A 72,089-nucleotide genomic window follows, 5' to 3' on the forward strand; every position below is an offset into this window, starting at 1 on the left:
TCTCTCTCTCTCTCTCTCTCTCTCTCTCTCTCTCTCTCTCTCTCTCTCTCTCTCTCTCTCTCTCTCTCTCTCTCTCTCTCTCTCTCTCTCTCTCTCTCTCTCTCTCTCTCTCTCTCTCTCTCTCTCTCTCTCTCTCTCTCTCTCTCTCCTCTCTCTCTCTCTCTCTCTCTCTCTCTCTCTCTCTCTCTCTCTCTCTCTCTCTCTCTCTCTCTCTCTCTCTCTCTCTCTCTCTCTCTCTCTCTCTCTCTCTCTCTCTCTCTCTCTCTCTCTCTCTCTCTCTCTCTCTCTCTCCCTCTCTCTCTGCACCCTTTTTTCTTTTTCCTCCAGTTCCCGGCTGGGCGGGGAGGAAGGGACGGTGGTCAGGGGGTGGGACAGAAGACAGAGGTTGCATTTCAGTCAACTAATTCTCTCTCTCTTTTCCCCTCTTTCTCATCCTCACTTCCCTGCTTCTCCTATTTTCCTAACTTTTACATGTCTTTTGGCATGTTCTCTGTGACAGAGACTCTCCTATTGTTTAGTAATGAGAGAAACTAACGCCTTTTCTGTTTAATACTTATGCATACACACACACACAGACACACACACACACACACACAGACACACAGACACACACACACACACACACACACACACACACAACACACACACACACACACACACACACACACACACACACACACCTTCCACTTTCTTTCAATGCCACTCCCTGTACCACAGTCCAGAGGTAAAGTCACTCCCTGACTGAGTCATCCTGGCAGTGTCGTCCTCTTCTTCCTTTATCATCATCAGGGGTTTAGTGCTGTGTGTATGTGTATGTGTGTATTTGTGTGTGTCCATGTGCCTGTACGTGTACGTGTGAGTGTGCATTCATGTGTGTGTGTGTGTGTGCGTGTGTGTGTTTGTGTGTGTGTGCAGGTTTCTTATAGATCCAACATTTATTTGCTGAACCAGTGGAGACAAACATCCATCCTTTATTCAACACAGAGATGCCCCGTAAAAGAGGAGTCAGCTTCTTTTTATAAAATAAAAATAAAAAGTAAAAAATTGTTTTTCATCTCCACATACAGTACGTTCCCAATCGGGTTGAGCCAGGTACTTGTTTTAGACAAGTATCCAGTACGTATAAAGCGTTTTTGATGAATACGAGCATAACCTGAGTAAAACTCATCAATACTCACACTCTTACTGAAAGAAAGTCCCGATATTCAGCGGTTCCCAACCTTTCTTGCGCCACGGACCGGTTTCCTATAAGACAATATTTTCACAGACCGGCCTTCATTTGCTCGATAATCGTTAATGATGCCAGGACAGCTGTAGTCTAATAATAAATCATCAACAGTAGTTTTATTTTAAAATGCAGACAAAAAAAACGTGTTCTGTAAATAGTTCCTTTACTATTGTGATCAAAAGCATTGAATCTCAATTCTGAGGCTGTTTTGTAAGTATTCATTCATACAGTTCATACAATATTAAGAATATTCATGTTCTGAGTTCATAAAAAACTTGTTCTTTAAATAGTTCTCTTACTTTTGTGATCAAAAACATTGATTTTAATCTCAATTTTGAGGCTGTTCTGTAAATAGCTTTAAAATAAACAATAAATATAGCAACTTCTGATCAATCCATATCAATTTCAGACTTAAAATAATGTACAATTTAAGCCCCACTCGTTTCTGGTCAAACCACACCCACTTCTGGTTTAAGTACCGCCCATTCCGAGTACAGATACGGATACAGATAATTTAGATGGCTGAACAGATAGAGGGTGGCACGGTAGCGCAGTGGATAGTGCTGTCGCCGCACAGCAAGACAGTTCCGAGTTCAAGTTTGCATTTTCTTCCTGTGTCTGCGTGGGTTCTCTCTGGGTGCTCCGGCTTCCTCCCACTTCCAATATCATGCGCTTCAGGTTAATTGGCCCTGAGACAGCTGGAATAGGCTCCTGCTCCCCGTGACCCGCCACAATGGATAAAGCGGTTCGAAAGATGAATAAATAAATGAACAGATACAGATAGTGGTGTACTCGCTCATCCCTAGTTCACAATGTACCCAATGAGTGACAATTTCCAAAGTTTAAAAACCTGTTGAAGTTTAAATCACTCTAGTCACATTTTCATCTGTCCACTAATGTTCCAGAATGCTCTTTTCATAAGTCAGGTGATAAATTCAACCCAGACTGCTTTGGGGGAGAATTGTCACATGAGTGAAAGAGTAAAGGCAAAAAAAAAAAAAAATTTTTTTTAAAAAAGACAATAAATAGCAAGTTTTGCAGAGGAAATAAAAACCAAAAGGGGTCATTATTCCACAAGATGATGCTTGTTGAAGGTTTGTTGGTTGGTATGAACATGTTTAATCGCTGGGGTGTTGAATCCTGGTCAGCCACCAGATCTTAGAGAACGTATGGGAGCACATTCAGACTGATTGGTAGAACATTTACCAGTTTAAAAATTTTCTGGAAAAGGTGGGAGTTATATAATACTTTGGAAACAGATTTAAAATAATTAGCTGGAATTACACAATACAAGAAAACAAAAAGACATCAGTTGTGTCATCAATAAATGTTCCACTGTTGGTTATTGAGTCTGTGGTATATTCAGAAACAGCAAACCTCAACCCCATCTGAGAATGCAAAATTTGAACAGTCCTGGTCAAAATACTGAATAACTGAAAAGGTAAGTGTAGTTTCATAGCCTGTTAAATGTCTTTAGTCCTAAGTTAAGTTGGTCTGAGTTATTCAAAATTAGAGCTAAGTGCAAATTATTTTGCTCTCGGTTATAAAAAAAAACGGCAAATTAATGTATGATTGTGAAGGAAAACACCCCTACTTTCTGTCTCTCCAAATACAGACTATAATTTGTTCTTTCAACGATCGCACTGGAAAGGTTCTCTCCAGGCTCTCCGACTTCCTCCTACTTCCAAAAACTGGCGCTGAGGAAGTACGTTGGTTTGTGAAATTAGAAACTGGGCTTCGACCGTTTCGTCACACAACTCCTGTTGTCTCTCTGTTCCATTTAGTTTATCCATACCATCAACTGCTCACCTGTATTTTTTGGTCCAACAGCGGAACTTAAACTAAAGTGAACAGACACTAGCTACTCCAGCTTTGTCCCTTTTACAGTTCGGTTCTGTCACCACAGTCCAGAGGGCTTACTATCTGCCAACAGTGTGAAGTTGCCCAAGTTCACACAAGTTGAACCTTAGCAGAACATTACTGTGGATTAATATCGCTCCCACGGGCGGATGTTCTGATTCTCTTGGAAGTAATTGATTACATTAAAAAAAAAATTGAAACTTCAAAAGGCGGTGTGTCAATGCCTGAAGGGGCAAGAATCTCAAATAAAACCAAAGTCTGCCCTTTTTATGAATCTTGTGATTGTGTTTTTTACTAGAGGATTCCAGAATGTGAAAATTTGTAGGATGAAATAACTAAGTTGGATATCACGTTACAAAATTATTTCATTTAATCCTAATTATTTTCAGCTATCTATCCTTGAAATGATACCATTCAAGCAGTGTTGGTGTTTACAGCTTATTGCATGCAAGCCTGTTAATGATTGACTTCAATAACACTCACAGAGCCGTCTAATAATATTTATACGCAAGACCGAGAGACTGAAGCCGGCAGAGACGGACACAGTTCATGAACCGGGGGAACACCTACCCCTTATCACCAATGGCGACACACTCACAACATTGAGCTCACCTCTTACACAGGTACATACATCCCCACATAAACTCAAACCACCTGCTAAGGGCGTGTTAATGTTAACTCACTCATACACAACACACAGTGCGCCGTCTGTCTGGCGTCTAGCTGGCACCATTCAGACGGCTAACCTGAGATGACAGAGGAGCAGCCAATCACAACTTCAGCAAATGCGCACACACACACACACACACACACACACACACGCACACACATACAAACACACACACAAGTGACTAGAATACATCAGAGGAAAACAGAGTGACACAGACTAGTAAAAGATGACATAATAAAATATTAAAATTGGAGAATTATGGTAAAATAGGAAGTATACAATATAGTGACGACACATCTCTGTGAACCAATGATGACGTTTCTTTTTGATGGGAGTGCTTTTAATCCAACTGTGCTGATAGTTCAATCAGACTTATAGACTGGAGATTATAATGTTATTTCTATTTCTTTTTATCAGTATGTGTAACTGACACTAAACAAGAATTAAGCTGCTTTCAAGCTAAACTCATTAGCCATTTCCACTCAGCCCGGGTACTTAATCAATCTTCTAGGGACCATACTGTTTCATACAATGCATCAAAGTGGTTGAACAATAATCTGTTAACTAACCCCATATCTCCAAAAATGTCTTTAGTTAATGCCCTTGATAAAAAATTATGTGTTTAGTGTTGCTCATGAGAACAAGTCTTCTTTTAAACCAGTAAATCCATACAGTAAATTTTCATGAGATGCGGGCAATGGATTTTATTTTCCTAAAATATATTTTTAAAATTTTTAAATAAAGGGACTGTCCTGGGTATGACGTAAAACTGCATGCGACCGGGAGAGGGATGGGTGTCACCAGGTCTAATTGCCCAAGACACACCACATGACGACAACTACAGCTTCAACCTTACGGACTCGGTTGTCGCCCGGGTCAACTAGGACTGCGCCTACCGTTGGTTACCAGGACGGAGGTGGAAAGTTAAATACTGGGAAACTCTGCAGGTTCCGCACTAGAGACAACATAATGATCGGAACCTGGAACGTAAGAACACTAACTGCTGATGGGAAACTCAAAGAGTTAGCCCACGAGATGGATCAATACTGCTGGAATACCTTAGGCATTAGCGAACTACGCTGGAAAGGATTCGGTGAAACATCAACCGACAGAGGCCACAAGCTCTATTTCAGCAGCAAGGAAGACAAACACCAGCAAGGGGTTGGCTTCCTTGTTCATAAAGACATTATGGACACTGTCATCGGTTGTCAGCCCATGACAGTGTCAAGCAGACTCATTATTATTCGCATGTGAGCAACCCCATTCAACATCACCATCATTCAGATCCACACCAACATCCACATATGATGACAGTGAGGTGGAGGATTTTTACGATCAACTGCAAGCAGTCCTAGATCAAACTCCAAAAAAGGACATCATTATTGTGCAAGGGGACTGGAATACAAAGGTTGGAGAAGAAGCTTATTCCAACTGGAAAGACACATGTGGTCCATACGGCAACAGCGAGACCAACAACAGAGGCCTAAGGCTCTTGGAGTTTGCCAGGTACAACAACTTGCTGCTGGCGAACATACTTGGCCCCCATGAGGCCTACAGACGATGGACCTGGCACAACCCCTGTGGAGAATACCACAACCAGATCGACTACATCTTGGTCAAGAAACGCTTCCGCTCAAGCGTTAACACCGGTGGGACGCACAGCTTTCCAAACGCAGATATTGGAAGTGATCATGTCCTTGTCCTGTTGTTATTCCGCCTGCGCTTAAAGAAGATCAAAAGCTCCAAGTGCACTCGACTGAAGTTTGATCTGGACAAACTGCGAGATCCTGAGGTGGCAGAAGCCTTCAAAGCGATGATAAGAGGGAGGTTTGCACCACTGCTCACCCTGGGCGCAGAAGAAATTGATGTCAATATCATGATCACCACTTTGAACACAGTCATAACAGAAACAGCCACAGAGATTCTTGGCAAACTCCGCCCAAAGAAAAAACCTTCCGTCACTAATGAACTGCTAGACTTGTGTGACAAGCGGAGAGCCCTGAAGAAGAGTAAGAACTCACCTGAAGGATCTGACGCCTATAGAGAGATCAACAAGAGTGTCAAGAAAGGCATGCAGTCAGCAAAACAGAACTGGATTGAGGGAAAGTGCCAAGAAATTGAGAACAGCCCTAATGCCAACAACAACACCAAGAAGGCATATTAAACTGTTAAAGAGCTAACAATGGTTCCTCTCCAAGGAACCATTACCTTATCGTGGTGGAGAGGTTTGTGTGGCCTAAGGATCCTGGGAGCTATGTTGTCGGGAGTCTTGTACTCCTGGTAGGGTCACCCAAGGCAAACAGGTCTCAGGTGAAGGGCCTGACAAAAAATGGTTCAGAAGATCCCATGAAAAACGGAAAAGGGAAAAATGTGACCCTGCCCGGAGGAAGCCCGGGGCCCACGTCTGGAGCCAGGGCTGGACGGAGGGCCCGTCAGCGAGCGCCTGGTGGCCGGGTCTGCCACGGGGCCCGGCTGGGCTCAGCCCGAAAAGGCAACGTGGATTCTTCCCACCCCTGTGGACCCACCACCCGCAGGGCAGACCGATGGGGTCGGGTGCGCTGCCATATGGGTGGTAGTGACGACAGGGGGTCACGACGGACCAGACCCGGGCGGCAGAAGTTGGCTTTGGGGACGTGGAATGTCACCTCACTGGCGGGGAAGGAGCCGGAACTTGTGTTGGAGGTGGAGCATTACCAGTTGGATCTGGTGGGGCTTACCTCCACGCATAGCCTCGGTTCTGGATCCAAACTCCTGGATAGGGGTTGGACCTTGTTTTACTCCGGAGTTGCGTCAGGCGTGAGGCGCAGGGTGGGTGTGGGGATACTCACAAGCCCCCGGCTGAGTGCCGCTGTGTTGGAGTTTACCCCGGTGGATGAGAGGGTCGCTTCCCTACGCCTTAAGGCTGTGGGGGGGGAAACTCTGACTGATGTTTGTGCATATGCACCAAATATCAGTTCAGAGTATTCGGCCTTCTTGGGGTCCCTAAATGGGGTCCTTGAAAGGATCCCTGCAGGGTACTCCATTGTTCTCCTGGGGGACTTCAACGCAAACGTCGGCAATGATGGAGACACTTGGAGGGGCGTGATTTGGAGGAATGGTCTCCCTGATCTGAACCCGAGCGGTGTTATGTTGTTGGACTTCTGTGCTAGTCACGGATTGTTCATAACTAACACCATGTTCGAACACAAGGATGCTCATAAGTGTACCTGGTACCAGAGCACCCTGGGTCGGAGGTCAATGATTGATCTTGTGAACGTATCATCTGATCTTCGACCGTGTGTTTTGGACACTCGGGTGAAGAGAGGGGCAGAGCTGTCAACTGATCACCACCTGGTGGTGAGTTGGGTCCGTTGGCGGAGGAAACCTTTGGATAGACCTGGTAAGCCCAAACGAGTAGTGCGGGTGAACTGGGAACGTCTGAAGGAGGACTCTGTCCGTGAGGCCTTCAATTCACACCTCCGAAGGAGCTTCTCATGCATCCCTGTGGGGGCTGGGGGCATTGAACCTGAATGGTCGATGTTCAAAACTTCCATTGCTGAAGCTGCAGCTGAAAGCTGTGGTCTCAAGGTCTTGGGTGCCTCAAGGGGCGGTAACCCTCAAACACCGCGGTGGACCCCGGTGGTCAGGGAAGCCGTCCGACTGAAGAAGGAGGCCTTCAGGGGCATGTTGTCCCTGGGGACTCCTGAAGCAGTTGCAGGGTACCGACGGGCCAAAAGGACTGCAGCCTCGGCTGTGATGGAGGCAAAACAGAGGGTGTGGGAGGAGTTCGGAGAGGCCATGGAGAAGGACTATCGGACGGCACCAAAGTTGTTCTGGAGGACTGTCCGACACCTCAGGAGGGGGAAACGGGGAACCATCCAAGCTGTATGCAGCAAAGATGGGACACTGTTGACCTCGACTGAGGAGGCTGTCGGTCGGTGGAAGGAACACTTTGAGGAACCCCTGAATCCAACTACCCCAACTGACCCGTCCTCTGTTGCAGAGGCAGAGCTGGAGGATGATGGGGGGTCAGAGTCAATCTCTCGGGGTGAAGTCACCGAGGTAGTTAAACAACTGCACGGTGGCAAAGCCCTGGGTGTTGATGAGATTCGCCCGGAAATGCTGAAGGCTCTGGGTGTTGAGGGGCTGTCGTGGATGACACGCCTCTTTAACATTGCGTGGAAGTCTGGGACAGTGCCGAAAGAGTGGCAGACTGGGGTGGTGGTTCCTCTTTTTAAAAAGGGGGACCAGAGGGTGTGTGCCAATTACAGGGGCATCACACTCCTCAGCCTCCCTGGGAAAGTTTACTCCAAGGTGCTGGAAAGGAGGGTCCGGCCGATTGTCGAGCCTCAGATTGAGGAGGAACAATGTGGGTTCCGTCCTGGTCGTGGAACAACGGACCAGCTTTTTACTCTCACAGGTATCCTAGAGGGGGCTTGGGAGTATGCCCATCCAGTCTACATGTGTTTTGTGGACTTGGAGAAGGCATATGATCGTGTCCCCAGGGATATACTGTGGGAAATACTGCGGGAGTATGGGGTGAGGGGGCCTCTCCTCAGGGCCATCCAATCCCTGTACGCCCAAAGTGAGAGCTGCGTTCGGGTTCTCGGCAGTAAGTCGAACTTGTTCCGAGTAGCTGTTGGCCTTCGCCAGGGCTGCGCTTTATCACCAATTCTGTTTGTGATTTTCATGGACAGGATATCGAGGCGTAGTTGTGGTGAGGAGGCTTTAAAGTTTGGTGGCCTGAGGATTGCATCGCTGCTTTTTGCAGATGATGTGGTCCTGTTTGCGTCATCAGCCTGTGACCTGCAGCGGTCACTGGTCCGGTTTGCAGCCGAGTGTGAAGCGGCGGGGATGAGGATTAGCACCTCAAAATCTGAGGCCATGGTCCTCAGCAGGAAACCGGTGGAAAGCCTTCACCAAGTGGGGAATGAGGTCCTTCCACAAGTGAAGGAGTTTAAGTATCTTGGGGTCCTGTTCACAAGTGAGGGAACAATGGAGCGTGATATTGGACAGAGAATTGGGGCAGCAGGAGCGGCATTGCAGTCACTTTACCACACTGTTGTCACAAAGAGGGAGCTAAGCCGAGAGGCAAAGCTCTCCATCTACCATTCAATCTTCGTTCCTACCCTCACCTATGGTCATGAGCGATGGGTCATGACCGAAAGAACGAGATCGCGGATACAAGCGGCTGAAATGGGCTTTCTCAGGCGGATAGCTGGTGTCTCCCTTAGAGATAAGGTGAGAAACACTGCTGTTCGCGAGGGGCTCAGAGTAGAGCCGCTGCTCCTTCATGTGGAAAGGAGTCAGTTGAGGTGGTTTGGGCATCTGGTGCGGATGCCTCCGGGGCGCCTCCCTAGGGAGGTGTTTCTGGCACGTCCAGCTGGGAAGAGACCTCAGGGCAGACCCAGGACCAGGTGGAGGGATTATATCTCAACACTGGCCTGGGAACGCCTTGGGATCCCCCAGTCAGAGCTGGTGGATGTGGCCAGGGAAAGGGAAGTTTGGGGCTCCCTGTTGAAGCTGCTGCCCCCGCGACCCGATTTCGGATAAGCGGTGGAAGATGGATGGATGGGTGGAAAGAGCTAACAAAACCAAAGCAGACCAGAGTCTCTGCAATCCAAAGCAAGACCGGTGTATGGCTATCGGAAGAACAAAAGATCTTGGACAGATGGACTGAATACTGCTCTGAGCTCTACAACCACACTCTTAGCAGCGATCCAACAGTCTTGACGTGTCCTCAATCGATGGAGGAAGAAGACACACTCCCTATTCTTCGTGAAGAAGTTGAGGCAGCAGTGCGAGCACTGAAAAAGGGAAAAGCAGCCGGGGTGGACAACATTCCAGGAGAGCTTGTGCAAGCAGAGGGACAAGCCATGATTGACACTCTCACTATCCTTTGTAACAAAATCTGGCAGAGTGGGGAGTGGCCTACATCATGTACCCAGTCACTTATCATTACAATTTCGAAAAAAGGCAATCTACAACCATGCCAAAACCACCGCACCATCAGTCTCATTAGACATCCCAGCAAAGTCCTTCTGAAGATCTTACTGAATAGGTTAAAACCTCAAGCTGAACTGATCATAGCTGAAGAACAGGCTGGATTCAGGGCAGGGCGGAGCAAGACAGAACAAATATTCAACCTAAGGATTATCAGCGAGAGATATCTGCAGCATCAACAACATCTCTACCACGTGTTTGTAGACTTCAAGGAAGCCTTTGACCGGGTATGGCACTGCAGCCCTTGGCAAAAACTCAGGCACATATGGAAAGATAATAGCATCAGTCTGGCATCAAAAGTGAGACTGCTGCGCTCACTTGTCACCTCAATCTTTCTTTACGCTTGCGAAACATGGACCCTTACAGCAGAGCTGCAGAGGAGAATACAGAGTATAGAGATGAGATGCTACAGAAGACTTTTGGGTATCTCCTACACCCAACATGTGACTAATGAGGAAGTCCGTCAAAAGATCAGACAAGCCATCGGCCCACATGATGACCTCCTATCCACTGTCATTAAGCGGAAACTGAGGCGGTACGGACACGTCGCCAATCCTCAGGCCTTGCAAAGACCATCCTGCAAGGCACCGTACAAGGTGGCAGAAGAAGAGGGAGGCAAAAGATGGGAAGATAACATCATAGAATGGACTCACTTGAAACTCAGTGAGGCAATGAGAGCTGCCGAAGACAGAGAAGGATGGGGAGAGCTGGTCAGCAGATCATCTGTGGTGCCCCAACAACCCTGCAGGGTTACGGGATAGACAAGACGAGATGACGAGAAATAAAGGGACCTCATAATGAAGCATCTACATTTTCTGCTATTGAGTTTATTTTTTTGTATTGGTTTGCATTTTTATTTCTTTTTCTCTCTCTTTCTTTAGTTGTTTCTTTCTATCTTGTTAATTTTTGCTTCTTTAACGACACATTGATTTGGCTGCTGCATGAACAAGACCTTTCACATAAACTGATATCTGATACTGGACACAGGCTGATAAGCCTTTAAAATCTCACAAACGTCACAAACAGAACAAATGTTTGTTAAGCTGTGGTGACATAACATCAGCACCTTCACAACTGATCTGACACATATTTTCCATTTGAAAGACAGAAACAGACACACACACACACACATACATACACACATACATACAAGGACAGACACACAGACAGTGAGAAAGAGAGATGAAAATGCCATTTCACACTATTTTTACTCTTGTAGCTTGCGAGTACTCAAATAATTTTAGTGCTGTGCCTTTTGAAATTGTGACTTATGATTTATTTACCAATATTGATTTGATCTCACCACTACATACACGCACGCACACACGCTCTCTCTCTCTTACACACACATTCCTTCTCTTTCTCTCACACACAAATATATACACACACACACACACACACACACACAGGCCCTGTTGCCTCATTCTTTTTTTCTAGCCACCGCTAACCTTTAAAAGAACTCTGTGGTTTAGCTACGCTTTCTTACCACTTTTCAGTCGTCCATTATGCAGTCCTTCATCCAATCCCATCTCTTCTTCTTTCGTCCCTTCCCTCTCATATCCCTTTCAGTATCCTTTTTTTTAAATCAATCAATTTAATTGATTCTTTATCTGACTTTTTCCCCTCAATTTTTCCCCTCACTTCCCTTTTGTGCCACGTTATTTTTCTCCTTCCACAATTTCATGTTATTTGCACATCTACTTTGATTACCAATTTTTACATTTCCTCTCCGTATGTGCTTCCGTTTTCATCTACACCTCTCCAAACGTTGCCATTGTACGTCTCCCTCCATCCAAACTTATCCTTTCTGTTTGCTGTTTGTTCAAGGCCTCTTTTAATGAAGTCAGTCTCGTCCCAAGTCTCAACAGCATCTTGTCAATACGGATATCTGGACTCACACATTCACAAAAAAAAAAAAACACCACACATGAATGTATGTACACACAAACCGACAGACTCATAAACATCCACCCGAAAGTGCACACTATACCTTTTTCACCAAGCCTAGCCTTTGACACTTCTATGACACACACGTAGCTCGAAACAACATAAACCAAGGTGTACCTGTATATGGGTGGCAGTGGCTCAGTGGTAGAGTGGGTGGTAGAGCGGGTCATCCAGTGTTCCAAGATCGGAGGTTTGATTCCCGCTCCCGCCCAAAAAAACACCTGGAGTGTGAGCTAGACAGTGGGAGGTGTCACCTCACCTACGGGGCACTGCAGAGGCGCTCTTGAGCAAGGCGCTGTCCCCCTTCACAAGTTGCTCGTTTGGAGTGCTCCACAAAGGGGCTGCCCGCCACTCCCCCCTTCTGTGTGTGCGTGTGCTACAGGGGCCTGTACAAACTAACATGTATGCATGTGTTTGTACTTAATGTGGTCTTAGTATGGTCTTAATTCCCCTTTGGGGATCAGACCAGGATATAAAATTGAAACAAAATAAATGATAAAAAGGAGAGTTTTACTATATACACTTTTCTCAATGGAATGATGAATGAAATTGAACTTCTTTTCTAAAATGTTTATTGTAACCATAACAGAAATTTGGGTTTCTGTCACAGGTAAAAGTAATCTTCACAAAGGCAGATACTCAGGAAGAGCAGAAACAGCAAAAGTGTTTTGAGAAAAACGGGGGGAAAAATAAAGTCAAATTCATATAAATCTAACAGAAAACTTTCTATCAGCACAAAGTAATGGACATATTTTACAGTGGTTTAGGATTTACCAGTCATTTTGCAAAAGTGTTGTAATCATGGTTATGACAATAATGCTTTAGATTTGGCTAGACCAAAACTGTAACAGTAATAAGAGACAAGCATTGATTATTATTTAAAACAGGAAATTTACTGTTTTAAGCCTGTTAGAATCGGATGTTTTTGACCACCCAAATATCCTTCCCTTTTAACTCTTGTATTCCTCTAACAAATAAAAACTATGGTCAAATTTGGTTCTATCATAATTGTGTTTGCAGCTAGAGAGCTTTGACAGTTGAGCTGATGGCTTTTATTGCTGTAACTAATTTGACAATTCCTGTTGTTATTCATAGCTGGACAGTCTGGGTTGACTTGGGACATGGAGCACGTGATAACAAATGGGATGCCAATTCCTTCTCAAAATACCACAAAGATCTGTGAATGTCTGCTTCGGCATGATGCCGGAGTCACAGGGTTGAGGTGAAGGGATACAGGTGCATATAGATGGTTGGTTTACAAGTTCTTCGTTGAAGCAGATTGATGCTACTGGCCTGGATGAGGGTGACATATTACTTTGAGATCCGTCCGACATGGGGTTGAGAGCAAGCCCCGTCTATCAAGAAATACAGTGTCAAGAAACCCATGCTGACTCATCTAAGGATGGACAGTGAGCAGTAGCCAGTGGTCCTCCCAAATATAAATGTGACTCTCAGCCATGCTCTGTACATAATTTGTGTGGTTACTATGGCCAAAATTTTATATACACCATAATTACACCATAATTATCCTTTCAGACCGGTGTTTGAAAGTTTTGATGTAGCCAGCCATTGTGATAATGAAGCTAATGAACAATAACGACGTTAACTTTAGAAATAGCCAGGGGATATTGATTTGAACCACGGTCTTGTTGCTTAAACCGCTTGCATTGTGACAGACCAGTTTTCCTTGGAAATGATGGATAGTTGAAACTACCCTACCATTTTGTAGTGATGGTCTCGCCTCAGTTCAGTTGACCACATGAATGTGCAACTTCAATCAGTGGGAGGGAGGTGAAGTGATTAAGGCAATGATACTACTCAATTCCGCACAGTCGGGGCATTTCTTATCAGGGAGTGGAACATCATCCCTTTCCCTAAGGTTCTTAATCAGGTTAACAAAGACCTAAGTTAAGCAGTGGTGGAGAAGTTGGGTATGCATCAATATTAGGTGATGGTCTGATGGAAGAACAGCAGCTCCAGCTTGACAAGCTAGTTCAGAGGAAGCAGCAGGTAGGCAGGTAAAACAACCACAAGAAAACAACCACAAGACTTTCTCAAACATCCTGACAGGTAAGGCAAACTATAAATAGATCTGCCGTGTGCATCAAGGGCTGTTAGACACAGGGGTTTATTTATTCATTTGAGCTGCAACCATAGGATAGTGTAGTGTCAGGCTTTGATTGCCATACATTCACAAATACAAGACATATTAACATAAACTAGAGTTGTTTTCCACACAGTCCAACAGTAACAAACGGCGGTTAGCTCAACGTTAACACAACATGGAATATCATATTAACAGGCAAGCGCCTTAGCATCGGTAGCGCGATTAACTTTTACATAGTAAACCAACACGAGACACTAAAACTAGTAAGTGTGCATTTACTCACAGACTTATGAGCCTTCTAGGTACAGCAGGAAGAAAAAGAGACAACTGTCGTGACTAACTGAACTACAAGTACAGGTAGAAACTACAGACGCCTGCAGGGACAGACAATGTAGCAGCTCAAACAATCCACTGAACTCTTACAGGGCCAGCACACTCCCTGCTTGGTATATAGCTATACAACTATGTACCTTTTAATAGTAACACTACATCTGGTCTCAGATACATCTTGGGGTAACCGCCTTTAACAACATTGACTTCCACCGTCCGGACTCTGTTGTCCCGACCTGGAAAAGTGTTAACTATGAGTCCTGTTGGCCATTCATTACATTTGGTTTGACTGTCCTTTAGGAGTACAATTTCTCCAGTATGCAGGTTAGGTTCCTCTCCTTGCCATTGCCTTTTAGGCTGGAGGGTCGCCAGGTACTGTTGACGCCATCCCTTCCGGAATGAATCAGCAAGTCCCCAGATTTGCTTCCACTAACTCCAATAGAAGTCCTTAAGATCAAGGTCTCCAGGTAGTGCAGACACTGACTGGACTTTTTGTATTAAAAGCATAGCAGGGGTAAGCACATTTGGCATGTCAGGATCTGATGACACAGGAACTATTGGCCGTGCATTCATTATGGTGGCAACCTCTGCTATCAGTGTCACAAGGACTTCATGTGTCAGACAGGAGGAATGCACCTTGAGCAACAAGCCATCTAGGATACGCCAGGCAACTCCTATCCTTCTTTCCCATACTCCACCCATGTGAGATGATAGTGGAAGATTGAAGTCCCAGCTACAGTCTTTAAGGTAGGACTTAAGCTCTGCATCTTCTGAAATTATGTCAATTTTATTACATGCGCCGACAAAGTTTGTACCTCGGTCTGACTGAAAGAGCTTTGCTGGACCCCTAATGGCAGTGAATCTTCGAAGTGCGTTTATAGATATTGATGTTGACAGATTCTACTACCTCCATATGCTCTCGTGACCAGGCAGGTGAACATAACAACCCAGCGCTTGCTCTCTGAGAGCCCCCCCAGTACGACGAGCACAGACAGACATGGTCCAAACACATCCAATCCAACTTGTGTGAATGGAAGGTCTTGAGTGAGCCGATCAGAAGGTAAGTTGGACGATTTTTGTTTTTCCATTCTTCCTCTCAACTTTCTGCAGGTGACACAGTTGTATATGATGCATGATATCAGTCTCTTTCCTCCCAGATTACAAAGTCCTCCTTAAGGCTCCTTTAGTGATATGCCTGCCCTGGTGTGCAACTTGCTTGTGATAATACTACACTAACAATGTTGTATGTGGCTGTTTTTAGGGATAATAATGAGATGCTTCTCTTCCCAGGATATTGTAGCTGACATCAGGCAACCACCAATCCTCAGCACATTATCTGTATCAAGAATGGGGTAAAGCTTCCTGAGAGGGCTAGGTTCTGAGACAATTTCTCCTTTGGCCAAGCTCATGAGATCCTTTCTAAAGACTTCTTGCTGCACAGTTCGAACAAATACTGTTCTTGCTTGTATAATATTGTCTGCTTTTGGCATATCTCTCTCTGGAGGTGTAGCACAGGATCTGATCTTGTGAATGAGCTTGGCTAATCCATGTGTCAGCCTTTTCCAGCTAGGAAGGTGTACAAATTTGTGTGAACCACACAGTGTTGCAGAAGCACTTGTAGCAAAGGTTTCAGCCACTGGACGCACATTAGCATCCGTGTTTGGTTCAACAAGCTCAAAGGAGTCTGGATTAGTAGGGGTAACCTTGTCATCTTTCCTGAGAAAGGAGGGACCTGAAAACCAATTTGTCTCTCCCAGGGGCGCAGCTTGAACTGGTCGTGTGCAATGATCTGCAGGATTCTGTTCCGTGCTGACAAAGTGCCACTGTTCTGGGTGTGATGACTTCCGGATGCATGCAACCCTGTTAGCGACATACACATAGAACCCTCGGTTGGTGTTGTAAATATAGCCTAGGCACAACTTTGGAGTCAGTGTAGAATTTCACTGAGTGTAACTCAATGTCCAGCTCATCCACTAACATGCCAGCTTGCTCGACGGCCAGCACACCCACACAGAGTGCTTAATGATCACTTTACTGAATTGACAATGCTGTTTTTGAATGAGGCCATGGTGTACCCACCTGGACCCTCAGGAGATATTCAAGGCCTTTGGTCATCACAGTGTCAAGCATCAACCTGATGAATGCAAACTGTTCCAGCAATAAGTTCCTGGAACACACAGTGAGAGCCAAAGCCCTTGACTGATGATCTATGATCTCTAAAAATGGCTAAGGCACTGAACTTGAACTGCTTTTTGAAAGGTACTAGATGGGATTAGAGTTTACATGCTGTCACAGTTCAGCGTGGCTGTGCTGGTGTGTGGCAGGGAGAGAGGCCAAACTTGTGGGTGGCGCCTCGAATCCACACCTGTTGGTCTTCTCCACACCTGAGGCTCATCCCCACACCCGTTACTGGTCTTCACACCTGAACTCGATCGTGATGATGAACAAGAGGCTTTTTAAGCCAGGTTTGTGTCAGATATCTTTGTCTGTTCTTCCTAAAGGTTTATTCTGAAGTTTTCCTGGAGTCTGTTAGTTCTGTTTTGTTCCTGTCTTGTTCTGCCTGAGTTTTTGTTAAAATTAGAGCTATGGAAAGAAGCTCTACCGATGGTGTTCTGCATTTGGGTCCATACCCATCCCGTCATGACAGAATGAACCGACCTGAACTGGACCCAGTGGACACCGACCTTCTTGCTTCCCTGACCAGCAGCAACTTCTGGACTCCAGAACAGGCTGCTGAGTGGAGACAGCGGGGAATAGACACCTGGGTATGGCTGGCAGCTTACGCCGGTATTCGAGCTCCAGCTTTTTTGCCTGACCCCAAGCCTGTCCCAGTGCCCGCTCCTGTCCCCTCGTCCCGACCCCAGCCTGTTCCGGTCCCCATGCCCGGACGCCAGACTGCACCGGTCCCCGCGCCCAGACGCCCGCCTGTTCCCGTCCCCGTGCCTGGACGCCAGCCTGTTCCCATGCTCGTGCTCAGATGCCAGCCTGCTCCCGTCCCTGTGTCTGGACACCAGCCTGTTCCAGCACCTGAGGCCGAATCTGTTGTGGCACCTTAGCCCGAGTCTGTTCCAGCACCTGAGCCCGAGTTCGTCCTTGCACCCCAACCCGTTCCTGTTCCTGCAACCCAGCCCAAGTCTGCTCCTACACCCCAGCCCGAGTCTGCTCCTGCACCTGGATCCCAGTCAGTTCCAGAACCTGTTCCTGACCCTGGGCCGGGACTCCATTTGGGTCGGGAGCACGACCCTGACCCTTCCTCCCTGGGGCCATTTTTGGGACGTTGGGGGCCATCCCTAGAGGGGGGGTACTGTCACGGTTCGGCGTGGCTGTGCTGGTGTGTGGCTGGGAGAGAGGCCAAACTTGTGGGTGGAGCCTCAAATCCACACCTGTTGGTCCTCTCCACACCTGAGGCTCATCCCCACACCCATTACTGGTCTTCACACCTGAACTCGATCGTAATGATGAACATGAGGCTTTTTAAGCCAGGTTTGTGTCAGAAATCTTTGTTCGTCCTAAATGTTTGTTCTGAAGTTTTTCCTGGAGTCTTGTCTGTTAATTCTGTTTTGTTCCTATCTTGTTCTGCCTGAGTTTTTGTTAAGATTAAAGCTATGGACAAAAGCTCTGCCCATGGTGTTCTGCATTTGGGTCCATAGCAATCCCCTCATGACACATACACCCTCCTGACTTGGCTTTTTAACAGGTGACGTAAATCTGTTTCATTTTAGCCTCTGTGGATTGTATACAACCTTTTGCTGTGTTTTAACAGATGTGAGCATCTGGACAGACATAGTGCGCCAGTATTACACTTGTGACAGACAGTAACTCTTGTCCATTTATAAACACCAATACTGGGCTGTAAGACAAAACTGGGTGTGTCACGTATCTAAGCTCAGTGACAACAAAAACAAACTCTTGCACTAATCTCTTTCAAATAATATGTACTTTATTACTAAATTATACAACTTTCATAAAGAAAGAAAGCCAGTAAATATGATACAGGGCCATAAAATTGTATTGAGATATGTGATCGGATGTTATCAAATCTTCTTAGGTTTAGACTGGCACCATCGATTGCTTACTTTTTGTTCATCTTTTTTCTTTCTTTTTCTCTCTCCTCCCAAACCAGCGCTCCTGCTCAAATAAATATTTCACATCAAGACGTGTTACTTTACACTTCAAAGATCCCAGTGTATTGCTCCCTTGTGCACACGTGCATACACATGCATCAAATACAAAAAACCCAGAGATAGTGCACGCATGCACCAATAATTTACCCTCGTTCGTCAAACTCCCACGAAAAAAAGGATATTTTTCACACATGTGGAATAGTGCACACACACACAAGCACATGCACATACACACATCACACACACACACACACACACACACACACACACACACACACACACACACTGTAGGCCCAGTACTGACCAGGGAGACGTTCAGACCAAATACTCGCACCTCATTAATGATTTATACCATGGCGATAGGAAGAATTGATAGGTTCTGCTCTCCAAAACACTTCTCTAGCTTACTGTTTGACCAAGGCACAGATTCTACTAAAGTATATATGTATGTAAATGTTAAATGAGGCCTCACATTACTTTAAAATGAGGAATGAAGAATCCTTTCACAGACCTTTATCCTGTCTCAATTCAACTGCATGAAGAAAAAGGAAAACCTCTCATTTTAATGAAAAGAAAGCAAGCAAAATATGTGGTTTAGGTTTCAGGGATTTTACTTGACATACAGGTTCATATATGAATACTCTATTAATAGGAAACACTGAGCAGATGATATTCAGGGCTCAGGAGATTATTTGTGTCATTTTGCATGGAAAGTAAAATGGACATCAATTTTATTTTCCTCGCTATTAAAACACAGATTGCCAAATACTGGAAAAGAAAAACAGATTTTCACATTTTATTTGCGTGACAGTCTATTTCAAACTTAGACCCCCTTTAAGGTTTAAATTTTAGGTTAAATATTGGCGCAAATATTTCTTTATATATGATATACCTATAATCTGACAGGTGAGAAAACACATTATATAAATTAGATTAGACAACTAAGGGAAGTAAGACAGTCACTGTGCATTAAGAGAAGTGCAGGCTGTGTCAGGGATATTCAATTAAAATTGCATGAGGTTCACTAAGTAAAGCCTCATCCCTTGCTGAGGGTCTGAACTGTCAGATTTTTACGAATACTGGCCTGAGCTTTAAAACACAATGAAGAAATTGGTTTATTTCAAATCTATACTGAAGAAACGCACTGCATGTGACATAATAAGTGCTTCATCTCTAAATGTATAATGCGGAATCATGTAAATAAATAAACAATGTCCTCAAAGGAAGTCAAATTTAAATGATCTTTTAGGCTGAACTGACTAATAAACCACTTCGACAAATGTATTAGCTTTAAAATTAAATATCCAAACTTGTTTTCATTATTTCATTCACATGTACTACATCTGCTTCCAAAAGTCAGTGTGAAAAATGGGCTTTAGCCTTACCAGTTATCATTTTGAACCATGGCAGGGATGAAGATGTTGTAATCCCAAACAACTGACTAGTGCTTGATTTTGAAAGTTTTAAAATTATTTTAAACAAAAGTTTAAAGGAGTTTAATAAACCCTTTGAGGTACATATCGCTCACACTCTGGATTTGGCTTGTAGTCCAATACTTGGTGTATGTTGAAATCCATCCATCGTAATCATCTCATCTTCAACCACTTATCTGCTTTGCGGGTCACAGGTGTTACTGGAGTCTATCCGAGCTGACTAAGGGAGAGAGGCAGGGTACACCCCAGACACATTGTCAGCGCATCACAGGCCACATATAGACAGACAACCATTTATACACAAACCGCAACAGACAATTTGGAGTAAATTGAACCTGGAACCTTCTTGCTGTGAGGCAGAAGCGCTACACTACCATGCAGCTTGCGTGAGCAAAGTTCACTTTCAAACTATGTTTAAAATGTGATTGGTGAAATATGGTATTGATGGTTCAAAAAATATTATCACCAAATTTATTCTAATTGAATGTGAGGACATACACTATACTGCCAAAAGTATTCGCTCAACTATCTAGACCATTCAAATTTGGTCACAGGTTCAGAAAATCAAGTACCTAGGTATGCAGATTACTTCTACAAATGTTTGTGAAACAATGAGTCACTCTCAGGAGCTCAGTGACTTCTAGATAGAAAACCAGCTGTGGTCCATAAGCAAGGTCCATAAAAAACATTTAATGAGCGAGTTTGGTGTTGAAGAACTTCACTGGCCTGAACAGAGTCTTGACCTCAACCACCTTTTGGATGAATTGAAAAAGACTGTGAGTCAGGCCTTCTAGTCCAACATCAGTATCTGACATCACAAATGCACTTCTGGAAGAATAATAAAAAATTCCAATGAAGTTACTCCTAGACCTTGTGGAAAGCCTTCCTATAGAAGAGATGAAGCCGTTATAACTTCAAAAGGTGGACTGACATCATGTTAAATTATTTGCATTAGGAATGGGAACTGAAATCCGTATCCTCTAGTACCACTTTCGCCCTTGCCCTATCTATCTCTCCCTCTCCCTCTCCCTCCCTCTCCCTCTCCTGCTCTCTCTCTCAGGCCTTTGTGTGGTAGATCATCAGGAACCAGTGACCTCTGCTTCCTCAGCGGGTGGTATCTCCAGCTACAAAATAGATCTGCTTCACCATCTACTAGGGGAGTCTGGTTCCATTTAATTTGGTTTCAGCTATGGTTTGGGTTTTGGCAGGGGTAATCATACACTTTATTTTTCTTTTAAAAACAATGACTTAGGCATTTATTTAGTCTGTCCTCAGAGTGGTAGATTCTTGGCAATTGGTGACATTTGTCTGCTTCATCGGCTGGTGGTGACTCACTCTACAGAGATGGATCAGTGTGTTTCTGTCACAGATTTATGATTATTGTTATTATTATTATTGTGTTGTTAATCTGTACATGTAATATCTATTGCTTTGTCTGTCCGCTCCTGGAACTGGAGTCCCTCTGTTGCCTTCCTAAGGTTTCTCCCATCCATTTTTTTTGCCCTGTTAAAAGGGTTTTGGGGGGAGTTGTTCCTTATCCGATGTGAGGGTCGTACTGCTCGCGGTACACAGGTTAGAGGAATATCGTCCATGTGCAGATTGTAAAGCCCTTTGAGACATTTTCTGTGAATCTGGGCTATGTAACAATAAATAAACTTGAAACTTGTATGCATGTGAAGGCAGGTGAGCGAATACTTTTGGCGCTAGTGTCATGGCTCAAACAAGACTGGTGGTATGAACCCAAAAGCACAACAGTGAAGCAGGCGGGTCAAGTCTAAAAACAAGTTTAATTGGACAGGCAGCATTCTGGTACCAGGGAATCAGTCCAGACAGCAGAGGAATCAGACAGACTGCAGACAAACAGGCAGAGTCCAATAATCATGCAAGTCATACACTAAAGGCAATCTAATAAACCAGACAGACAAATCCGAGGAGGGGTAGACAGCAGGCAGGGTCCAGGGAAACAGGCAGAGTCAAAACACACAATCAGAAAATGCAGGAGATAAACGCTGGAAGGTCAGGACGAACACTAACAATCTGGCAGAGGGCTGAGCTGGTATATGAAGAGTGGTGCCTGATGAGGGGACTGGCTGCAGGTGAACGACGGGAAGGCAGGTGCAGAGAATGAACCAATTGCGAGTGGGACCGGATCTGGAATAGCATGATGTGTTAGTGACAGGAGAACAGGGTAAAATAGTCCAGAGATGTGACAGCTAGTGTATATCTATGCCATATCTATGTATATCTAATTTGACATTCCATGAAGTAGTTGTAGTGATAAAAGATATGTTTTTATTAATGTAAGTGTGTGTGTGTGTGTGTGTGTGTGTGTGTGTGTGTGTGTGTGTGTGTGTGTGTGTGTGTGTGTGTGTGTGTGTGTGTGTGTGTGTGTGTGTGTGTGTGTGTGTGTGTGTGCATTTTAATCAAGCAGGTACACTTGTGACGTGTAATAGTCACCCTGCAGCCTTCTGTCAGAGCTCTGAACCAGAACTCACCGGTGTGTTTCTCTCATTAAAGCCGTCCAACTGAACCTAAAACCATTTTACTGCTCTAGAGCAGACCGCTGAATTTGAGTGGAAAACCACCTGATCTTCCCAAACGTGCTCTCTGTGTGTCTAAGTGTCTATGTGTGAGTATTCAACCTTCAGCATGACTGACAGCTGGCAACTAGAAAGTGTGCATATGCATACACAGAAAATGTATCACAGCAGTCTTGCAGGCTGTGTAATTGTATGGTTCGGAAACCTTTGACTTCCTGACATATGAGTTCATGACAATCTCTCTGTCTCTCTATTTCCCTCTCTTTCTCTCTGAAAGATGGAAGTAAATGTGAAAAGGACTGCATGTTCCTTTTTGCACTGTGACAAAAGTTTGTGGCATTTCTCCCAGCAACTGAGGGTCAATCTAGTACCAGAAACAAGAGTCAGTGTAGTGCATCACAAGACTGAACGATGAGCAAATGCACAAGAGTGCAGTAACTCCAAAGAACCACGGCAAAGTCTAATGAGGTGAGGAGCCCCTGGGAACTATGCACAGGTAACAAATCAATGTGAAAATCTAATTAAATTAAACATGAGTGTGCAGTGGAAAAGGGTTGATTGGTATTTGAAATCATTTATCAGTTAAATCAATACGGACATATTGCAGGAGCACCACAGGCACAAGTAGTAACAACATTACTACAAATAAATGTAATCTCAGACACTCAGATCCCGTTTGCAAACAGCAACTTATCTCTCATATATCACTATTTAGTCCTCCCACTCAAGGGTCAACAGGAATCCAAAGGACCCAGGAGGTAAACACACTTGGCCGATCATCTTTCACTCCCTCCATCGCTCATTGTAAGGCTCCCCTCTAATTGGACAAACTGCTAGTTCAAACAGTGAAACCTGTAGCTACTGCAGCTAAGATTCACCCTTACCTTTTCCTCTACTTTGTGTCGTCTTAACTTTTCTTGTCAACTCGTTCTCTAATCCTTAATTCTTCAAAAACTCTCTCTCATCCAGAATTTTTCAATAAACAGGAACAAATTTCCAAAAATTGTTTACGTTGAAGGGAGGACATCCTATAACTGTTGTAAATATTTTATAATATTGTATAATGTAAATGAGGTGAAGTGGTTATTGTAGAGCATCGTCAGATTGTTATAGTGGGAACATGCATCTCATGGAGAATGGATATATCTAGGAGACACACACACACAGACACACAGACACACACACACACAGACACACACACACACACACACACACACACACACACACACACACACACACACACACACACACACACACACACTGTTCTACTTTACATGCCTCACAGCAGAATGCCCTGCTCACAAATTCTTTTCAAAGTGCAGTGGACATTTCTACAGTGAGAAAAGTAAGATTTGAAAAAAATGTGAAATCCAAACAAAGAATAGAATTCATTGATCAACTGTATCACATATTTAAATATAATAAACATTATATACAATAGCAACTGTGCCAGCAAAAAAATGCCTGTTATGGAGTAGTTATTCTATGGTGTAAGGAGCGATTTTAACCAAAACCATGTTTTACTGAACAGATTCAAGTTGTTTTAATAGCCTAAACCTTGTTTAATCTCATGTATATTGTTGAAAACAAAGACAATTTTATTTTACCCAGGATTTGGGTGTAGTGTGGAGCAATGGTTGTTATCATCATATGTCTTCATACTCGTGCCACAACAAACAAATAACAACGACAAGTGTAAATTCATAACATGAATAAAGCAGAATGACTAACGTCAGTCAGTCAATTGTCAGGATTTAGAGATGTTGTCTTTTCAGCCAACAATCACCACAACAGCTCTAAGTGCCACAAAAGACAAACCTTTTCATGAAGTCATTGATTGAATTACAGGTAGTCTCTGCGGGCTTTACAATCTGTAGAGAGTAACACCCTCTACCCATAGATCTTCAAATGGATGATGTACTGTAGAAGTTATACCATTTTTTCCAATCTTTTAAACAATGAAGGTGTGGCAGCTTAGTTAGCATGGAGCTGGAGACACTAGGGGTTATACTTGGGTTCAGGGCTTGGGTTTAGGATTAGAGTGCCTCTCCTCTCTGCTGGGGATATGTGTTAGCACAGAAGGCTCTAACCTGCTTTCTAAAGTAAGTTATGTAGTGCCTTAGTTGTTGATAAGTGTGAACCGAGACTTCCCAGTAGATTATGATAAGAGCACATGAGAAGAAGTGCTTAGTACCCCAGAGAGCAAATTTCAGGCATAGCTTACAAATATATTACGTAAAACAGAAAATAAACTTCAGCTCATTTGCAAAAAACAAGTCTTTTTCTTTTCATGTCACTGTTTTGAGAAATAATGTACTGGAGTCCAAAAGAAAATAAAAGTTAAATTTATACATGCATAAACCTGAGTTCATTTTACCTCCAGAAAGTTGTACATCCCTGGGATGCGCTTCAAGAAAATTGTGTGCATCCCAACATGACATTTATGCATCCCAAAAGTAAAAAAAAGAATATACAGTAGAAGAGTACGAAAGGATTGAGTTTTGCCAATAGTACAATATAAAAACGAATCAAACTGTAAATTTTGATGATTTTATTAAAAACGACGTTGCAACTGTTTGGGTAAAAAGAAAAAAAGAGTAAAATTATATATTAGTTTTATCAAAATGTTAAAGCCTGTTAGTCATTTTAAAAAAGTTTCAAAAATAAGGAAAAATGTAATACAGTTTTTCTTTTCCCTTTTGCTTTTCATTCAATAGTTTTCTTTGCCTTTAATTCATATACTGTATTCTCCTGTAGACACTGCACCAAGCTGATAGTCTTCTCCACACAAATAGATAGATATATACTGTATTGATCCCAGAGGAAATTCAGTAGCATTTCAGTAATATGTCAGTAACAATATGTCAGTGTCTTTTTATTCATTAACTTTTTATTGTTTTTTATTCAAGAAAGCACTCATTGTCACTTGCTTTTTCTCCAACTTTTGAGTCTTTTTCTGAGGTATGGTGATAAACAATCAATCAATCAATCAACCTTTATTTCTATAGTGCTTAAGCACATCAGCAGACATTTCAAAGCATTCGACAGAGAAACCCAACAGGACTCTTATGCTTGCTCTCACTACAGCGTGTAAAACAAGCAGACGTCGTGTTGCATTCGACTTTAATAAGGCAGAATCACGCAGGTGAGTCTCGTGATGAGAAACTCACGAGATCAAAACATAATAGCGATTTCCATGATCGAAAATTTAAGTGCAGAAAAGGAAACATTTTTGTTGAATGGAAGTGCATTTAAAGCTTGCATTCCAGGCTGTCTGACAATCGATTGCCACTGTCAAAAAAATGTGTCAAAGACGCAAGGATGCACACAAACGAGAACAGTGATGAATTCATGGCACACATGTAATGTAATGCATGTCCTTCTATCCATCTTCATTATGGACTGATGGTGTAGTATTAGTTCCTATCTGAGGCCATTTTGACCTTTTCTGGGGCCAAGTGTTCCGCCTTTTGTGCATGTTCATGTATGTGTCTACACACTCTCTACCCTGCATACCCCACACATGCATAAATACACAGAGCTGTTATGACATGACTGATAGATAAGCCTGGCGCTGGCAGACCAAATACACTCACATTGCACCGTGGGAAAAGTGTGTGTGCGTGTGTGTGTGTGTGTGTGTGTGTGTGTGTGTGTGTGTGTGTGTGTGTGTGTGTGTGTGTGTGTGTGTGTGTGTGAAATAGAAGTCTAGCCGTCATTTTCCTGCCTCTAACCGACTTGTTTTTGTTTAATATTTTATGATAAAATTATATATTGTAAACTTTATTAGAAACGTCATACCTTTATGCTTTTATGATAGCTAAAATCTGTGTCAATGTCTTCAACATGTGTACAAAAACATGCACAAAGACTGGTGTGTGTGTGTGTGTGTGTGTGTGTGTGTGTGTGTGTGTGTGTGTGTGTGTGTGTGTGTGTGTGTGTGTGTGTGTGTGTGTGTGTGTGTGTGTGTGTGTGTGTGTGTGTGTGTGTGTGTGTGTGTGCGTGTGTATCTCGTGTTACTCAAGGACACTTGAATCCTGACTAGTGGAACGATTAAACATCCCTGCAGCAAGAAAATCTGAGAGCATTGAGTTGAAGCCTCTCACAAACAGTTACAGATAGGACAGATAGACACCCACGTTTACAAGGAAATACACACTTGTTTTGGTCAAATTATAACTTGTTTTTGGAACTGGTGACAGACACAATTTGAAACACACTGGACGGGACAGCTGCTGGTGGGACAAACACACAGGCATCTCTTTTAGTAGCTACTTCCTTTTTGTGTCTTTCCTGCCCTTGGCTTTAGTCTCTGTCTCCCTATCTCTGACCTTTTTATATTGGCCTTCTTTTCTTTATCTACATGTACGCCGACCATGCACAATGTGTGCAATTCATTACAGGTACAAAGGGTACGTCCTGTATTTGTGTATTTGTGCCTATGTGGTTCACAACAACATTCCTGTTAAGAGAGGGAGGAAGGTTAATGAATGAGTGTCAGGGAACAGAATATCAGTTATTTCATATGAAGGTAATATGTGAAAAGAAATTCTGAGTGAAACAGTTTATTTAGCTGAAAGATGCAGAAATCTTTAAATGAGAGACAGACTACACAAAAATGGGACGAGAATTAAAATATGTAAACTTAAGATTGAAAGAAGTTGTGTGTAATTTGTGAAGCATTACTTAAACAATTGTATCCAACCAGGACTGTAAGTGAATGAAAAGCATGAATTAACCCAAAAACATAAAGGGGGGAATGAAGGAGCAGGCAGAAGGAGAAACTACAGTATATTCAGTAGAACAGTGGTGAGATTGGAGGATGTAGGGATTGAGTCTACAGGGGTGAGAGAAGATAGAAGCACAGGATGAATGAATGGGATTTTATGGAGGATGGCATAACTTGAATGATTATGAGAGAATGCCAAACATACTGAATGAGAGGTCGATATGGATGAAGAAATGAAAAGCAGAGCAATAGAGGAGGAGAGGCATACATGGATGTTTGAAGAATAGATAACCATTGTTAAAGACTGTCAGGTTGTGCCAAACATGATTAAGCACTTGGCCAAAAAGCCCTTTAGCATCAGTAAGACTTTGCTGTGGTCTTTGTGCAAAAGAGATGAGTGGGAGGGTCGTTAGAATGAAGAGAGTAAAAGAGGAAAAATGGGAGGGAGAAAAGGAGGAAGAGGAGGATAAAAAACTGATAAAAAACATGAGTGGAAGGTTAGGATTCCCTTAGGAGAATAAATAGGTTAGTGTAAGGGTCCTGCAGAGACAGGAGAGTCGTGGCTACTTACTTCGTTTTAAATGCACATCACGCTCACATGCATGCACGCCCACGCCCACGCACGCAGACACACACACGCAGACACACACACACACACACACACACACACACACACACACACACACACACACACACTCTGGCCAGCATCCCAGATATCTCCCTAGAGTATTATCACACACTGGCACACTCAGACAAAGGCCTGGATCTGCAGATGCAATTTCTGTAAACACATAGAAACGCTGATACTGAGACATGGAGAAATAGAATATAAATCAATAGCATGACAAAAAGCATAACAAACAGAAAAAGACTGCAAGCATCCCAAGTATGGATTAACCTCGTGGTTTTGACAAATACAAGTTTGTGCAGTGATTCATCAACTGTAAAACAAATGGCCAAAGTTTAAAAGAATGTTGATTAAAAGAAATTCTTGAAAGATTTTTGGAAAAGCTTTTTGAGGACAATGGTTACCAGGATTAAACAAAATCTGAGAGTCTTTCCAAATCTGTTCATTATTTTTAGGATTCCTGCTACACATGCAGCTGATGTCATGAAACAAAGGTTTTCAGCCAAGTAGATCAGCAGACAGACTGATTCAATTTACAAACTGTTTCCTGAAAAAGACATAAATATATATTTTTCTTCTGGCATATGTTTGAAGGAATCATTTGTAGAATTCTAATGCTGACACGCTAATCCTTCCTCACCAAAGTACCAGAGGTAAAAGGTCAGAGTGACCATGAAATTGCTAATCCTGTCATAAACTGACACACCTGCAGAAAAAAAGAAAGAAAGAAAGAAAAAAAAACAAAGGAGAAAGAGGTGCAGCTGCAGCCAGCAATAGCAGCTTTCAACAACATGGGACATGAAACAAATCCTGCAACACCACTGAGAACACAAACCTCCACCAAGGCTGCAACATTTGGAAGGGTCTATGGAGAAGAGTAACCCTAATTACAAATGCATTTTGCCTCATTCTAAAGGTAAAAAGATTAGACTGCCCTCAAATTTCACACTGTTCAAGACTCCTTAAGAATTCCTCAGATCCATATTTCCATCTGGATCATCACCAAAATGTTTTCACTTCTGGGATATGGTAGGTGTCCATCATTCACTGAAAATTTAATGAAAATCCCTTCATTATTTTTGTGTATTTCTGCTCAAAATAGACAAGCAAACAGACAAGCAAAGCCAACTAATCGTATAACCTCCTTGGCAGAGTGAATAAACAAACCTTGGCAACATCTTGTGTTCTTTTCTACAGTGATGCTTTATAATAGTCTATAACTGAAGAGCCGGTGGTCTTTATATGACTGCTAAATTTTAACTCAAGTGTGAATCTGAAATCACAAAGAAATCTGAAAAGAACAAAACAAAACAATCAAAAAGTAAAGTTCTTTCTTCTAAAATTAGCTCAAATTTTAATTTCCAAAGCTTTATTTTGAAAATAATGTTTCATTTCATATATTTAGGTTTACATTTTTTTGTCTTGATTAATAACAATAAGTATTTTAACCATCAACCTGTTTTTGTCTTGACCAACATTTGTTAACTTTCTGGTCATTTGTTCACTTCAGACTTGGCTTGTTATTGTTAGCATGTGACATCATAAATAGCCGTAAATAGAAGTTTAATTCAGTATGCATTGTTGGACAGAGGAATGTCAACATCATTGAGTATATGTACCCATTCCACTTACGAAATTTGGTAGGATGGTAGGAGCAGGAGGGTCAGAAATATTACAAAACATGGCTTTAATCACTGTTTTCATTTGTTCTGTATACACTATCTGGTTTTTAAAGAAATTAACTAGAAGGGTTGGACATCCAACAAGGATGATTGGGAATGAAAACATTTTTCAGAAAATAGCTGTGTCAAAATGTTACCCTTACATTTCTAGTATACACAACTTTTTGTCTGACAAACTCAAACAACTCATACGCCACATTAAATAAAGTTATGTTATCATCCAGAGGGCTTTTATCTGTAATTTATAACAACATAATGTGTTACGTACAGTGTATATTTTCTCTTCTTTTCCTTTCGGCTTTTCCCTTCAGGGGTCGCCACAGCGAATCAGTTGCCTCCATCAACCCTGTCTTCTGCATCCTCTTCTCTCACACCAACTACCTTCATGTCCTCTTTCACTACATCCATAAACCTCCTCTTTGGTCTTCCTCTAGGCCTCCTGCCTGGCAGTTGAAAAATCCTTCTACCAATATATTCACTATCTCTCCTCTGGACATGTCCAAACCATCTCAGTCTGGCCTCTCTGACTTTATCTCCAAAACTTCTAACATGTGCTGTCCCTCTGATGTACTCATTCCTGATCCTATCCTTCCTGGTCACTCCCAGAGAGAATCTCAGCATCTTCATCTCTGCTACCTCCAGCTCTGTCTCCTATCTTTTCCTCAGTGACACTGTCTCTAGACCAAACAACATCGCTGGTCTCACCACAGTTTTGTACACCTTTCCTTTCATTTTAGCTGAAACTCTTCTATCACACATCACACCTGACACTTTCCTCCACCCGTTCCATCCTGCCTGTACATGCTTCTTCATCTCTTAATGAAAAATTGTAAAATTTTCTAAATGTTCTGAATGTGATTGAAGTTTTTTTTTTCAAAAAATATTCTTCTTCTTCTGAAGCACTTTAGTGCTTTCATCTAATGTACAATTGTAAAATGTTTGAATGTGATTAAAGTGTTTTTGCAAAAATCAAAAAATCTTTTCCACATTCTCCATTACTCTGGACTGTTGATCCTAAATACTTAAAATCCTCCACCTTCTTGATCTGCCTGTGACACAATATTTAGTGTACTTGTGAAATAGTTTCTAACAGTATCTTCTTTTGATTGTCACAAACGTGACATCATGAAGACACATCGTAGATTAAAATGACTCCAGCTCTAGTCAGAGAGTCGCCTCATACTAAATCTGTGGATGAATTGTCAACTGTTTACTACGACTGTCTGACTGTGCTTCAGCGAATGGGCCTGTTTCATGAAGGCAGGGTTAACAAACCCTGAGATAAACCTGTGGTTCTGGGTTGATTTACCTTGAACTTTGAAAACCAGACATTTTGGTTTCACAAACGCTTTTCAGGGTTAGTTTTGTTAACCTAGAGTAAGTTGACCCACAGTTTAACTGTCGCGACAACTCTAAAAACAACCATCATCATTGGAGCCCTGATTCGACGATTCTCCATGACGAGAGACGAGACGTGCACTGCAGCACTTTATGGCAGTCGAAGTACAGATTTTAATTTATGCAAATGAAGACTTTGAGGAACATTTTCAGAAGAAAGAGGAACAGCGTTGCAGCTGCAAAGCAGAGAGGTGGTGTGAGAGTGAGTTGCTGCTCAAGTCATTGCACAAGTTTAAACATAGTTCACTGTAATCACGTTAAAATTACGTAGGTAAACGGCTTGAATAATCGTTTATAAATTTATTTTATTTAGGCGCAGTCCAGCGGTGGAGAAGCGCACACGTCAGCAGCTGAGAACAAAGGATAACAACATTGTTTACACAGGTCAGACTTCTGCATCATCTAAGGGATCCTTCTCTTCCTCATTATATTTGATATTGTACAGTAAATATAGTGGACGCTCGACTGTTCAGTTGTTTTATCACCAACATGGTGCTCTTATCACACACATAAATGTGCTCTCATCTATATCAAATTCTGTTAAATAAGAAAATCTCTTTAAACGTTTTAATGTTATGTAAATAAAACAGTAAATCGGCATAAACACGTTACAAAACAGTGGAGAAGAATATTCATAGCATTGCGTATACCAATTTTATCGAAGAACTGAAATCAAGAGCTGACATTTAGCTCATTTGCAGGCTTTCCTTTATAATAGACGAAACGCTGCTTTAGTTCTTACATCAATAGCTGTGGCATTATACTGCTTATAACTGCTTTATGGCATTCCAGGTTTTATTTTCTGTTTGTTGTAGTCACATGGTACATACAGGAATTACAAATTGATAAAAAGAAACAGAAATTAACAAGAAATTGATGAAAACGAAGGTGGTCTAATATCTATGTTACTAATTATTCTCTTCCCATTGCTTCACATTCTGGTGAAATACAGAGTGACATTTAGCATCCGCTGAAGTATTAACACATTTTCATCCTTTTTTTAACAGAGCGTGGATGGACAGTAGCAGAAGGATCCCAACTGCACCGATTATCACAGTGAAATAGACAATCAGTGACCACCAGCGGCTCATTCTGTGGAATTCATATGCAACTATGTTTTAATGTTGTCCTCATGTGTTTCCTTATAGGTCACCCTATGTTCCTGCCTCTTCTGGAAGAAAGTATTCACTATAGCCATTTCCATCGTTTTTGCAAAGTCAACTACCATCTGTCCTTCTGTGTTCCTCTCCTGGATACCAAACCTGCCCATCACCTCCTCATCACCTGTTTCCTGCACCAACATGTCCATTCAAGTCAAAGACAACTCTCTCACTTCTAGGTATGCTCTGAATCACTTCATTAAAGTCCAACCAGAATTTTTCCTCCAGCTCACATCCTACCTGTGGAGCATACCCACTAACAACATTGAACATCACACCTTTGATTTGTAGCTTCAGACTCATCACTCTATCTGACACTCTTTTTACCTCTAGGATATTTCTAACAAAATCCTCCTTCAAGATAACTCCTACTCCATTTCTCTTCCTATCTACACCATGATAGAACAACTCGAACCCTGCTCCTAAACTTCTAGCCTTGTTACCTTTCCATCTGGTCTCCTGGACACAGTATGTCTACCTTCCTCCTCTGCATCATGTCAACCAACTCTCTATGTTTTCCTGTCATAGTTCCAACATTCAATGTCCCTACTTTCAATCTTATATTATATACTAGACCAACAGTAGTCCAATTTCCACCTGCACACATATGTGTGTGTGTGTGTGTGTGTGTGTGTGTGTGTGTGTGTGTGTGTGTGTGTGTGTGTGTGTGTGTGTGTGTGTGTGTGTGTGTGTGTGTGTGTGTGTGTGTGTGTGTGTGTGTGTGTGTGTGTGTGTGTGTGTGTGTGTGTGTGTGCGTGTGTGTATAAATATTCATAGATCTCAGATACAGTGATGTGACGGTATCAGTCATCCATGATGAACCGCTTCATTTTTATCGACCTGTAACAACCAAATTTAGTGTATGTCCTTGGCATATGGAAGGAAACTAATTCCATTCTCATTTAATATTATTTTGTATTATTTCAACAGGTCAAAGTTGCACTACCTATAGTGGTGTTGTTGTGAGTGGGTGTATTCTTATGAACACATCATTGTGCTTTGAAAAGAACTCCAGATCCGATTTGTAACTGCATAACAAAAGCCTATAAAGGTCTCTTCCTTTCAGCATTTGATCTTAAAACCAACCAGCACAACACCTCCCGTATGAGTCCATGTAACGGCCAACTGAGTTTAATTTATGAGCCCGGAACAGAGCCCAGACTTTCAGATAACATGGTTTGTTCATCAAGTATCAACAGGAGAGGAAGGGAGGAAGGCCTGAATCTCAGTCTTTATCAACTGAGCTGAGATGTAAATTGACAAAATGGTAAAATAAAAATATAATAAATCCGTATTCATAAAAATATAGTATTGCAAAAAGTCATGTCATTACATTAAAAGGGATTTTTTAAGCTTAAGTGGGCCTTACCCTTAATGCTTTGATGATTACTGCTAACATTTACTTATTTATTGCTAACTTTGATGATTACTGCTAACTTTTCAAGTGCCTTCAACACCATCCAGCCCCGGCTCCTGCAGGATAAACTGACCTCCATGGCTGTGGACCCCTACCTCGTGAGCTGGATTACGGACTATCTAACGGACACACCCCAGTACGTCCGTATGGGGGACTGTTTGTCTTCCATGGTGACCAGCAGCACGGGGGCGCCACAGGGGACCGTTCTGTCCCCCATTCTCTTCACCCTCTACACATCAGACTTCAAGCACAACTCGGATACATGCCACATACAGAAGTACTCCGAAGACACCACGATAGTGGCATGTATCCAGGAGGGTGTTGAGGGGGGGTACAGGGCATTGGTGGCTGACTTCGTGGATTGGTGCCAACAGAACCAGCTCCAGCTCAACGTCTCCAAGACGAAGGAGATGGTTCTGGATTTCCGGCGGGTACCTCCCTCTCCACAGCCAGTGATCATCAAAGGCAGTGAGGTGGAGGTGGTAGAAAACTATAAGTACCTGGGACTGCAGCTAGACAGCAGACTGGACTGGTCACTCAACTCGGACTGTGTGTACAAGAAGGGGCAGAGCAAGATTTACTTCCTGAGGAGGCTGGCCTCCTTCAACATCTGTCCTAAGCTCCTTCTCATGTTCGATCAGTCCGTAGTCTCCAGTGTGCTGTCATACGCCATTGTGTGTTGGGGTGGGGGGGCCAGGAAAAGAGATATGGACCGTCTGAACAGACTCATCTGCAGAGTGGGCTCAGTGGTCGGGCTGAGCCTGGACTCTGTGGATATGCTTCTGGAGAGCAGGACCATGTCTAAAATTAAGGCTATCATGAACAACACCAGCCACCCCCTACACACCACCTTCTCCCAGCAGAGGAGCACCTTCAGTGGCAGACTGCTGTCACACAGCGCCTCCACAGAGAAGCTGAGGTCCGCCTTCGTGCCCCGTGCCATCAGGGGGTACAATGACTCTCTCAGGAGGAGCGGGGGGGAGGTGGCGAAGTCAGCACGGGGTTGAATGGATTTAATTTAATTTTAATTTTAATTTTAATTTATAGTGTTTATATATTTTTTATACTGTTTATATTTTAATACTGTAATATTTTTTAAATTTCATACTGTTTATATTTTAATTTAATACTGTTATATATATTTTTTAATTTTATACTGTTTATATTTTAATTTTATAGTGTTTATATTTTAGTTATAGTTTAGTATATAAGTCCTGTTAGTGCTGCATGTGTCTGTTAGTGTAATGTATGTCTTGTGGTATGTCCTGTGATGTCAGTGTTTCTTTTTCTCCTGGTGTTTATCCAGTATTATTTGTTATGTAATGCCTGAGCAGTGGATATATACAATTTCCTCCGGGATTAATAAAGTATCTATCTATCTATCTATCTATCTATCTATCTATCTATCTATCTATCTATCTATCTATCTATCTATCTATCTATCTATCTATCTATCTATCTATCTATCTATCTATCTATCTATCTATCTATCTATCTATCTATCTATCTATCTATCTATCTATCTATCTATCTATCTATCTGTCTAACATTATGATAACTGACCATGCACTGGTATAATTGTTGAAATGTGAGAATTTGGGAACATTGTACATCGTACAGGTTGATAATCCAGTAACATCCGGTTAATATAAATATCATAAAAGGTTATTTCTCTTTACATGCTGAGTATTAATTGACAGCCCCTCCTTCTGCACCACTACCTCCTCTTGTCGATCAACATTTCATGAAATTCTTCAACTTTTGTCATTGACAGTATAATTACACATCTAATTTTAAAAAATGTCCTTCAGAATGACAGAGAGGAATTTTATGGTCAGATGCCGCTTTCAGGCACCATTCTGTATCCTTTAGTTCTCAAACCACTAATTATTATTAAAAAATAAATCCTTTTAAATGTGAAAATGCTCAAATACAAAAGCAGCGTGTATATGGTTCTCTAAAATTTAATTAGAATTGCTGCTTAGCATGGAGTGGCCTTCACTGTTGTGGTTACAAACTCAAATTAGGAGATTTGGAAACACAATTGCTTCTGAGAAGCAGTGCTGGATCTAGCATGTAGCCTATCAGCAAGTTGTACAACAATAAAATGTCAAGATTGTATGTGAGGAATAGCTGGTTGGAAACAGGAAACAAACTGCAAACCCTCATTGTAAAAACAAATGTTTTGTTGACTCATGCGCACATTCCCAAACTTAACTGCTTCATAAATCCATCCTGCCTCCTCCTGTGTTCCCATGATAATTACACCACACGGCTTTCACACTTGTAAGCAAACAGAGGTCATGTCAGCACACCTGCTGAGATGCCATTCATTCTACAGATGTAGTAACTATCACCCGTATGGCTACAAGCCTCCAATCCTACATACATACATTCAACCCTTGTTATCTTGTGAAAATGAAGTTGAAAAGGTCTGCACTGCAACCCGCTGCCATCTTTAGCATGGGCTACTTTCAAAGTTCAAAAATAATTTAAGTTTATTTTGACATCAAATGGAGGACAATTTTTCTCACGTTACAACAGATATGCAGGTCATGAAATGATTAAACAATTCAAACTAAAACCAATACTTTATTTTCCTGATGAACAACAAACAGAAATTGTGATTTTTATTTGTCTGACATTTTCCCTTCTGCTCTTCGTTATTTAATGTTTGTTATTCTTCCATCAATCCAAACTTATCTGTTTCTGCTGATCTCCTTGACGTGTTCCATCTGTTCCACTTCACCTGTACCAGCAGGTGACAACCTCTGTGACCCCACATCATAATAAAGCTCCACAGTGGCCTTCAGGTCACTCCTCTTGCCCATAGTCTCTATCCACACATCCTCTGTCCCCTTTGTCAGTATTTTACATATAGTTTTCCTCTGTTGAACCATTGTTTTCATCCTCTCCTTCAATTATCCTTCACAGTTTTTTATTGTCAATTCTTGTGTGCTAATATCTTTGAAAAGTAATCTGGTTACTGCTCACACAACTGGGTACATTTCCAATAAACCAGAAATAACATTGAATGTATGTCCAGTTGAAATACAATGAATTTAATACAGTTTGATTTTGATACTACTGAGTTAACAGTGAAAGACTCAGATTCAGATTTAGTCCAACTACCGGACAAAGCTGACATGAAGCTTACTTCATTAATGAGTTTTGTACATGTATGGCCAAATGAGGAAAATGATTAATGGAGCTCTTTTCTCATTTTCAGATGTTTCAAAAGTTGTTTTGGACAGTGGACTGATTACTTGTCATCATGATGGAGCTTAATCAATACAAAGTGGTGAAATGAAACCTTTGATCAAAGGTTTCATTTCAGTGATGGGTTCCTCATGTCGCTGATGAGGGTTCAGGTTTTCAGGTTTTGTTTACTTGTTACTGAGACACATACTTCATCTTTGTTTGAGCCTTTAAACACTAAACAGCCACTGGTGACCATTTAGTTTCAGACTTATTGTGGGCTCTTGTGTTTTGTTTGGCTTTGTTGAATTTCCTACTTTTTTAAAAAAAAAATGTATTCGACAACAGCGAAAGTAAATATATACAGTACAACTCCATATTAAGACAACATGTGGATTAATTTTATTCTGATTGTGTTTATACTTAATTATCTGTGCAACTGATTCCTGCTGTGTAAACTTGTTGGTTAGAGAAAGCAATATTTGTTTTACAGTTCAAGACATTCACAATGTTCACACACGTTTTCTACTTACCAAATGTTAATGAGCTGCCGCTACTCATCCTTGGATTTTTGGCTGCATTTTTCCGTTCAAGAAGAAATGCTATGTTTAGCTGGTTCTGTATTTGGATAACATTTACAGCTAGCCAATCTTCCTCCTCACTGTTTCACTCAACTGGATCTTTTCCTGGTCAGCCTCTTTGTCTCTACAAGTATTTTCCATGATGTGAGTGGAGCTGCTATTTGGAAAATACTCACTCAGCAGCTTCTGCCTCACCCTTGATTCACCCCATCGCAGCAGAGGAAAGAAGCAAATTACAGCAGAGGTTGTTTAAGCTACAAAATATTGACATCTTCACACTGATTTGTGATATCCTTTAACATTTTCTGTTAAAAGGACGACTTCCTTGCATCCATCCAAAGTTGTAGCATTTATGACACTATAACATTTCTGTGCTCTAACATGTTCATCCCAAAATAGTAATGGATTGATGGAGGTTCAGTGCACTTATAGTCCTGAATCTCTTCTTGCATTTGGGACATGCTAAAAAACTGTAACTTTCATAACAAAACAAAAAAAACGATTTAAGAATATTCAACCTTATATCTTTATTATAATCCAGATAAATATATTTAATCAGTGTTGTGTTGCTTAAATCTTCACATACAGGAGATCATTGTGCTGTAGCCACCTGACGCCCTCTGACACTGATGAATGCTCAATGATCATATGTACAGTTCTTCCTTTGGCCTTGTAGAATACCTGACAGTGGGATGACCTTAGCGCTTAGCGTAATCTGTTGTAGTGCGATGCTGTTTCACGCTTCAGTAGAACCTGTCCAGTCAGCAGCTTTAACAGCATCTTCTCTTTTTTAGTCAACTTTTTTCAAGCTTTCCAAGAAAACACTGCATTCATCTCATTTTAACACCTTTAGCTCTCTTTCCACCAACCAGGGCTCCTTAATTTTACCTCTGAAATACCCTATGGCATTTTAGATAGTAGTCTTTTTTTTTTTTACTTCGCTTGCCTCCTGTGACATTTTCCAAGATTGTACATTAATGAAATTCATCCTTAAACTCGTGTGAAACAGGCTTTTTCTAAATCCAAATGCCTGTTTGGGTTAGTTTTAATTATAAAATGTAATTAAAACTAATGCAGTAAATAGGACTTTTAAATACAACAGGTTTCTTACCACAAAATTTTAATCCATCAAACTGATTTACTGCTGCACTGACAAAAGTACACCATAAACTAGGTTGACAAAATGGTCCTATATATTATGTAAGAGGCAACAAAGAGTTTCAAGATTTTCCTTCAACTCCAGTTGACTTTCCTCAACACAGAGATCTACCATGACTGAGAATCTTCACCAAACACAATGAGGCAGCAACATGTCATTCGTGATACAAACTACATCACACACACCCTTTACACTGAAGAGTTTAAAGTACTTATTTACTGCGTGATGCAGCAAACAGAAAACACATCAATTGCACCTACATCAGGGATGACTGATGCTCCGGTCTATCTGGACGGTCAAGCCTCTTGACCCAATACACACACTGTATGAGGCATAGAACATGCATGAAAGATGTAGTACCTAAAGGGAATTAGACAGAGGAAACATATTTTTGCTCTCTACTTTGTGTCACGTTCTTCCCAAAATTGTCATGGATTGATGGAGGTTTGATGCTGATTGAACCAGGTATGCTTTTTTTTAATCTTCCTTCAATGAGTTATTTAAGGCCTGTGTGTCTCTTTTCGATTATAGCCAACTTAATGTTCATCTGAGATGCATTAAACCCATTTATTATCCCTATATGTACATTATTTTTCACATTATAAGGTGCACTGGACTATAAGGCTTACTTTCAAGGTGCATCTGATTACAAGGTGCACCTTCAATGAATGGCCTATTTCAAAACTTTTTTCACAAATAAGGCCCACTGGATTATAAGGTGCACTGTCAGTTTTTTGAGAAAATTAAAGGATTTTAGGTGTGCCTTATATTGCGGAAAATACTGTACATATACAGTACACCCATAGTAGAAGATAATACACTTGACAGAAGTCTCTGAGGTCATTAAAATTCATCTCTTCACTTATTTGTTCTTGGTTGCCTCCATACACATTCCCAGTGACTTGCTTGCTCTAACAGTAGTTGTGCTGCCTAATATTGGTTTAAGTGAGATTGTTCCATTTCATACATATCCATGAGCTCTCTCAGAAAAAAAAAACATGCAGAATGAAATCTGAAAATATAAGTCTGCATTGCTCTGTAAAGTAGAAGATAAAAGGGCAGTTGTGTTGGTTTTTATTCCAAGTTTAATTTCCAATTTAACTAGAGACATAAGTTGCTCAGATATATACAAAGCCTGCAGGAGGTAAGCTTAAGTGTTCATCTGCGTTTCAGACTTTCCCACAACACGTCCAGTGAATGACCGCATCAGGTTATGCCCCAACATCTAGAAAAGACAGATTTTTATTATTAAGCCACATTGCTTCTCTTCCACCTCTTCCAGTTTCCTGTGCTTGAATGATGTTGTTGTGAGTGGTCTGCCTTCCTTCTGCTGTGGTCTGTTCTGTATTTAATGACAGCCGTGGCCGGTAGCTGACATCGTTGATCTGGCAACACTGGTAGACAATGGAATGGTTATTGGAGACATTATTTCTGCTCAATGTATGAACTTGTCATCAATGTCGTGTCTGATTTTCCACTGCAGTTGCCTATGTCACAGTTACCACTATGAAGTGTATTATGCCACTGTGCTGGTCCTGGACAGATAATTTACAGCCATCCTTTAGCGGGTCATGAAAGTTCTGTAGGGAATATCCATGTCCTAACAGCACATCATGTATAATTATGCGGGTTGAAGGTTATGGTAAAATAAGCCAGTCAGTCAGGTTTGATTGTCTGATCTCAGCGTTCCACATTCAGTACCAGTATATTACTATACTGTGTTAAAATGATCCCTTTCACAAATAGGTGTTAGACTGTACCTTTGGGAAATACAGATGATTACAAATTTACAAGGTTTCACAATGTTAAACTATAATATTAAACTTTCCTGCTTCAATATCTCTTTTTGCATTTTAATAATTCTGTCCTCACTGCATATGGCAGAAATGTATTTTTAACAGCCAATGTGTTTCCTTACTTTCACACCCCCTCTCCATATGGAAGCATCTCTGTAACAGTTAACCCGCACTGTGACACCCCCAACTCCATAGCTACAGCAGATGTCTGCCTGCTACAGCCATTAAAAGCAATGGCAAATATTCACCAGCCTGATTTCTTTCTGTGAATTTTCCCCTTCTGCCATTTCCCTGTCATACTTTCCTTCTGTCTCCTCAAACGCCTCAGTGTTGACCAGTGTGACCATGTGACGGTTAATAGTGAGTCATCGGAGTCTTGAACATTTTATTCACAAAGCATCACAAGGCTAAAAGTAGCATCCATTCCCTTCAAACAAAAAAGTTGCACAACATTATTCTGAAAAATAAGAGACATGTCAACCCTGCGTCCAGAATTCTTACTTTTTTGGTTTACAGTAATCCACAAAGCATTTTAATATGAAAGTAGGTCTAACTGGGAAGGGTAAAAGGCTGTTCAGAGAGCCCCAAAATAATGAAAACTTACTCAGGAATAATCAACTGCTTAGGTTGTATGCCTGAAAATCATCTAAATATCATCTAAAAATTGTCTTTGTCTAAATGCTTATACATACAAAATATTGCAATATTGCAAACTTTAAAATCATAAGTTAAAGGTGTCAGTTAAGAATTAAATCAGCTTGCCAATAATTTCACTGCTTCATACTATACTTCGATATTTGTTTGACAATTTAAGAGTGCATTAAATATTTTTTTTTCTTTTAATGAATGGATGAATGTGGTTGTAATATTAAGCATTTTGATCAGAGGTAATAATAGCAATGTAATGTAGCCTCCTGGGAGACAATTGTCTTTTGCAAGACAGTCAGTCATCGTCAGAGTACCACCGCTGTATCCGCCACAGCGGGTCACGGAGAGCCGGAGCCTATCTCAGCGGGATAGGGCGTGAGGCAGGGGACACTCCGGGCACGACGCCAGAGCACCGCAGAGCCACACACAAAGACATACAACCATGCACACACACACTCATTCCTATGGGCAATTTGGAACGGCCAATCAACCTGAAGCGCATGCTTTTGGAGGTGGGAGGAAGCCGGAGAACCCTGAGGGAACCCAAGCAGACATGGGGAGAGCATGCGAACTCCGCACAGAGCAGGACTCGAACCCGGGTCCACCGTGCCACCCTTTTTTTTTTTTGCGAGACAATGTTATGCTTTTCGTTTTTTTGCTTTTGTATTTATAGTTTGCTTGTGGTCAGAAACCACCAGCTACACAAAAGTGTTGTTATAAATAATCAAAATACTTGAAGATGGCAGCAGTCATGCTAGCAATGAGATGGACGTCACCTCCACCTGCTATTCTTAATATTATTCCAGGTCTCTTAGTAAATAACTTCTCAGCTGTACTGATGGACTTCACCGCTGAAAACAATGAGAGAAAAAAATAATGAAATTAGAAAATTCTTTAAACACATAGCTGCATGTGTTTGTTTGAAATCACAATGTTACCCCTTAATCCATGTGACTGGACCAATGTATCACCCACAACCAATTTCACTCTCAATTATATGTGCTTTTTCCATTTGCTCATTTCATCTTTGTCCTCACTTCTTCGGTTAGCCAGCGACCCGTGCTCCAATCGCACAAATGGAAGGCCTTGAAAAACTAATTTTTGTTTCTACATTCAATGTTATTATGACTGAAAGTTGATCCTTAAATGAACAGGACAAATTTATATTTCAGTAAGTTTTCCGCATCCAAGTTAGGTTTGCGATAACACATCTGCACAGCACAGTTTATATAGCATACCTAAATGAATGACAACATAGAAGAAACTACTGGTAAAATGCAATTTAATATTTTACACATTAATACATGAAAATGTTTTGCCCTGATCCTAAAACGATTACTGCTGTAATGCATATTTTCCTACATCCTGTTTACTTTGAATGTTGACATATTACTGCTGTGGAACGCACACACGTTATTCAGTGTTAACTGCCCATTGCAGTCTGAATGAAAGAACCTGTGCAGGTGTGGAAATTCAGACTCCTTGACCCCACACAGTGTTATGTCTGCAGCAGAAAACACACTAGAAGCCTGCTGGGTTTCAGTAGAAAAAAAGAATCTAGTTACTCTTACTTTTTCAGTAATTATGTGTTTGTTGACTCTTTTTTGTTCCACAGCCTGTTCATGACCAAACTGAAGACCCCTCTCCTCTGGTAGACATTTGGTGGCTAAAAGACATAAAAGTTCCTTGAAAGAAAACAAAAAGAAGAGTTTTACATGATGAATGATGGATTTGCAGGTCAGGTCACCAACACATATCGATTTGGGTTATGTTGTTCTATGTTCGTTTGGTGTGTAATTAAGGGAAACATGATAAATAAATCAACCTAAGAGGGCATTTTTACGTCAAACTACTGCAGATTCGAATGATTATTCTGGGGGCAGTTTTCCTTTTACATCATGTAAATTTGATCCATATAATTTTGTTTTTACATTGTCTTTTGTACACAACATGATTATCAGCATATAATCAGCTATGTCTATTTGATGACTAGTTGACTGATTGAAAGCTTCGCCTGTGACTTCTCTTATCCTTTCCACTCCTGTTTTTGTACAAGTTAAAATATTTTTGAATCTTTTTTTTTAGTTCTTCATCATGTCATTATTAAAGACCTCCACTCTTCCTCTCCCTGTGTAATTCAAAGGGTCATGTTTAATTTCCTGCTTCTTCCAATTTTCTTTCTCTGCCTCAATTATTAATTGGCAAGAGTGGCCTAATGTGATTTCCTTTAATATATCAGGAAGTCCGAACCATCTAGAAGTGTGTTATCGGTTTGAAAATAAAACAAACCACAAGGAGTCTGATCTGGCATAAGAAAACCTGTGATTCATATTAAATTGTAGTATGAAATTGTGAAAAATTATGATGCAAAAGGTATCTTTTTCCATTTTCAGTAGCACTGTTTTGATATTAGTTTCTGACTCTATGCTGAGAGCTCATGATTTTTAAGGGGGGACAGAAGATATGCTATCTCCTGATGACTTATGTCGGCCTTGTTCAGTTCTTTCAGTACCATCACAAATGATTTCTCTCCCCTGTCAGAGTGCAAAGACAAGCAAATATATCACTGTAATTTATTTAGACTGACAGGTAAACGAAGGACATTGTGACCTCATGTCACTTCCACTATCAGCTGAATGAATCTGCTGAAGTCTTTCACTTCTCTTCCAACTCAGACAGCCACAGAAACAAAAACACTGCATACCAGCAAAGCAAAAAAATCCAACAAAGTCATCCATTTTTCAAACTGAAAGCTATTTCAGGTATGGGATTTGTTAGGATGTATTGTAGTCTGTGTGGTCTGTAACACCCTCCTCCTTTCTCTTGCTCCTGTTGTGGAGCTAAATGGGGCCCTGACCCTGAGCTCTTGCTCTCACCCCCTAAATACACACTCCTGTCTCTCCCAAGCCTTTTCTCTTCTATTGCCACTTTCATCTCTTTCTCAAAATATTCAGTCTGCACAAATTTTCAAAGTGCATTAACATGTCAGTGTTACATCAGATACTTCCAGCCATCTCATGACATCCTTGCAGTTGATTTGTGTTTGCAATGCCCCCAAAACACTTTTTCCTTGAGAGGCATGATTTACAAATACACTTTAAAAATGTGACAGACCAGATGTTGTATGAGTGACTCTAGTGGCAAACTGCTCCAGCTGCATCATCGCATTTCATCATCATCATCATCATCATCATCATCATCATCATCATCATCATCATCATCATCATTATCATCATCAAGATCAAGTTTAAGTTTAAAAACCCATTTAAACATTTCATTTTCAGATCTCACTATATTTGAAACATAAAACATTCCACACAGTCCTCTATAAAGTGTTGATGAGACATGTCTGACTTGAGCCGTACTTGTTCTTCATGTAGCGGCAGGTGATCTACTGTTCTTCTTTCTTTCTAAGAAAAAAGAACAGTAGATCACCTGCCTTTCTAAGAAAGAAGAACATTATTACAAAGAAGAGAATGTCCCTCGGTCTCTGATTCAATTCCTGGGGCTAGGTCCTTCAGATGTTTTAGAATAGATTTTGAATATCCCAATCTTGAACACAGGATGTCTTTCCTGCCCAGATATATCTGATCACTGCATGATAAATATTCAAGTTATTTGAGAAATGTACAACTCAGTGTACTTCATGGAAGTTTACTCACAACTTTCACCATGGTTTGAGGATTCTTAGGCCTCATGGCAGGTGGTTGTAATCCCCTGTGGTAGGACCACAAATGTGTTGGATCTTTTTGTGCTGTGTCTGTCTGTCTCTTGTGCAGTATGTTGAGATGGCCCACCCAAAGAAGAACCATCTAACAGCTTGGCGAGAATCCTCTCTCCGGCTGGATATAATATATCAAAAGGTCAATGTATTTGTCTTTCTCTTTCAATGACTCCATTTTTTGCCTGTTATTTTTGAAGGGTTCCAGTCAGTCCTGAGTTCAGCTTTGATACCCAATCTTTTCACGATTGGGTATCAAAGCTTTTTTTTTGGGGGGGGGGGGTCGACAGATGGCCGGGAAACAAGGATCTCAGAAAAATTGGAAATTGTTTTTTGTGAGGGTGCAAAGTCATCAACCAGAGAAGCAGTCTGAAGCAGGGTGGAAACCCTCTTTTCAGTTAAATAAGTCAGAAACTCAACTTTTTAAACTCAAGCTACATGAGCTTGCACAAGCATCCATCCATTTTCTTGTAGATGAAACAATCACAATCTACGCTGTCTTTCACAGATAGGGAGGAACACACTCCCTGATCCTTTACCGTTAACTTAGTCAGCAATTAGGTAACCAGACATCTCTTGGCAATGCAAAGCAATAGCAATACATTCAAAAGCTGTTTTATGTCAAGACAAGTTAGCACCAGTGAATTTATTGTTTAGTTATGGTTTAAATTTGGTGATCCTGTGATGGCAGGATAATTTTTGTTTTCTTCAGCTTCAGTTTGTTCAGCTATGGCAGTCTCTGCCTCCAACTTGAATCAGCCGAAACCAACATTCTCAATCTTGCATGTAAATAATTTTTGGCCATTGAAATTCACTGGTCCTAACCCAGCTGGCTATGGCTGAAAAGTTGGGTAGACCCTAGATCACATGTGTCAAACTCAAGGCCGGGGGGCTAAATGTGGCCCACCACATAATTTTATGTGGCCCGCGAGAGCATAAGAGGTCAGAAAGTCAAAATATAAATCGGTCAAAAGCGTGCTTTGACCACTAGCAAAGATAGTCACATAAACGCACGATTGTAGAAAATGATTGAAACCACCACTTTGCAAAAGCAAGATAAAGGGTGAGGGAATGGGTTGGCTACAGTAAAAGCTCTTCAGGAAATGCAAATAAACACCCTTTTCTATGAGAGCTATGAGAGGAGACTCAAGTATTGAATTTAAAAAATGTACTTCATTGTTCTATTTACTTCCTTTACAAATCTATTAGTCTGTGGATGGTTTTCTACACTGAGGTTTCTTCTGATTCCCAGTCTCCTACAACCTCAACATAATTAGTTTGGCAAAACTTGAATAAATCAGCAGCAGTGGTCACAGTGGGACCTATGAGGTGTCAATACTCAATGCTGTTTCTAATCTAAGCAGTCGTCTAATAGCAGTCTTAGAAATGCATCTGAAATCAAGAATGTACAGAACATCAATTGACATCAATTGACACCTCAACTGCATTTTCACTCTTGAGTGGGTAGGCCTCTCCTCATGTGGTGAACCATAATGCGGGTTTAGGTGTCAAGAGTAGGTGATGCGAGCCCCCGTTTCCCCAGCCTACATGGTGTTGTAGCCTTGATCAAGGTACGTAACCCTTAAATTGCTCCTTGAGGACAAACAAATGAGAGTGAAGTGACTGACATGTCAACACTGGTAATATATAGCATTTACCTCTGGTGGATTGGACTGCTCTTGCCTTTGAGATTTTTACAGTCACAATTTGTTGCTAATAGATTGTGGCACAATGCTTTATCAAATCAGTGAACAATTTACATTATTATTAAAAAAATAGGCTTCCAAAAGTGTGTCCTGCTTCATGACAATCCGGTTATAAAGCAATACAATACTGAAGCATTCAGAATTTACTAAATGTTATATTTATCACTGAATTTCAGCACTATTGTGGACGTGGTCTCATAAAGATAATTTCCCTAAGGAGATAATTAAAGTTCATTTTTATTCTATTCTATTCTATTCTATTCTACTAGCGGGAACTCGTGGAAATTCCACGGTAAAACAATAATATTAGACTTCATACCAAACATATGAAAACAAATGTACAGTGATAACTCTACTTACCAAATTAATTGGTTATGGAAGAAATTTGTTAAGTAGAAAATTTTGTAAGTAGAGACGCGTTTTCCATGCAAATGCCCTAATCCGTTCCGAGCCCCCCCAAAATTCAGACATAAATGTTTTATAAGGCATAAAAATGCATCAAAGCATGTAACAAATACATGATACGATTAGATTATTACACAATAAATGAGAGTTTTTCATAATGTAAAAAACAAAGAATAGAATAAAGAAAAAAAATGATGGTCATTTATCTTTTAACTGCTGTCCTCATTGTTTTTTGCCCTCCTTGGTTCCTGCACTACTTGCCTCACCATGTCAAACAAAAGAGTGAATTCCAGTCCTCCTTTTGAACTTCTCGAACCACCCACGCAATGCCTTAAACTCCAGTGTTCTTTCGCCGACTTATCCTCGCCTGAATCCTTCTTCACGAGGTCATTAAAAATGACGGTTGCCTTTTCGCAAATTGCTACGTAAAACTATCAGAACAGCTCGTGGATCGAGGTCCAAATGACGAGGACGCTGCATAGACACCTGTCTAGCTACACAGAGAGGTCCCTCTTAGCCAATGGGATGCCAGGAAGATTCTAGGTAATAGCCAATGGCAGAGCAGCTATAAGAATGTTGCGTTCAGGGAACTTCGGGAGCTGCAAGTGGCAGGCCAGACTGTATTTTCACCTTACGTATCCTGAAATTTCTTTCATAACAAGAGGCAATAATTTCCTGTTGAGGCGTTTCGTAACTTAAAAATTTCGTCTGAAGAGACGTTTGTAAATAGAGGTACCACTGTATTGGTATGATAAACCAAGTGCACCCAACGTGGTCAACAGTCAAAATGGTGACATAATGACTTTGTGTTGGCAAATCATGGATTGCGCTGGCATGTGAAAAGGCACCTGTCAAAAGAGCAAGTGGAAAAGAAATTTTAGAGAAGTGAAAGTTCTGTTAGCTGGCTACATGAACCGAACTGTATGTAGTTACTTAAACAGCGTCTTTGTCAGATGCACGAGCACCATTTTGGATACTAAATCGATTGTCCCATTCCAAACGAAAACCATAGCTGGACAGACTGTTCTCGCTAACCAGCTAGTTTCACTCAGAATTCGTTGTCGTTTTCTATGTCGTTCCTGCTGTTTGGACTTTCTGCTAAAAAACATGAAAATTGTTGGAACAGTCATGACACTCTAAAATTATGTTAACTGGGAAGTATACTGTATGTATAGATATTTCTTCTCCTAACATAGCAGATGCCTTACGCCATGTTGATTCCGTCTGGCAGATGCGCCGTGATTGGTTGGGCGCCATGATTGGTAGGGCGCTTGATTGACAGGCAGTAGGTGGAGTTGGTGACAGTGTGACAAAGTGAGATTTTCAAGTGAGTTTATTCAAATATATAGGCGGGGATTCAATTCCACTAGCGGAAACCCGTGGAAATTCCACAAAAGAATAATATCAGACTTCATACCAAACATATGAAAAAAAATGTATTGGTATTATAAACCAAGTACACCCATCACAGAGTTCTCCCACCAGCAGGCAGCGCAACCCTGTCTGACCCAGAACTGGCGTCAGCATCTTTGGCGAGAGACGTGAATGAATGAACAAATAAATATATAAACTTTCTGACTCATAAAAAAAGAAACAGACAAACAAATGGGGCGGCAGTGGCACATCTGGCTCCTGCCAAAAAACAAAATATTCCCAGAGGTTAGCTGACAGTGGGAACTCACCTCCGGAGCACTGCCGAGGCACCCTTGAGCAAGGTGCTATCCCCTTTACAAATTGCTCATTTGAGGCGCACCAAGAAGGAGCTGCCTGCCACTCTACCTCCCGTGCATGCCTACAGGCCCTCTTGTGTGTAGTTGTGTGTATTACAGGGGCCCGTACACACTAATCTGCATGCGTGTGATTGATTGACTAACAAAAACTAGATTGTGCATTCTTAATTTCCCTTCGGGGATTATAACAGTGTATTAAATTAAATTAAATTATATATCCAACTGTCAAGCATGTTTATCAACGCGTCTTCGACGTGGAGCTGTTATATGACAGAAAATAAACTTGTAAGGGGGACGGCACCTTGCCCAAGGGCAAATCGGCAGTGCTCCAGAGGTGAGCTGACACCTCCCACTGTCATCTCACCTCCAAGTGTTGTTTTTGGGTTGGAGCGGGAATCGAACCTCCGATCTTGAAACATTGGACAACCCACTCTATCGCGTGCTCTATGGACTTCAGTGGACATGTTGGTGCAGGAAACAGAAGTGATGAGGAAGTGATGGGTAGGTTTGGTATGAGGAAGTACAGGAGTGTATACAGAAAAAGAGGTTAGCTGTAGTTTGTTCTAAAACCCGACTGGGAATCCTCTAACAGATGACTCTCCAACAGGTAGTCATTTAGCTGTTTAGCCACTACGTTTTCTAGGATCTTAGATAGGGATGGCAGATTGGAGATCGCCCTGTAGTGTGAGAGGAGGCTAACATCTAGGCTAACCAAGAGAGTACTTGGTGTGTCATCTGGGAGGAAAGTAGATAAGGAGACTTGGTGTTGGAATGAGAAGGTACATGAGTGTATACAGAGAAGGAGGTTAGCTAAGAAGAAGTGGGACACTGAGAGGACTGAGGAGAGTAGACAGGAGTACAAGGAGATGCAGTGTAAGGTCAAAGTAGAGGTACCAAAGGCCACACAAGGGGCTTATGATGACTTGTATGCTAGGTTGGACAGTAACGAGGGAGAGACTGATCTATGCAGGTTGGGAAGACAGAGACAGAGATGGGAAGGACATGCATCAGGTTAGGGTGATTAAGGATAGGGATGGAAGTGTATTGACAGTTGCCAGTAGTGTGATGGGAAGATGGAAAGAGTACTTTTTCAGAGTTGATGAACGAAGAAAATGAGAGATAACAATGACTAGAAGAGAGGGCTGTTGTGGACCAGGAAGTAGCAAAGATTAGTCAGGAGGAATTAAGGGGGGCATTGAAGAGGATGAAGAGTGGAAAGGCACTTGGTCCTGATGATATACCTGTGGAGGTATGGAAGTGTCTAGGAGAGGTGGCAGTAGAGTTTCTGACTGGCTTGTTCAACAGGATCTTAGCTAGTGAGAAGATGCCTGAGGAATGGATGACCCGACCCCGGATAAGCGGAAGGAAAATGGATGGATGGATGGATGTACTTCTTTCAAACAAAGGGTGGGAAATGGGCCAGGAAACCATACATTAAATGTTGCTGCAGAGTTACAGACTGCAGAGTTAGAGATTTTGTTTTTTTGGATGTCTTCTTCACATTGCCAAGTCCAGGAAATATGCTGAATGAGATGAACGAAGGATTCTCTCTCTTTCTGTCTCTACACTTTCCTGTCTGTGTGCCAAAAAAGTTGGAATCTACAAGAGAGAGAGAGAGGTTTTAATGTTGGGTTGCAAGGAAGCTATAATATCATCACTTTCACAGCATCTGACAATGATACAGTCATACTAGGGATCATGAAAAAACAAATGCAAGGGAAATGATTACGCGTTCTTCCTCATTTTTGTAGCCATTTGTTTCATGTTTGTTGGGGCATTGGGTCCCTAACTTGCCCCAGACTGCATCTATGTTTACAGAATAAACATGATATCACGCCCTGAGGGTGTAGAGGCAGGCTTGTGCAGATCTCCTTTTTACTGCTCTTCTCATCTCTGTGGCCCCCAACCTTTAACCTCTGACCTTTAACCTCATCATACAGATTGACATCCAAAAAACAGTTTATCATTGGAGACTGCAGGTTTGTTGACAGCATAGCAGATTTTTTTTTCATTTACTAAGATGCAAAAAAGCAGAAAAGTATGCTTTTCATCTATTTTTTCATTGTCAGTTCTTCAGGATTGCAGTGGTGCATTCATAAAAAATAATCTGAACGTTGTTTGTCGATATGAGAGGATGAACTCCAGTCAAAGGTCAAGGGTGTTTTTCCGCAAATGTTTTTTACCCTCCCCTCCATCACTTTGCTTTCCTTTTTACCCTGACATCTGCACCCCTTAAACCCATGCTTGAGGGTTCACAAGCAGAGTTTCGACTGCGCTGCCTTGGGTAAGATGAACTCACAGCTAACTTTCCTTCCGTCCTCCTATTCTTTCTGTTGGCCAAACAGGTCTGCACCTGTCCAGGTGAGCATTCATTCTTGTCATTACTGAACCATGTTTCTCCTCCTCAAGGGGTCCTGTGTTATGAATTGGATGAATCTTTAATATAACTGACAGTTTCATACATTGTTACACATAACTACAATATAAAATAAAACACATATTTTATGAGGGTGGTTTTTTTTTCTGCCACAAATTCTCCTTTACGCTGGATACTGTCATTTGAATTTAATAATTAAATCTATTTTTGTAATATGTAAAATAAATATAATTACACACAAATGCTTTTCTACAATACACCTACAGTATATTTGACCATTTCTACATTTACATGTCAGTAAAACAGAAAGAAATCAGACCACAACAATAGTGATAAATTATATTATCATTGATGGTAAGAAATATATAGCTGTGATCCCACTAGAAATATACATTCATTTATTTTTTACTTTATTTATTATTGAGGTTATTACAATCCTCAATCAGAGGCCAACTCAACTTTCATTTAAAACCTGAGGCTCAGCATTCTGTTTGAAGTTGTAGGTGAGAGTTATGGTTTTTAGGTCAGGATTACGTTTACTCATTTCATCAGTGATTGATATTTGGCCTGAATACAGCAAGAAGGAATCTGTTCTCCTTTATCAATCATGCTACTGCTGGTTCATTGTGTAATTATTTTCCCACATTTTGTTCCTGTCTCTTTTGTTTCATGATGGTTGTAAGTGCAACACAGGAGGTTTGTGTGTTGATTGGCATGTGGCCTACACTCAGTGTAAATGGATCCTCTATATCTATACAATCTGTGCTCTATGTCATTTTGACAGAAAAAGTGTCATCAATCTTTACGGATGCCTTCCCTGCGTCTTTTCTCCAGAGCTGTCCCTCAGATGTCATACATTCATATATCGATAGCACACCGCAGGGGAAATCCTCATCTTTACTGATAGTTGTTCATTCATTTGGCTTTGAAATGTTTGACATCGATAGCTTATTGCTTCATATGAATCAGACAATATTGTCTTGTATGGACAGAGATGATCTTTTTGTTGAAAGGACAAGCGATGCTGCTCACCTCTACTTACTATAGGTCAGTGCAGAGACGCACGAAGTCTACCTAACTCCAAACAGTAATGTCATAACCCACATCCAGTAGAACAGTTAAATGTTACAATAAATCTGGCAACAGTAAAGGAGGCTGTAATAATGTGACCCGTAATAAGTAATTATTTATTTAAATACAGTAATTTTTTGTTGTTTTCAATGAAGAGCTGGCCCCCCACCAATAGTGGCATTATGGCACTATTTGCACCCCTGACTACTGCAGAGAGCACTGCTCGCCTGTTTATTCTAAATGTATTAGTATAGGTGTTGCAGAACCAGATTGTACAAATGTCAGACAGATGGACAGAGATTCCTTACATTATAGAGTACATAGTAGACAGTATATAACCAGCACACGCTAATATTCCTCAACCAGAATCGTATGAACTATGACTGGATGCTGGCAAACACGACACATGTAATGCCACCTTTGTGTCTCTATCTTAAGACCAAAACTAGATTAAAACACAATGCATTGAAAATGTTGCATACTCATATGCACTCTTTTCATATTTGATTGGGAAAAAATGTAAACTCATCTTGAAACCAATTTCAAATGATTGCAACTGTAAGTAATTCCCCAAATGTAACTGATAACTTATGTGTTGTGATGATCTTATCTTTAAATTGTCAGTTTCTTATCATCAACTTGGTTTACTGGTTTAGGTTTTTGATTTAACTCACTGAAACAACAAAGTGTTTTGGGCAGGTTCACTGTAGTGTCAATTTCAATGCGTGGGCCCCCTAAATATCCCAGAGTTTGAAGTGCACCTACCCACCTATTATCAATCATGTTTTTCTCCATTACAGGCAGATTTATAGACCTGTCAGTGGTGAAAGGTTTATGGTGGCTTTATGCTGAGCCTGGATCAGTGAGTACGAGAATATGTCTGAATGGGGACAGGGGAACAGTTACACATGTAAAAGCATGCAAGCTCCTGTGGCGGACTGGAATGTATTGTGTAATGATCTGCAATAATGTTTTAAGACTTCCGTGCTGATTAAAGATTTAAAACTTTTACAACACAACACAGGTAGGTGTTTTGGTTTGTGTGTCTGACTTTATCTCCAAAACCTCTAACATGTGCTGTCCCTCTGATGTACTCATTCCTGATCCTATCCATCCTGGTCACTCCCAGGAGAACCTCAGCATCTTCATCTCTGCTACCTCCAGCTCTGTCTTCTGTCTTTTCCTCAGTGACACTGTCTCTAGGCCAAACAACATCATTGGTCTCACCACAGTTTTGTACACCTTTCCTTTCGTTTTAGCTGAAACTCTTCAATCACATCTGACTCTTTCTCCACCCGTTCCATCCTGCCTGGACACACTTCTTCACCTCTTTTCCACACTCTCCAATGCTCTGGATTGTTGACCCCAAGTACTTAAAATCCTCCACCTTCTTGATCTCTTCTCCCTGTAACCTTACTCTTCCACTTGGGTCCCTCTCATTCATAAACATGTACTCTGTCTTACTGCAGCTATCCTTCATTCCTCTCCTTTCCAGAACAAACCACTTCTCTAGCTTCTCCTCCATCTGTTCCCTGCTCTCACCACAGATTACAATGTCATCTGCAAACATCATAGTCCATAAAGATTTCTGTCTAACCTCGTTTCTCAGCCTGTCCATCACCATAGTGAAGGGGCTCAAACCTGATCCCTGATGCAGTCCTCTTCTGTCACACAACACCACTGTCTTACAGTCCTCATACATGTCCTGCACTGCTCTAACATAATTCTCTGCCACTCCAGACTTCCTCATACAATACCACAGTTCTTCTCTGAGCACCCTGTCATAAGCTTTCTCCAGATCTACAAAAACACAATGCAGCTCCCTCTGGCCTTCTCTGTACTTCTCTATCAACATCCTCAAAGTAAATACTGCATCTGTAGTACTTTTTTTGGCATGAAATCATACTGCTGCTCACAAATGCTGACTTCTGCCCTTAGTATAGCTTAAACTACTCTTTCCCATAACTTTATAGTATGGCTCATCAGCTTTATTCCTCTGTAGTTGCCACAACTCTGCACATCTCCCTTGTTCTTAAAAATGGGCACCAGCACACTTCTCCATTCCTCAGGCATCTTCTCACTATCTAAAATCCTGTTGAACAACCCAGTCAGAAACTCTACTGCCACCTCTCCTAGACACTTCCATACCTCCACAGGTACATCATCAGGACCAAGTGCCTTTCCACTCTTCATCCTCTTCAATGCCCTCCTCACTTCATCCTGACTAATCTTTGCTACTTCCTGGTCCACAACAGCCCCCTCTTCTAGTCATTGTTATCTCTCATTTTCTTCGTTCATCAACTCTGCAAAGTACTCTTTCCATCTTCCCATCATACTACTGGCACCTGTCAATACACTTCCATCCCTATCCTTAATCACCCTAACCTGCTGCACGTCCTTCCCATCTCTGTCTCTGTCTTCCCAACTTGCATAGATCAGTCTCTCCCTCGTTACTGTCCAACCTAGCGTACAAGTCATCATAAGTGTCACAGTTCGGCGTGGCAGTGCTGCTGTGTGGCAGGGAGAGGCCAAGCTGATGGGTGGAGCCACGGCTCCACACCTGAGACTCATCCACACACCATGGTGATCATCTCACCTGAACTTGCTTTGGTGCTAATGACAATAAGGCTTTTTAAGCCTGACTCAATGAGAGCTCAGAGCTGGTTCGTTTGCTCATGTTTGGTTCCAGGTAGTCTGTCCTGATTTTTAGTTTCTTGTCTGTCTGGAGAATTTTTACGTTTGTTAATAAATCATGGAAGGAAGATTTGCTTTTGGTGTCCTGCACTTGGGTCCATATTCCGCCTCACGTGACAATAAGCCCCTTGTGCGACCTTTGCTACCTCTACTTTGACCTTACACTGCATCTCCCTGTACTCCTGTCTACTCTCCTCTGTCCTATCAGTGTCCCACTTCTTCTTAGCTAACCTCCTTCTCTGTATACACTCATGTACCTTCTAATGCCAACACCAAGTCTCCTTATCTACTTTCCTCCCAGATGACACACCAAGTTGTCTCTTGGTTATCCTAGATATTAGCCTCCTCTCACTACAGGGTGATCTGCACCAATGACAACTCACTTCTAGTTATGCTCTGCATTACTTCATCAAAGTCCAACCAGAATTTCTCCTCCAGCTCACATCCTACCTGTGGAGCATACCCACGAACAACATTGAACATCACACCTTCGATTTGTAGCTTCAGACTCATCACTCGCTCATCACTCTTTTTACCTCCAGGACATTCCTAACAAACTCTTCCTTCAAGATAACTCCTACTCCATTTCTATTCTGATCTACCCCATGATAGAACAAATTGAACACTGCTCCTAACTTCTAACCTTGCTACCTCTCCACCTGGTCTCTTGGACACACTGCATGTCTACCTTCCTCCTCTGCATCATGTCAACCAACTCTACCTTTTCCTGTCATAGTTCCAACATTCAACGTCCCTACTCTCAGTCCTATACTCCTGGTGTTCCTCTTCTCTCTCTTCCTACGAACACAATTTCCTCCTCTCCTTCTTCGACCAACAGCAGTCCAATTTACACCGGTGTGTGTGTGTGTGTGTGTGTGTGTGTGTGTGTGTGTGTGTGTGTGTGTGTGTGTGTGTGTGTGTGTGTGTGTGTGTGTGTGTGTGTGTGTGTGTGTGTGTGTGTGTGTGTGTGTGTGTGTGTGTGTGTGTATGTGTGTGTGTGTGTGTGTGTGTGTGTGTGTGTGTGTGTGTGTGTGTTGTTCAGGGTCCAGCTCTTTCTTAATCTCTTTGATGACTAATGCAACCTTTTTCTTATGTGAAGGAGGGAATTTAAGCGTGCAGGTTTATAATAACATAGAAGTCTTACTTACACAATTATTCAAACATATGTGCTATGAAAAGCTGCCAATCAGTTTTAATTCCTGTTAATCAATGGGATTATGATTCATAAATGTGATCCAGAATGAACAAATCATTGTAAACAGCTGGAAACGAGCAACTACTCAACAAGTATGGACACTGACAAGAAATATCCACTTTAAAATTATGCCTGGCATTGTCCACATGTGGATGAGATTTCTCACAAAATTATAAACGGGTGTCATTCTGCTCAGGGATGGCCTGAAGTTGAGGAAGAGCTGGTAATGTTTTGAGGCAGAGTGACATCTGTTGTAGATTTGATTTCTCAAAGCCAAAGGTGTCATTGGGAACATTCCTGTTTAGTTCACAAATATTTATTTTTTTCTCTTAAAAGTAAAAATTAAGGTAAATTACAGAGCAAAATATCATTGTGCAAAAAGAAATCACTGAAAATTAAATCCGTTAGATGATTTCAAAGATATGGTGAAGTGTAGGTCTGATGTTTTGTCTATCCATGGATCCTTAACCTGGAGTGTTTTGTTGTTACTCAATAATTGAGTCACCTCTTTGCCTTCTGCATCATTTGTGTTTACTATGGTGGAAGTAAAACAGGAAGCAACTGTTGATGTCAAGATTGTGCAACCTAATGAGCATCTGTCAGCATAACTCTAAAAGATTGTAATGTTGTAAAAAAAAAAAAAAAGGGGCCATAAAAATCAACACAAGCGATCTGGAGGTATACACTTTAACAAAGCTGTTTGAGTCAGAGCAATTACAGGTAAGGTTAACAGAAATGTAAAATCATATGTTTGGATATGAGCTGCCAACGAATTAATTGTTGGTGTGTTTTCATCCAGTAAGGTACATGATGCTCCTTCACCATTGGACACACACACACACACACACACACACACACACACACACACACACACACACACACACACACACACACACACACACACACACACACACACACACACACACACACACACACACACACACAGAAGAGAGACACATGGCAGAATAAAAACACCTGACAGTGATGACATGACCTAAACAAAGAACGTATCCAACTTAAAGAACCTCATCAAATGAGAAATCATCAGTTTAAAATATTCAGCTTTGACAGTGGAGCACTAACAAATGGAAATACAGTGACTTTGAATTAAAATGTGAATTCACTGTTTTATAAAATGTTATTTTCCATTTTCTATCTATTTGTAGCCATGTAGATACAAGATTTGACTTTATTCAGTAAAGATTTAAAATACGCAGAGGTTTCAAATGTAAAACCGAACACATCTGTCCTACTTATATCTCCCTCCTCCCTTCTTCCTCCATGTATCCCTCAATATCCTATCTTCCCTTTCCAAGACTCCTCGAATTGCTATTCTGTCAAAAGGGAAAAAAACAGGGAGAAATGCCACACGGAGAAAAAAAGGATTATTTGTTGGTTAGAAATCCTTCACGTCTCAACTAATCCAAAGTGTTTAAGTTCTGCTAAGCTCACTTAAAGGCCAGGGAATGACAAGAATGAGTGTGTGTGTGTGTGTGTGTGTGTGTGTGTGTGTGTGTGTGTGTGTGTGTGTGTGTGTGTGTGTGTGTGTGTGTGTGTGTGTGTGTGTGTGTGTGTGTGTGTGTGTGTGTGTGTGTGTGTGTGTGTGTGTGTGTGTGTGTGTGTGTGTGTGTGTGTGAAGCTCTGCTGCTGGTTTCATACCTTGTGTACAAAAACTGACCAATGGCTAACAAGGTCATCATTCAGCCAGAGTGGGCTGATCCAATCAGAGGAAAGTACAGCATGGGGCAAAGAGGTTGCGAGAGGACAAGGGGTTTTGGTGGAAGAGGAGGAGGTGAATTTGCTCCCTCAGAAACCTTCACAAAACCTATGATGAAGAGTAATCGGATTCTAAGAAGCTTAGTGGGAATTTTCCCAGAGAAATTGTCTTATTACGACTTCTTTGTTTGGTGGATGCCCTTATCTCTGGGACAAATTAGGGGGATTATTTATTTATTCCACACTCCAGCCCATAATATCAGGAAAGTGTTTCCTCTCTAATTAGGTCTGCCCTTGTCTGGCTTGCCACAGTATTCTGTGTACACCTCAGCATGTGTTGTTACCCCACACAAGTTCAAAAATGAGAGGTTAAATGAAAGGCATACCTCACCATTATGAATTTCAATACTTTTTCTTCAAGAATGTGGTGGAAAGTTTTTAATACAATAAAATAATATAGTAAAACAATATCATCTAAGTGAACCAAAGATCTGGATTGTTGTGTGTGTCATATTATTCAGCTCTTGTGAAGGTGGCCCCAGGATGTCTCGAGGTCATGAAGACGCTGAATGAAAATAATTCCTGTTAGACCATATTTGGAAATGCTTGCATGACTGTGGGTATCCTTGGAAGAAGTTAGACACTGACAGAAGCAGCTAGCCAGATTATTTCATACACTGTACCTGAAATTAGAATGTATGTTTCTGCACAGGGTCATCCAGAGAATGTCTGCAGCAGATCCTCACAGGGTTCACGTGACTGATTATATTACGTCATCAAATAGTTTTGTGAAACTGTCGACTTGATATTTTTGGTAACGTCTGGAGGTCATGACGTACCAACTGAGAGCCCACAAAGAACTGGTTGAAAGCAGATGGGCCGAGGTTAATACCCCCCCTAGTCATACCTTTAGGGTATAAAAAGAGATGTGATCCATTTTTTAGTTTGTATTTGAAGTTTTCATCTACCCAGAGTACTCTGCAACAACACTCCGGAGAATTTTTTTCATCGTTTCCAGAGCTCTCATCATGCTTAGATAAGTATTTGTTGAACTTGTCTGTTTGTTGAACCTGTCTGTCTGTCAACCTTTTGATGATGTTATGGGACTCATACTCAACCTATTGATGATATTATTGTACTGCTACTCAACCAATACATGATTTGAATTGACAAATAAATATCTTGTATTTTACACTGTCTCCTGTCCTTAAGAAAAACGAAACCCCCACCACAAGAAACTGTCAATGTGTGGGAAAACTTGGTGCATTGTTTTCATACAGTTTTCATACAGTTGCATTCATCCGTGAAACCTGTGTCACTGTTACATAAGACAGTAAAATTTCCAATAAAAGAGACCATCAGTGCCGGAAAAAAAACAATCAGAATGATGTTGTATTAATTGTAAAGTCCTCTGGATCTGGAAAAATCAAAAAAATCTCTTGCCTATTGTTTTGTGCTGGAATATTCAATTAAAATTTATGTAAATAGCACCAATCCCAACAAAAGTCAAATCAAGCCGCTTTCTAGGAAGAGCTGGTCTAGACTTACTCTTTACTTTACAAGGATCCAACAATCCTCCGTGAGCAGAGGAGAGGAAACCTCGAGATCATGCATGGCTGAAGGTGGCCGGCTGTCTGCTTTGATCGGGAGAGGGAGCGAGAAAAGAACATTTGAAGAGAGAAAGGGAAATAGGTGGGATGATGTACCGTATGTGTTGAGAGAGAAAGAAAGACGGAGAGGATAGATGGAGCGTAAGAAGGAGTGAGAGACAGGAGTACAGACATGTTTGACCATCATAACAGTAAGGGCTATCAAAAAAGAAAGGTTCCGTTTTATGGTTGTAGCCAACAGCAGCATAGCTAACGACTTGCCTGAGCTAGCGTGAATTATAAGCTTTATCTAAAGGGATGTTTTAAACCTTCTCTGAAATGTAGACAGGGTATCTAAAAAAAAAGTGGTGGCAGTAACTCAGTCTACCAAGTCTTGGGCTGGGGACCGGAGGATGGCCAGTTCAAGACCCATCTCAGGCAAAAAATTTCAGAGTGTTTCAGTGGCAGTGAAGAAGTGCTAGTTCAGCTCTCGTACACTGCCGAGGTGCCCTTGAGCAAGATGTCTTCCTCTTTTAAAGTTGCTCATTGGAGTTGCACCATGTAGGCGCTGCCCGCCACTCTATCTCTCATCTGCATGCTTACAAGCCGCCTGTGTGTGTGTGTGTGTGTGTGTGTGTGTGTGTGTGTGTGTGTGTGTGTGTGTGTGTGTGTGTGTGTGTGTGTGTGTGTGTGTGTGTGTGTGTGTGTGTGTGTGTGTGTGTGTGTGTGTGTGTGTGTGTGTAACAACTCTGTAAACGTATACACTATGCATGTGATTAACAGAGACTAACACTAGAGTGGACAAATAGGTCCCTTTGGGAATTAATAAAGTTGATTTAATCTTTAATCTTTATGGTAAACTAAGATGCTAAACCAGAACACTAACCACTATAAACCAATGTGTCATGTGACTTTACTGTGACACAACATATAAATTTGTTTTCATTCTCCTAAAAGCACCAAATTGAAATCTATTATTGTGATTAACTTGACTAAATGTTTACGTGACCCTATTACTGATTATTAATACGACGCTCTATTTAGAATCAATTAAGCATAATTTTATGTCAAAAAAAGTTTGCTTTGAAATTTAAAAATAGTTTTACTCTAAATGACTGTGAGATTATTTGAATACATTTCCAGGAGTTGAAACATCAGTTTCAAAAGTTGCAGCACCTCCTTGTAATTAAGAAAAAAATATTCTTCTGCAGGAAGTCATTGTTTGGTGCCAGACTGGTGAATGCTCAGCCTTTCATTTCATGTGCAAGTTAAAGCTGAATGTGTATGTATTCAACAGGAAATGGTTATCCTACCTGCAGAGCAAACGTGCCAAGACAGCATCCTGTCTGACAGCGATAAAATTTGAATTATAATCAACCCCTTAATCTGGGTGCCACTTAGGTGTCGGGGGAAAATGGGATGTGAAGCACTAATACTGTTGTTCTTACATGAAAGCAGCTGTTTGCTATGCATCCACACTATAATTAATGCTGCTCTGACGAAGGGACGCTGATGTCATGTGCTACTTTTTCAAACATAACACAGTCGCAGCTACCACTCCAGAGCTTCTGAAGGTCAGCCTTCAGTTCTGAAATGTAAAATCTGTCACAAAAAAGGAGGAAAGTACTTGTGATTTTTTTCCCCTTTTTTTTGTAAGGAATAATAGCTCCTCTAAATGAGTCTTCTCTTCATATATTTTGTCTGAAACCCAAGGACAATCTGTGACAGGCAAACTCATCTGGTCACGGTTTGTCAGCTAAAGCCTTGTTCATCCTCTGATGACTCCAGATTCAACATCCTTCTATAGTCACACCAAGACGAACACACACAATCACCTTTAACAGCCTGGATGTCCCTGCCCCTCCAGCAACATGCACAAAAACAATAAATGAGGCCATCAGGCTCCAGGTGGTTCTCAGTCTAAATGTGTTAAGACTAGCAGAGCGCAACAAGGATGCATAAAGACACACTGCAACAGCTGTTCTGTATTTCTATAGCAATCTCACTCTCTCCATTGTTTTTCTTATTTAATGCGCATTCCACCACCTTCCTTGTCTTTCAGGAGGATGCACTGCAGTATCAGCCCTTCATTCCGTACTGCAACACTATTTTTCACTTTTTTAATTGCATGGTTGAGTGGTTAACTTTGTGAAGCATCAGATTCACACATCTTCATGGATACTTGCTAATATGATAATTGCAGGTATGCCTGTATGCTTTTTAATGTAAAATTGATACAAAATGCAAATAGATAAACAATGTATTTTGTAGATTGCACAGCAACAGAATGTGACAAAACCACATATGCTTTTGTGTTTAATTGTAAATACATCTTTATTTAGATATTTCATTTGTAAAAAAACAAACACATCTTAAAATCATTTTTCCTTGATTGTTTGTATCAGCTTTGTGTAAACTTCAACACAGCCATGCTCCTCCCACCTCACAAACACGCACACATTCAAACTCTTAGTGACCACACATGTAGCCGACTGCAACAAAAACAAGCTGTGCGATATGCTACAAATGGAGAAGATAAAGTGGACATGAGTGATGGTGGAAAAACTCTTTTCCTGACTCGGCAGGTGCTCCAGCCCGGAACAAAGAGCATCTGTCACTGACACAGAAAATGAACTTCAGAAACCAGGACGGTTTGTGGGAATGTGCATCCACATAATAAACTTAAACACACATATCAAGATACACCTTTCATATGGACATAAACAAAAAGGGACGTATCAAGAAATCTCAACAGTTAGAGACTCATGTCTTTAATCAAGTGTTGTGCATCTGTTGAAAAAGCAATGAAGAGAGGGCCCCTTCATGGAGACGCCTGTGTGTGTTTGTGTGTGTGTGTGTGTGTGTGTGTGTGTGTGTGTGTGTGTGTGTGTGTGGGTAACAGAAAGACAGCGGACATGACCAAGCAGCACACCCCTTCATCATCACGTCAGCGGGACAAATAAAGTGGAACTGCTCTTCAAGGACAACAGGCATGCATGTTACATCCGATTCCACGGGAAGGAAGACAGCATTTGTTAACCAAGTTTGATATGACATAAAAATCCCTCTGTTAATATTGTTGATACACTGCAGATGTATTCATGATGGAATTTAACTGTAACTAAAACCCATTAATGTTTGACCAGACATACAGGTTCCTGCAGGCGGAAGCAGTGCATTCAGAAACTGTGGTAAAAATCAAAGGGCAGTGAGTAGCTGCACACAGATAAAATACATTAGGCTGTGATGGAAATGCATGTTCAACCTGAGATCCATCCGAGCCAGAGGGAAATGTATAAAAATGGCTAAACGCAGGAAGAATAACAAAGAAGCTTTACGATGATATCAGGGATCCAGGTTAAAAACAAATGTTTTTCTTGTTCCTAAAATAAATTAACTGGGGAGTTAAGTGGAGAAAGTTAAAACAGAAAGTTTGCAAGAACAAATTGCATACTTTTTGAAATGTGCAAATGTAATGAAAAACTAAAATATGCTCAGTACTGAGTTTTTGGTGTGGGTAAAGCTGCAGCGTTATGATCTTTTATGTGGGTCAACATCCTGATTACAGTCCAGCATCGCATTCTGTTACAGTCAGACGTGAGTAGCATGTGGGTAAGCCGTTAGGGTGTGTGTGGGTGTACTGTATCACTGCATGTCTACCTGTCTGCCTTTCCTTGTAAATGTATTTGCACTGCCCTTTGTTGTAAAAGCACATCTGGAAATAACAATAATAAAAATGTTGCTGTGAATGGAAGTAAATTAGTTCCGTGAAAGAAAAACCATTTATGTCAGGTCTATGAACGTGTGATGTCCGCGTCAGGTCTGGGACAAAAGTTGTGAAATTAATAACTACAGAAAAGTAAGTGTAGGTATTTAATCTAAAACTTTCTTTTATTGCAGATAAACCTGTTTAAAACTCACAAACCAATCACACCATGCGTAAGTTGTCACTTGTCTTCCTGATTGTGTTTGTATAATTGTGTTTGTGTGTAAAAGGATGCTGCTACTTTCTGATAATGTGAGTTGGAGGATTACCTGCATTTCCTCTACCTGATTCTTATCACCTGTAGCAGCTCTGACACCCACAGAATGAAAGATTCTGGGTCCGATGCACTTCAGAGAAAAGATCAAATGTTACTTTATCAAAGCCATTTTCCTTTACAAGCAAATATCAGTGAAGGTTTTTTTTTAACCCTGAATGACAAAAATACAGATGTGAGAGTTCCAGATTAAGTTATCTGTCTCGTGAATTATTCAAGCGAAGTACAACCTCCTTCTTTATTTGAGCATTAATTTTGTAATCCCTTCTGATAAGACTATAAGGAATTAAGCAGTTAGGGTTTATTAATTCTAATCTTTAATGTAAAAAAAGGTCACAAGGAGTAAAAAAGTGAGTGAAATGAAGGGTCAGTGTGGAAAAGAACAAAGGGGAGAGAGAGGGTGATTTAAGGGTACAAATAAATTAAATTGGGAGGGAGAAGACATCATGACAGCAAGCGGCAAGAACAGAGTACCTGTCACATAAATCTGCGGCTTTTTAGATAATAAGCTGAGGGGCAAAAGGAGAAAATGAAGAGTGAGGGCTCTTCACTTAACCCCTCAGTTTATCTCTTGTCACATGGAAATCAGGGCGTCTTCCATCAACATCATCATAGCTCCAAGCCTTACATTTCAACGTCCTTCTGTTTTGGTCTATAACTTCACATTCCTTCTATTACCTCCTCATCAATGTCCAGTCGGGTGTGTTGACAAATGCATCCAGAAGGGCTTCCTTATCTCCACACCGCAGTCATACTCAAACTAAGCTCATGATGTATTATACATCCACTGTGCAGTTTTGCATTTTGTAGCACATTGGCAATAATTATGCATGCAGCTGTCCCTGTTTTGTGTCGGATGGTTCATCACATGCAATAAGGCCTAACACAGCCACAACCACATCAGGAAAAGTCTAGACTAATTTTAAACTGGAGAGCAACAGGTAAAAAATTACTATGAATGCACACAAATCAAAGGAATAACAGCAATTAAAAAGCCACAACAGCTATGAAATGTATTTGAGAGCTCAGTTTCCTCCCATGCCTTTGCAAAGGCAGTAGTCCCATGATAGTTTGAAGCTTACAGTGAAAAAACACAACTAGAATCTGGGATCACACTGGTATCATGGGATTGATAGATATTCAAGAATCGCTGTTGGTGGCTGCCTCCAGTATATAGTTCAGTAACTTTTGAAGATACATCAAATATGGAAACTAAACCAAATCAATACAGTTTCAGCTACAACTTGCCCTCCAAGTCTGTATCATTATCGTTTTATCTCTCATAGATGTGAATTTTATGTATTTATGTTATGTTTGACCCCCCCCCCCCCCGCTGCCGCAATCGCACAAATGTCCCCACTGTGGCACAATAAAGGTTTATTATTATTATTATTATTATTATTATTATTATTATTATTATTATTGTTGTTATTATTGTTATTATTATTTTCCATTAAGACTGATAAATTCATACATTCTGGATCAAGATCACACTTTGATGCGCACTAGATCTTATGAGGATGTCATCATATACAGTATTTTCTTGTAGACACAATCCACACTGTTTGAAGCAAATATCTACTTCTAATTCTTCTACTCTACAATGAGTTAAAAAAAAAAAATTTAATTTGGACCTCACAGAATACAATGAATTACCAAGTAATAGCTGGTTAATATACATTTTGATTAGGTTTCTACAACCCCTTAAAATATCACTCTAAAAAGAATAAAGAAAATTCTTCTCAAGTGAATCATGTTTTTTCTTCTTCTCTATTTTTCTTTTGAGCCAATAAATCCTTGTTTTACACATTATGTCAGTCCACGGTTTGTTTCCACACCTGGGAAATATAAATCATAACTCCCACAGTAGCAATGACATTTACTAAAGTATGAAGAGCAGCTTATACAGAACATGTTTTTAAACCAGTCTACTGTATTTATTAGTATATGTTGTCTATTAAGTGACAGAACTTTTTTATTTGCTCATGACGGTAGAATGCTATGAATGAAGTTTGAATAAGCAGTTTCAATGCGACATGAGTAAGACGTAATAATCTCATCTGTCTTTGGATGCTTTGTGTCTCGTAAATAAATTGCTAATGTTCAATAATTTAAGATATCTAATAACTCTGTGTTAAATTAATAGTGCATTAGTAAAATGGAAATATTGAAAAATGATACCTTTCAAAAGTCATCAGTTATTCTAATTAGAATTATATTCTAATAATTCTAATAATTCTAATAATTTGATTTTTTTTATGTGCAACAGTTGCAGACATAATGTACATTACTTTTTTATTCTGTTGCTTTGCTAGCTGTTGCTTTGCTAGCTCGCAAAGCAACAACACTTGAGCGTACATTTTTATAGCTTTTATAGATTATAGCTTCTGTGGTCAAGTAGCTTCTCATCCACCTTAGTTTGCAGAAGCTCTGCAAAGCTGGCCTTGCAGACATTGGCAGAGATGGATATGGATATGCATGTGCAATAAGCCACGTTCATGTTTGTCAGCAGTAAATCTCTTCACAGTTTGCAGAACTGCCAGAAGAAAGAAAGATGTGATGGATAGTATGAGGGGAGAAAAGAAGATGTGAGGGTAAGGTCATGAGTTGCACAAACACGAGTTGGGAAAAGGAAATAGACTTGAGGGCAAACTGTGGTGGATATTTTGTTCCTGTTAAGAAGGGAAAATTGCAAATGTAATTTATAAATGTCCAAGGAGTTCACAGAAAATTTAAGCTTATTAAAAAGAGTTAGAGAAAAGGGTAGACCATATCAGAGTCATCCTTTGTAGAAGTTAAATACAGTAGTACTATTTGTAGCTTATTTGTATGGCCTAAAGATTTGGTTTCTCGCCAAGTCTATGTTACCCAAACTGCTGACCATGAAACTCGGTGTGAGGATGGATCATGGGCCAGAGTAAACCACAACTACATTTAGCAAAAAACTGTTTACTGTATTTACAAATTTGATAGAATTTTCATAAATTTCTATGGGAAAATAGATCCTGAATAGTAAATCACAAGTACATTGGGTTGGTCCATACTAAATTGGCAATGATTCTGAACAAATTTGAACACACCAGATTTAAATATGATTTCATGTGGTGTACTATGGCCTTATTTTAGTCAAAAGGGACTGTGATCCATTCCTTTGTATTTTCACTTTATTTAGTGTCAGATGTTAGATTAGATTCCAATTTATCTTATGTTATCAAGCACACTATCTGAAGTTACATACATTAACAAGGTTAGGTTGCTTAGCTTTCCATATTTTGTACTTTGAATTTCATGACTACGTTGCACATACATACTTTGTTATCTGTATTAATAGGGAGAGCAGGAAGAAGATGATGCTGAGGGAACCCAACAGGGAGCAGGCAACACTACCTATCATGGTGAGGCTTCACAGGTGAAGAAAGATTATAATTGATTTAGGATTATATTCATAGGTTAAGAGTGAATTTGAGATTGATTTTCACATCTACTATAGAATAACTCCACTTCAGTTTCGCTCTAAATTTCTTGCCTCGTGTGCAGAACTCTCCAGATACCTGGATGGTCATGAATTCCATTTACCTCCTTCTCCTGTTGACTGAAGACGGAGTTTTAGACCAGAATGTTTCAAGGTTCTGGATGTTGTTATGCAAGTTGCAGAACATTTTGAAGATGAAAATACATATTTTTGAACAGGAATTGAGAACAGATAATGGGAGAGAAAGATAATCATCTCACCTCTAAACAATGTGTCCCCATCACTTCTGAAATTGTGGCTATGCCCATGACTGTTTGCAATGAATAGAGAACAAAACCAAAGTCACAATTAAAAAACCAAATGTGACAAAACAATATAAGCTGGAAGACATATTGAAAAATGGAAATAAAATATAATTAACCATGTCTTGTGCAAGCCAAGTTGTTCCCGGAAATAATGTGTATGTGGAAAAATATAAATGACTGCAATACAAATTCATAACATTCCCTAAAGCAATGTGAGCTAGCACATTTCAAAGGTACATGACAAAATGCAACATTATAAACAGGGCTCACATTTGGCTTTACAATCTAAAGTTTGATCATGGAAGATGTCCAAATTCTTGTTATTCACCAGTCGGCAAATGTACCCTTTGATAGGCTTACCGAGAAGCCACAAGACTTTGACTGAGGCAGCTGATTGAAATACAAGTTATTTCACGCGAATCTGTCTGCAGAAATTGCTGAAAACAAGCTGCAACAGAAGTTGCTTCAGGGAGCACTATCGCTTTATGTATGCTTACTCATCTTCTGTCTCTTTGTAAAAGAAAGACTGATGCATTAACCAGCACAAGAGGATCTTAGTTGCTAGACCAAGTCTGTGCAGCAGCAGAACACAGATTGTTCTGTTGCTCTAGGCCTGACGACTGATCAGAAACATGAGCCAGTGTGCCAGAACAAAGTGGTGGAATAGCAATAGAAGCCCTGTCTGTAGTAATGTTATCATCCATAAATTCTCCTGAGTAGACCAGATTGGTGTGTTCAACTTCAAATTCTAGACTGTTTTTTAGAGAAAATATTCTTTGAGTTGAATGGCACAGTGGCTCAGTAGGTAGCACAATCACCTCACAGCAAGAAGGTTCCAGGTTCAATTCCTTTCACTGGGGAGTTTGAATGTTCTCCCTGTGTCTATGTGGTTTCTCTCCAGCTCCTCTGGCTTCCTCCCGCCTCCATAAACATAAAATTTAGGTGAATTGGCAACTCCAAATTCTGTGTGCCTGATAATGTTATGTTTTTGTTAAGTATTTTATTATTGTTTTCATTTCAGACATCTTTCAAATATCATACAAGACATACATGTGAACAGATGTGAAATCAGGATGTGAAAGTATTAATCTACCCTATAAATGTGATATGTTACATAGGTAATGATGACATTGAAAGCCAAACAAAGGGCTTGAGCGCGTTAGTAATTCTATCTTAATGGACGCTGCATTCATTTCCCCTGTATCAATATTTATTACTCATTACAGGCAGCTCCCTTAGCAATGCTGCCAGGTGCAACCAGCAAGCATCTCTCAGGAAAAATAAGAGACCATTCATCTCAGACGCAACTGAGCATCAGCCACATGTTCAATGGAAGGATTTTTTTATTGATCATTTAGTCCAATGCATCCCATTTATTCAACAGTAAATACTAATATGCCACAGCTGCTGATGTCTGCTATAGAAGGCTAGCAGCTTGTGTGTTCGCACCTCAAAAAAATGATATTCCTTGGTAGAACCCAAAACCCAAAAAATGTGGACTTCAAGTACAGTGATACCTCTACTTACGAATATCTCTACTTACGAAATTTCCTACTTACGAAATTTCTCAGCAGGACAATATTACCTCTACTTATGAAAGAAATTTCAACTTACATAATGTAAAAACACAGTATCGGCTAATACATGAATAAAAACATAGTATCGACTGATACTCGAATCTCCCACAGGTTCCTGAACACAACATTCTCATAGCTGATCTGCCTATGGTTATTATGTATCTTCCTGGCATCCCATTGGCTAAGAGGGATGCCACTCCACCTCTGTGTGGAGCTAGAACGGTGCTTATGGAGTGTCTCGGCATTCGGCACTCGACCCGTGAGGTGTTCTGGTAGTTTTGCGTAAATATAATAACTTTTTGAGTACATATTCGCTATGGACCCCAAGAAAGTGACAGAGAAAAGAGGAAAGAAAAGACGAAGAAAAAAGTGTTTTTTTTGTCTGTACAAACAAAGCATGAGATAATAGAAGAACATGAGAAAGGGATGCATTTGGTTGATCTCGCCAAAGAATATGGCCAAAAATCTACAATCGCCACGTTATTAAAACAAAAGGAAGTTTAAGGAGTTTAAGGCATTGCGTGGGTGGTTGGAGAAGTTCAAGAGGAGGACTGGAATTCACTCTGTTGTTCGGCATCGTGAGGCAGGAGCGTATGAACCAAAGAGGGTAAAAAAACAATGGGGACAGCTGTTAAAAGGTTAATGACCATCATTATTATTCTTTACTCTATCTTTGTTTTTTACGTTATGCACAACTCTCATTTATTGTGTAATAATCTAATCGTAACATGTATTTGTTACATGTTTTGATGCATTTTTATGCTTTATAAAACCTTTATGTCGGAATTTTTGTGGGCTTGGAATGGATTAGGGCATTTGCATGGAAAACACGTATCTATTTACGTAATTTTCTACTTACGTAATTTCTTCCACAACCAATTAATTTCGTAAGTACAGGTACCACTGTACTTGGATATTTATTAAATTCTGACTTGATATGTTTGGAATGCAAATGACTTATACTTTGATAATTCATAAAATAATGCATAAAATTTCATGACAAATGGACGACAGAGAATATTTTCTCCTGTCAGTATCATGTCACTAAAAGTGAATCATTGGAAAATAGTTGGAGCAGTGAACTCTGTGATTTTGTTGGATAAAAAATATATAGAGGGAGGCAACAGAATATTTAAATTCATGTTTACATATGGCGACTGTGGCGTAGATGGTAGGTTGAGTTGTCCAATAACCTTAAGGTCGATGATTCAAATTCCCCATTGTATCCTTGAACAAGACACTTCAGCCACGTTGCCTCCAGTGTGTCACACTAGTGTTTGAGTGTGATTGTATGAATGTCTGATCATGACTGTACATGAGAGCTGGTTGTTAACTGAGATACCTGATTAAATAAAAATATGTGAAAATGAAATAAATAAATGCATACAAAAGCAAACAAAAACAAACAATTAACAAAAACAATTGATAAATAAATAAATAAATAGTGGGGTTATTGTAGACACCATGAAATATCTCAATTCAGGGTTGGCTTGTGAGATCAATGACTGTTAGATATTCAGAACATAACATCTAACATGCTTGAGTCATAAGAATGAGACTTTATTGTATCAAAACGCTAAGATTATCTCCAGTTTGATCTAGGTGTTTAATTTTCTATGATGGTAAATTACATGTTTAAGGGAGAGAAAAGTATTTAGATATGGTTAACTCAATACTTATCTATCCATCCATCCATTTTCTGCCTCTGTATCTACCGCAGCGGGTCACGGGGAGCTGGAGCCTATCCCAGCTGGTATAGGGTGTGAGGCAGGGGCCCTCCAGGCACGACGCTAGGGCACCACGGAACCACACACAAAGACAGACAACTATGCACACACACACTCACTCCTACGGGCAATTTGGGACCGGCATATCAACCTGAAGCGCATGCTTTTTGGAGGAAGCCAGAAAACCCAGAGAGAACCCACGCAGACACAGGGAGAGCATGCAAACTCCAGACAGAGCGGGACTCGAACTCGGAACCGCCGTGTTGTGATCTATCCATCCATCTATCTTCCACGGCTTATCCGGAATCGGGTGGCGGGGGCAGCAGCTTCAACAGGGAGCCCCACACTCCCCTTTCCCCGGCCACATCCACCAGCTCTGACTGGGGGATCCCAAGGTGTTCCCAGGCCAGTGTTGAGATGTAGTCCCTCCACCTGGTCCTGGGTCTGCCCTGAGGTCTCCTCCCAGCTGGACGTGCCAGAAACACCTCCCTAGGGAGGCGCCCCGGAGGCATCCGCACCAGATGACCAAACCACCTGAGCTGACTCCTTTCCACGTGAAGGAGCAGCGACTCTACTCTGAGCCCCTCGTGAACAGCAGTGTTTCTCACCTTATCTCTGTGGGAGACACCAGCTATCCACCTGAGAAAGCCCATTTCAGCCGCTTGTATCCGCGATCTCGTTCTTTCGGTCATGACCCATCAATCATGACCATAGGTAAGGGTAGGAATGAAAATTGAACGGCAGATGGAGAGCTTTGCGTCTTGGCTTAGCTCCCACTTTGTGACAACAGTGCGGTAAACCGACTGCAATACTGCTCCTGCTGCCCCAATTCTCCGTCCACTCTCACGCTCCATTATTCCCTCACTCGTGAACAGGACCCCAAGATACTTAAACTCCTTCACTTGTAGAAGGACTTATTCCCCACTTGGCGAAGGCAGTCCACCGGTTTCCTGCTGAGGACCATGGCCTCAGAATTGGAGGTGCTAATCCTCATCCCCGCCACTTCACACTCGGCTGCAAACCGGACCAGTGAGTGCTGCAGGTCACAGGCCGATGACGCAAGCAGGACCACATCATCTGCAAAAAGCAGCGATGCAATCATCAGGCCACCAAACTGTAACCATTCCTCACCGTGACTACGCCTTAATATCCTGTCCATGAAAATCATTAACAGAATTGGTAATAAAGCCCTGGCAAAGGCCAACCGCTGCTCGGAACAAGTCCGACTTACTGCCGAGAACCCGAACCCCTTGAGGCACCCAAGACCTTGAGACCACAGCTCTCAGCTGCAGCTTCAGCAATGGAAGCTTTGAACATCGACCGTTCAGGTTCAATGCCCCCACAGGGATGCATCAGAAGCTCCTTCTGAGGTGGGAGTTGAAGACCTCGTGGACCGAGTCCTCCTCCAGACATTCCCAGTTCACCCGCACTACTCGTTTGGGCTTACCATGTCTATCTAAAGGTTTCCTCTGCCAACGGACCCAACTCACCACCAGGTGGTGATCAGTTGACAGCTCTGCCCCTCTCTTCACCCGAGTGTCCAAAACACATGGTCAAAAGTCAGATGATACGATCACAAGATCAATCATTGACCTCCGACCCAGGGTGCTCTGGTACCAGGTACACTTATGAGCATCCTTTTGTTCGAACATGGTGTTAGTTATGAACAATCTGTGACTAGCACAGAAGTCCAACAACTTAACACCGCTCGGGTTTAGATGAGGGAGGCCTTTCCTCCCAATCACGCCCCTCCAAGTGTCTCCATTATTTGCCAACGTGTGCATTGAAGTCCCCCAGGAGAACAATGGAGTCCCCTGCAGGGATCTCATCAAGGACCCCATTTAGGGACCCCAAGAAAGCCAAATACTCTGTACTGATTTTTGATGCGTATGCACAAATAACAGTCAGAGTTTTCCCTCCCACAGCCTTAAGGCATAGGGTAGCGACCCTCTCATCCACCGGGGTAAACTCCAACACAGCGGCACTCAGCCGGGGGCTTGTGAGTATCCCCACACCCGCCCTGCGCTTCACACCTGACGCAACTCCGGAGTAAAACAAGGTCCAACCCTTATTCAGGATTTTGGATCCCGAACCAAGGCTATGAGTGGAGAAAACGCTCCATTCATAGCCTCAGACCTAGTGCTGTG

This window comes from Antennarius striatus, chromosome 2, assembly GCF_040054535.1.
Source record: "Antennarius striatus isolate MH-2024 chromosome 2, ASM4005453v1, whole genome shotgun sequence".
NCBI classification, from domain to species: domain Eukaryota; kingdom Metazoa; phylum Chordata; class Actinopteri; order Lophiiformes; family Antennariidae; genus Antennarius; species Antennarius striatus.